This window comes from Dermacentor silvarum, chromosome 9, assembly GCF_013339745.2.
Source record: "Dermacentor silvarum isolate Dsil-2018 chromosome 9, BIME_Dsil_1.4, whole genome shotgun sequence".
In the NCBI taxonomy this organism is placed as follows: domain Eukaryota; kingdom Metazoa; phylum Arthropoda; class Arachnida; order Ixodida; family Ixodidae; genus Dermacentor; species Dermacentor silvarum.
The window spans coordinates 129,307,685-129,379,773 of NC_051162.1; the positions used below are offsets into that span (position 1 = coordinate 129,307,685).

Genomic DNA, 72,089 nt, shown 5'->3' on the forward strand with positions numbered 1-72,089 from the left:
GTCACCCGCCGTGGTTGCTCAGTGGCTATGGTGTTGGGCTGCTGAGCACGAGGTCGCGGGAGCGAATCCCGGCCACGGCGGCCGCATTTCGATGGGGGCGAAATGCGAAAACACCTGTGTACTTAGATTTAGGTGCACGTTAAAGAACCCCAGGTGGTCCAAATTTCCGGAGTCCCCCACTACAGCGTGCCTCATAATCAGATCGTGGTTATGGCACGTAAAACCGCATATTCTTTTTTTTTTTTTGTGATGTCTGCGAGGTTCTTACAAATTTTAAAGCTCATACATTTGCTGCTGTGCCATGGTCAACTAGACCATGATCATGTGACTAGACTCACATGATTAGTGAATCATGGGGCAAGTACAAACCACACTTCTTACATGACTGATTTTGAGAGGTTCCATGCTTTCAAGCATTTCTTCATATTTTGCAGGCTTCCACTGTTGCTGGTACACAGAAGAGATCAGTGAAGCCTAGCAAGAAAGCAGATGACACTTCACTCGTGTCTTGGCCTGAAATGTCAACAAAGTCAGCTGCAGCTGCACCGGCTGCCAAAAAGAGGAAGTTCTTTCAGGCGAAAGACAGCGACTCGGATGACTTCTTCAGTATGGGTTTTGTCTGAGCGCTGACTTGCCCTACGGCAGCTTACAACTTTGCCAGATTTCTCCTGTGCATGGGTCTGCATAGGGTCTTTTTTTTTTTTTTTCTTAAATTTCCCATGCGAGGTCTGCACAAAGGGCACATTTTTTTTTTTTACGTGCGGGCACACGTAATATTTCACCTCTTTAGTTCTTTTGCTTTTGGAACTAAGATGTTAACTCCTGCTCAAAGTTCTTTACCTTGTATTATCGGTTCGATTTTGTCTTAGCTTAGCTTGCAATTGGCGTTTTCTGTTTGCCATTGTCTGCTGGAAGCAACCAGCTGCATTGTTCCCTGTTCATATCAGGTACTCGGTGCGAGCAAGCATTCAGCATTTTTTTTTTTTTTTTGCCACATCCATATGAATGTGTTCACTTTTTGTTCTATAGTTGATTTCCTCATAGAGAAGATTATTTATATTCATGCTATCATATATTTTTAGTCTGTGATGTAAGTTTTAATGTTTATATTTATTTTCTTTTTTTTTTTGCCCAGTAAGCAGGTTTATTGCTTGCAGATTCGGTGTATAAATTGCAACCTTTTATTTGTTATATTCACTTGTTTTGTCATCAAAGCTCCGATAAACATTTGTATTGGCACAATAATCATAGTTGTGGTCTGTTCTTTATCAGTCAGCTGTCATGCTTGTGTGTACTTGAAGTCGGCTCAGGGAAATGATGGCAACACGAAGAGAAGGAACACTGGACGAAGCGCTGCCGTGTAAGGAAGTGCTGCCATTGATTCTTTTTATCTATCCAGACATAAGAAGTTGCACATGCATTTACACAATGCATGTGCAATGAATAGCAGGACTTGCTTGCAACTTACATGCAGTGACAATTCAGCTTGGCAGACATTGATATGACCGTGATGCTGCCCAGTTGTGCACATCTAGAGAACAAATTTTTCTGCACTGCATTTCTTAGATAAATCTTTTTGCATAGGTAGCAAAGCGATAAAGATGTCATAACTGAAACATGTTCAGTGTGAAAGCAGCTGCATTTAACACTTGAACAAATGTGCAAATGCTGCAAATGCTAGGAGCCTGTTGTTTTGCTAGCATGAAAGTGTTGGTGAGAATGGACCTTTTTCCAATTCAGCTATGCGCATGCGCGTACCCTCGCCCCAGCTGCATTCCACGCCGCGCCGACATTATCGCAGGGCAGGTGTGCGAAGTGAGTGCGTGAACCCTTGCATGATCCGCGGCAATTTCCTGAGCTTGAGGGGCTGAACATTAACTTTTCTCGTGTTCTGGGCGAGGATATTGGTTAAAGGAAACAGTTAGCAGTTAGTGGGAAAGACTGGAAGCACTTTTGTCGATGAAAACGACTCCGTGAATTACCGCTCGAGCGATAGGCGCAGCGTTTGTGACGAATCTCATGCCGGCACTTGCTGTACTGTCGATTGCACAAACGGGCGTGGAATGGTGACTGGAGTGGAGCACACGGTCAAATTTTTTAAAAAAATTCCTATGTTATCAGTGAGTTATCACGCGATTTTCGCTGAGTGAGGCAAAAATTAAGCCTGCGAACAGCATGACACTAGCGCTGTGATTATTGCACTTCTCGCCCTACGACTGACTCGGAAGTCACGGCGATGTTTTAATGTACGCGTATGTATACCGCACGGATATTACCATTGGCTTAAGAACGTGTTACCGCATGCAGGTGGAAATAGCTGTACGGTTACGTGCGGCCAAACGAAAAGAAGAATCTCGCCACACAGCCGATCAGAATGCATCGTGCGAGGCCAAAGCGACACTCGCGGTGTTGCATTATACAAAACTCGCAAGTCTTACTTTTTGCGGGCAAATGAAGCTTTACGCGCCTGACAAAACAACGTGTTGCGTCCACTTCCCTTCTGCTTAACCCCCCGTACTGTGTTGAGTCTACTTAGTCCCCACTACCATGCCATACACGATACATATCTCGAGATAAAACAACACTTGCCCTGCAGTACACTCGCAGTACGTGTGCAGAAGTTTTGCACGTTGTTTGTTCATCATGGTGAGCTGCTTCCATGCCCGCTCTTGAGGGCAAGCACGTAGGTGCTTGCGTATGTTGACCGCCTCCTTCAAGTCGAGCCACTACAAATGACGGGCGAGTTTATCCTGAAGAAAGTCCTGCCATGGCGTGTTTGACGCTCACACATGCCTTCGCCACTTGAATCAAAGTACTGACCAAGCTGCTGAAGAATAAAGGCCGGCGCATCTCTCAAATCTTGGTTACAAGTGGCCTGCACGTCGCATTAGCATGCTGCCGTCGCGTCGGTAAATGTAAATGTTATTATTACACGTGAGCAAATACGCGCGCGCTAGAGCAGGACGGTGAGAAGCTACTTCAACAAGACAAGCGACGAAAAAAAAAGAAAAAAAAGCAGGGATGGCTGTCGCGAGAGACTGCTTGGTCAAACGCTACCATGCTCTGCGTAGAGGCGAGAAGCGGCGGGAGTGTGTGTTTTGCCCGTCAAATTTAGTTGAAGTGGCGGCCGCTAGAGGGGTTCCTTACTGGAAAAAGGTCCATTCATCACAGTGCACAGAATAACCATGCATGCAGCTCAGTAAAATGTTAAATATACTTAAAGGTGGGCTTAATTGTGTTTTCACTTGCGCTGCACTCCATAGTGTTGGTAAGGTTTAGTTCAGTGTTTGTCTACAGTTGTCGAACACTATGTTTAGCAGCATACAGTGTATCTGCAACTGTAAAACATGAACAGGATCAACATAGTTCATGCTCATACAAGCAAACCAAGTTGAAAAATATTGTTGTGCCCTTTGGCCGAACAGGAAAAGGAAAACGAAAATTTGCCTTATTCATTCATCAGGAATCGTTGAAGACTGCTGCGAAAAGTTGGCCGGTAGTGAATAAGACCCATAGAAGTTCAAAGCCATGGAAGTTCAAAATATTAATTTATAAAATTTTGCTTCTCATTTCAATGCTTCCTTTTCTGCCTTGCGAGGAATAAAGATTATAAACATGGATAAGGTGCCTCAGAAAGGCTGGCCAACATTTCGATAGGAGGACCTATCTTCGTCAAAGGCGGCCTCGTCGTCCTTGGCGGGTTAATTTTAAAGGGTTAATAGAGTGACATCACGTCGATGTCGGCTGTGGCTGGCTGTAAAGGGAGAGACTGAAAAGAAAATGACCGCTGGCGCTTGACTGTCTAGATGCGGTTTCTAAGACGAGGGGACAAGAGCGGGAGAGCGAGAAAGCAGCAAAAAAAAGACATAAGAGGGGGTTGGGGGAACGAGAGGTGAGGGAGCGTTCAGAGTGGGCGGCGTGCATTTGGGGTCCCTGAAGAGCCGGTCAGTGTGCAAGTAACAACAATACGAGTTGAAAGAATGACTTGAGTGGCGTAGCATCAATGCTTTGGGTAATTTTGAAGGTGTTAAGATGGCAATACGGCGTCTGGAAACGTGGAGGGGTGGTTGTGGTTGACAGGGAGCAGCTCGGTCTGCATAGGAGGGAGACAGCGGAAAAAAGAAAATTTAAAATCAAAACACTGAGGGTACAGGTGTACATGGAAAAGCGCTCGTATGGTTGATCTATGCGTAAAAGCATGGGAGAGAATAATAAATTGATTGGTAGGGGATATGCAGGGAAGAACTGGAAATGGGAGAATAGGTGAGGTTGAGAATCGAGATTAGCTGTAGGTTTAACTTGTTTTGTGCCTTTGTTAATGGTATAACAATTTCATGTTTGTTACTGCTTTTAGCGATTCTAAGTTGCCGCGTGACAAATTGATCCCCGTCAGGTGCAGGCATTTAAAGTTGTGTATGAGGTACGATTCTGTATATTTTCTATCGCGAGGTGAACGAAAATTTGTTTGTAGTATATAGAGTCTTGCTTCATCGAATATATGGCCGTGCTCATTGAAGTGGCTGGCTACTGCTCTAGGTAAATTGCGTTTTGTATCTGCGCGATGGCCATTGAGTCTCGTATGCATTTCTTGTCCAGTCCCACCTATGTATTGCTTGTTACAAGCGGCACATTCTAGACAGTAGACTACGTTGCTTGACGTGCAGGTGAAATTCGAAGTTACCTTGTGAAGGTAATCTGACGCTGTACTTTTTACTGTAGTAGTAGATTGAATATGTTTGCATGTGGAACACCTGGAGCGGCCACAGGGATCGGATGTTGGCTTCATCTTTCTCCTTAGTTTGGCGTGTACAAGAATCTCCTTGAAATTACTGTTCAGTCTGTAGGCCACTCTAAGCGGGTCGGACAAGATCTTATTAGGTTTCTGGTTGCTGGTGAGAATTGGGTAGTATTTACTGAGGATGTTGTTCACGTTGGGGAGTGCGTTTGAGAATTTAGTAGTCGGAAGAGGCGTCCTTGTGATCTTGGGGCGGGGTTTGAGGTCCCCGGCCTTAAAGAAATACAAGGACAGAAATTGTGCAGATCCCTCGCACTGTGGAATTATTCGAAGTATTTTGCAGGCAGCTGGATATGCAGCAGTGTTTGGAGTTTGGCAAAGCATTGCCAGGTTGACCAACATGCATGTCATTCATAACCTGATATATGTATAGTGAAAGAAACGACCATAATAGGATCATGACACACATGCCATGATAAATATGTCATGTTAATGGTGCCATCACTTGTCATTTGTGTTATGTATGTATGCATACATGCTATGCCCTTATGCCTATTCTGATATACAGGGTGTCCCAACTGTCATGCACCAAGATTTAAAAATATGCGAATAGCTGGACAGAACCAAAGTGCTTCGAGTGGCCATTCGCGCAGCAGTCTTGCGTGTTTTCGTGGGCTTCTTTCACTCAGAAAAACACTCTTATGTAGCGCGTATTGAGCAACAGAAAGTTGTATCGAGAGTTTTTCATGTAGCTCTACAATTTTCTCATTGACACTTTATATAATTATAATATTTGAGAAGTTGATTAATTACAACTAATTATGTAATTGGGTGGAATGTAAAAAATAATCTGAGTATCTCCAAGCAACGGCAAACAACATTACCTTGGTTCTGTCCAGTTATGTGGCATTTGCATATTTTAAAATATTGGTGCATGATAGTTGGGACACCCTGTATACCTTTGTTGAAGGATTGAAGAAACGAACACGATGACATCACGATGTTGGAGGCTTGATAGATGAAGACACTCTGAGCACCCGAAGTTTGCAAAGAATGCCTCACATTAAACAGTTCAAGGCAGGGGCTACAAAAAGACTGGGATACAGGGACTGCAGGAAATCTGGTGCTGGTGAATTCTAGGAACGATGCACTACAAATGCTTCAGGTGGTGGATCGATCGAATAATGTGACGCGTTCTAAACATAAAACTTTCATGATGCATCCCTTAATACGAGGTGCACTGTGTATAGTTTCCACCTCGTGGCTTTCTGTTTGACTTTATCTTTTACAATTTTTTTCAATGATCTGACGTCCAAGCCACTATTTTCTTGGTAAATCCCACACTTGTACATTGAAACAGCATTGACAGGCAAATTGCTGGCACCTGTTTCTGTGCCTAAAACGCAGCAGTTTCTTGCTCTGCAGAGACCAATAATCGCATTGCTGGTTCACTAACGAATCGGGTGACTACGCCACCATGCATCTGTGAAAGTTGAAGCTAGTCTAAGACTATACCAAGACCTTTTATTTATTTATTTATTTCCAATACTGTTAGCCCTTGCGAGCTGTTACAGGGGTGGGGAAAAAGAATTTTCAACAAACACGAAACGCCAGTTCCGCAATAAACAAACAAACAATGCATTCAGCAAACAAATAATGACAATTTACGCTCAAATGATTCAGTTGTGTGTGTTTCAATAAATACACCTGCGTCAAGGCTGTTCCAATCGACTATAGTTATGTGACCTGTTTGTAGTGTATTGAAAACGAAGCATACAAGCCAAGTAGCAGCATAGAGTACAGAAAATTATTGCAATACAGTCAGCGACTGATTTTCGAGCGCCCGATTTTGCGGACATACCCAATAATTCGGGCGCCTTCATGGCATCGCCACGTACCCCATAGAGTCAATGTTTAAGAGCGTCTGAAATTGCGGACGCAAAAAATCCTTCGGCGCCATATTTTCCTGACTTTTTGCCATGACCGCAGCTCCGAAATGGCATTGATCGAAGCCACCACCGCCTCCGTTTTGATTATCTCTTCGCCTCAAACACGCTCTCGCACGCAGATCCATTGGCAGCCATAGCCTCAGCCTCAGCAACTCTAGGCCTATATACTTCGACGTTCGCTACCAAGGTTGCTGTTTGGGGCTGTGTATTTTATAGAAAGAATTTGCCGCTGCCAGCAATGGTGCTGTCTCAGCCTTTGTAATCCTCGCCAATGGCTTCGAAGCTCTGAAAGCACTTTGCACGAGGTTCGGGTTAGGCTGTCAAAAAGAGAGCCTGCTTGTCCAGAGACTATTCTCACCCTCACATGCGCGGAAGTGCATTTTATGTACGAGCACCCAACCCACTTGGTGGGAAATGGTTTTATCCAGGAAGTGCATGAAGTAGTTACCATAGAATGCTAACCACATTTTAAAAAAAATCTGGAAGAAGGTAGCTATACGGTGCTATATTCTATCTTTAGTGAAAGGTAAGTGGTGCACAACGGGAACACGCATCTAGATACTGGCCGCTGCTTGGCCGATCACCCGATGTGGGTGTGTGCTACAGGCTGGAAATTATTACCAGTCATAGGCTCTGCTAGTGCCACTGGGATGCCACATAACCACTGAACTACTGCAGCGTGGGGACCGCTAATTTTTACATGCACGGGGAGCACTGGCAACGTATGGCACATGGCATGTGACATAATATAACGAAGCCTGTGACATTTGGTCAGGCTCATGTGTTTGCATTTCGTAGTATGGATGTTTCATGAAGCTGAGTTATTTCTGCCTGTTGGGCATACAGTAAATTACAGTCGATCTACGAATTACAATCGGACAAAAATGCTATGGAAAGGCATAACGTGTTGATAGTTAAGCAGGTAATATTTTTTAGGGTTTACAGTCAAGCCGCACTATTAAATAAGCTGCCTCAGGCGATCAGTTAATGCTGTAGCCTGTAATCGTTTTGAAACGCGTAATGACCACTCTTTTAGGTGATAGTGTACGGAGCGGTGGGTGAGGAGGACAGCGCGCTAGCTCTATCTCGTTGTGGTTGTCACCTGCGCGGTACTACGATTTTCTTCTCGCGCCTCGCTCCGCATTCACTTTCATCTTTCGCTGTGCTCGTTCGCTCGGTTAGGCCGAGGGACGTCGACGCTCGCCGCAAGAACAGGCGCCTACGAGCTGCGCTCTAAATGTAATTGTATAGACCTGACATTGGACAAAAACAAATTGCTAGGTATGGTATGGGTTCGGCAATAATGTTCCGACGTTTGTTCACGTACGTGTGTAGTTTTCAACAATAGGGCAGGTAAAGTTGCTGAGGAAATGTTGCGCTAGTACGGGCCAGGCGTTCAAGGCAAAATGCAAGCCTTTACACAATTTTGCCTAAATAAGCCCAAAATAACGTATCGAATTGTTCAAAACAAGTTATGCCCCGGGCACACACATGTGGCTGACTTAATTGATAAAAAATTGAGCCCTTCCACTACTTCTTGATCTACTTTCGATCTATCTACTTCCGTTGCCAGACGCGATCTCCTGGAACCTACGATCTAGCCTATAACAGCTTCGCTGTAAAAACAGTCGGCGTCTAATTGTGCATGTTACAATCAAGCGTATGCACGCCATATAATTAGTGCTTGGTAATGATTGCAATAGCAGTATATATACACGTAGCAGTATATAAAAGAGTAGCAGTATACCGGATGTTTCTATGAAGACATTACGTAATATTTAAAAACAGCCGTTTTGAAGTAACAGGACGGTCCCTTCGGAGACATGCTGTCGGTGGTGGCGACCACGTGGTGACGGGTGTTGAAGCGAGCTTTCCGTGCAAGCCATATGAACTTTTGAATCTGGAAAATTAGATTACCCGCGGAACTGTGGCACGATGAATTTGGAATGCCAGAGCGCGCGAAACCGAGACTGGGAGGCCGCGGCGAGCGCAAAGTCACGCCCCTCGAGTTGACGTTCTGCTTACGTCACCCAGCAGCGGACAGCGAGGAGCATGGAGCAGCTGTGTGCTTGCTGTCCGCTGCTGGGTCATGTAAGCAGAACGGCATCCACATTGATTAATGCTAATCATTATTAATTATGATTGCATTACTTAAGTCAATTAAGATTAATGAGGGTAATGAAATTCATATTACATTACTTAACCCTAACTCAGAATTCTTACGATTGCAAAAATGGTGCCAATAAGAGTTATTCCGACTAATTAGTTTTACCAATTAGGTAATTACAACGGGTCATTGCAATACTTGCAGCACATTGCGTCATCCTGCAGTGAGCCGCGGTTTGCGTAACTCGGCCACTCAATCGTTGCATGAGTGCGACATGAGCGACTGGAAATAATGCTTACAGATTATCTGACATGTCTCACGCAAGTTTCTGCAGCAACATTTTTTTAACTCCGGGCATGGTTTTTCTCCTCCATCCATTGCGACAGACTATAGTTTACCCCACTACATGCTGTAGGCGGATAGTCTTTCCTGATTTAAAGATGCCTTCCCCTGTTGCTTTAGGAGCTGTACCATGCATGTTATGGACTGAAGCTTTCAGCGTGTTGTGGACTAAAGACAGGAGCTTTATACTAGGTAGAGCTATTTACATGCTGTAGTTTCGTAGGCGAACAGCTGGCAAAAGTGTCCTGGACCCAGCGTGCCTAGGCGAAGTCGAAATAGCTTCGGCGTTTATTCGGAGGTGGCGGTTTGGATCGGCCAATCGGAGCGTCACGCACTCCTCGCATGATTGTCGCACGAGGGTACTTGCTCGTCGGCGCTGCCTAGGATGAGTTGGTATCGCAGCGTAACCTTGTAACTGCAGTGAAGCCAATTCCCTGGGAGAGGTTTTGTGGAGAAGCCCCCTCGCAGGTGGATGCTTTGCGGAGAAAACGGATGCTGACTGCCCGGCCTTCGTCGGGTGGACTGCCACAGACCGCGGACCGGTCAGGGGGCCTCCGCATGCCGATTCCGGTCCGCGGGCGACCGTAGTTTCAAGACTCCTGCTCTAGACCATCATGAGGAATACCAACAAACACATCTTGCAGTAGTGATAAACGAGCAAGCACATTTATTGTCTGCGACGCTGTCCGAATATGCGCCCGGCACTTTTCCTCAGAATCTTCGTGCTTCTAGTAGCAGGCCGCGGCCCGTAAGTACTATGAGTGGTGGGCTGCATGGAGCTGCAGTCGCAGCGACATTCAGTGGTGTCGTCAGTAGTGGGCGTTGTCTCTTCTGGTGCTGCGCTCTCGGTGACTGTCGTCTGCGGCACTTTGAGCCTGCTGCCCCCGCACACACCTTGGATGCAAACCTGTGTGCAATAAATCCAGATTTTGCCCAAATATTATGCCACTGATTCAAATCGAAGTCAATGAGTCAATCAGTTGAGTGAACAAGTGAACAATAAAAGCGTTGCATACTTCCATAGTTGAACTCCAACACTCACTGATGAGCCGGGAGATAATTAACACAGCAGCAAAACCAAGTAAAACGTAAGGATCTCGTTATTTTCGCAAGACAGATGACACAAGTGCATCAGATTATTACAATGTCAATATAACTACGCATAGTGTTAATATTGTTGCGTCCAAATGCGAAAAGAGACTCGAAGGTGCTAAAGGGAAGAGAGGGACGAAGTCTACGCAGCAACCGTTTGACCGTTTTGCTGTTAGTGGCGCCATACCGTTGGGCACCAAACCGACCCAAGCTTTTTGTGGCCGCTAATAGTTTTGATTAAATGAAGCTCTGAAGATGTACGTTTTAATCGTTTTAATGATATTCAGCAAGAAAGACCTTATTTTAATTATTAGAAATTTTTTTTTTTTTGGGGGGGGGGGATATTGCTTCTTCGGGCAGTGAAGTATGTGTTTAAGAGGTACTGTAAACGAATAAAAATGTTCCGTAGTTTGTTTTGACAGCTGCTACGCGAGCTTGTGCTAGCCACTATGGAATTTTTTTTTACCTGTGCAATGTACATTCCAGCTCGCAACCATTGCCCTGCTGCCGTCAGCGGCTAACTTAAAATTTAATAATTGGTGAGGTCTTTTACCGGGGTCTCCTCTTAGGACCTACACACATGAAACTTTTTCCCGCCCGTCGGTGAAAGCCCATGGTGGCTATGGCGTTTAGCTGCAGAGTTCGAGGTCGCGGGTTCGTTCCCGGTGTCGGCGGTTGCATTCCAAGGGGGGCAGAATGCAGTAACGCTCGTGTACTATGCATTGGAGAGCCCCGGGCTGTCAGAGTAATCGCGAGCCTTCATTACCATGCCTCATAATGAGATAGTGTGTCTTGCTATGAAAAGTGCCAGAATTTAATTTGTTTTATCTAAAACTGTTGCAGTCGGTACTTTGCAGGGTTTTTTAAATTTGCAAATTTTCACTCTTATCAAACTTTAGAGGGACCCTTAAAATAAACACTATAAATCAGCAAAGGATGGTAAAGTATTCCTTGAAAAGTGTAGTTTAGTTAATTTGGCTGTAATAGGTTGATTATTGTAAAACACAATAAAGGTGAAAGTAACTTTTTTAAAAATTTCTGTGCCTAAATCACAGTGCCGTTATACGTACTCCGGTGTAATATCGTCAACTTCAACGCACATTTTTGTATTTCGGCTGCTGCCCGGTAAGCAAACGTTCTTGAATCTTGTCGACTTCAGGCTTTAATTGGCTCTTGTATAATAAAATGCACTCAATTCTCATTGAAAAAAAATAAGAAACTTGGAGGACGCTTAAGCTTCGTCTTTAAGAGGGGAACGTGATAGCATTAAACTATCCCTGACTGCTTCTCACACTTCCCGGCAACTGCAGCTTATGTAACCATAATGTTTACAGAGAAACCCTGGCGGCGAACGCTATGCATAAAGGCGAGCTTTCTGTTGGAAACGCGGCCTCTTGCGTGGCCCGATCCCGGAGGTTAGGAGGCATACGTGAATATCTTAGCAAACATCTACAAGGATTCCACAGCTACCTTGGTTCTCCACAAGAAAAGTAGAAAGATACCTATCAAGAAAGGGGTCAGGCAAGGAGACACAATCTCTCCAATGCTATTCACTGCATGCTTAGAAGAAGTATTCAAGCTGTTAGACTGGGAAGGCTTAGGAGTGAGGATCAACGGCGAATATCTCAGCAATCTTCGGTTTGCAGATGACATTGTCCTATTTAGCAATAATGGAGACGAATTACAACAAATGATTGAGGACCTTAACCGAGAAAGTGTAAGAATTGGGTTGAAGATGAATATGCAGAAGACAAAGATAATGTTCAATAGCCTGGCAAGGGAACAAGAATTCAGGATCGCCAGTCAGCCTCTAGAGTCTGTAAAGGAGTACGTTTATCTAGGTCAATTACTCACAGGGGATCCTGATCACGAGAAAGAAATTTACAGAAGAATAAAATTGGGTTGGAGTGCATACGGCAGGCATTACCAAATCCTGACTGGGAGCTTACCACTTTCGTTGAAAAGAAAAGTGTACAATCATTGCATTCTACCGGTGCTAACATATGTGGCAGAAACTTGGAGGTTAACAAAGAAGCTCGAGAACAAGTTATGGACCGCACAAAGAGCGATGGAACGAAAAATCTTAGGACTAACGTTAAGAGACAGGAAGAGAGCGGTGTGGATCAGAGAACAAACGGGGATAGCCGATATTCTAGTTGACATTAAGCAGAAGAAATGGAGCTGGGCAGGCCATGTAATGCGTAGGATGGATAACCAGTGGACCATTAGGGTTACAGAATGGATACCAAGAGAAGGGAGAGAGAGAGAGAGATAAAACTTTATTTTGTCCATGATGGGGTCTGGGGGCGGCGGGGGTTGGGAGACTAACCTCCAGGCCTCCCCTTCCTCAGACGGCGGCCAGCCCTTGTTTTCTGGCGGCGTCTTCGGCCATCCGGACGGCCTAGAGCTGCTCTTCTGGGTCCAAGCTGAGCAGCAAAGTCTCCCACTGCTCGGCCGTAGTTATGATGTGTGTAGTGTTAGTGCGGTGAGTGTTGGTGGGTGTAGCTTTCGGGCATGCCCAGATGATGTGATCGAGGTCAGCGCGGGCCTCGCAGGCTTTGCAGAGTGGGGAGTATGCATCGGGGTAAATTCGGTGGTATAGCACGGGGTTTGCGAAAGTTCGCGTCTGAAGTAGTCGCCAAGTGGTGGATTGAGATTTATTCAGTGTTTTGTGTGCTGGTGGGTAGCGTAATCGCTCTCTGCAGTAGTGGAGGAGGATTTCTCTGAATGTTACCATGCGGTCGCGCGCGTGTCCGCGGTGCAGAACTAAGGGCTCATCAGGACTGGAAGATGCAGGAGACGGATGATGCGCCTGGTGTGCGAGAGCTCGGGCGGCATCGTGGGCGGCTTCGTTTCCAGCCAGACCCGAATGACCAGGGGCCCAGATGATCTGTACGCGGCGTTGCCTTGAGGCGGGAGTGTCGGAGAGTATTTTCTGTGCTTGGGGTGCTATGAGTCCTCTTGTGTAGTTGCGAATGGCCGTTTTTGAATCGCTGATGATGTAGTGTGCATTGGTAGAGGCATAAGCCAAGGCGATGGCCGTTTCCTCTCCTTCTTCGGGTTTAGTGGTGAGTATTGATACAGCCGCGGCGAGGCGGTACTGCGAGCCCGTGACTACGGCGACCGCCATGGCGTTCTGGTGGGGGTATATTCCGCGGTGTCCACGTAGGCTACATCTGCGGCGTGGTCGTAGCGCGTTTGTAGATGTTTAGCTCTGTCTGCACGTCGCTCCTGATTGTGTTCTGGGTGCATATTACGAGGTATGGGCGATATAACTAACTGAGCGCGAATGTTTGGAGGGACGGGTACTTTTGGTCCGAATTGGGTGGTGTAGGTTATGCCTAGGGTGCGCAGAATGTGTCTGCCCGTGGTAGAGTTGGCGAGTCGTTCATATTGGCTTATACGCTGAGCTTCAATAAGCTCGTCTATGGTATTGTGAAGGCCGAGGGCATCCAGTTTCTCGTTAGATGTGGAAATTGGAAGCTGTAGGGCTTGCTTATAGGCCCTCTTAATCATGGTGTTGAGTTTGAGCTTGTCAGTCGCATTGAGGTGAAGGTACGGGGCGACGTAGGTGATCCTGCTAAGGGCGTAGGTGGTTACCAGACGAATGAGGTTGTTTTCTTTCATGCCGTGATGTCGATTTGCGATGCGTGCTATGAGGCGAGTTGTTTGGTGTACATGGCTATGTAATTGCTTGAGCATCTCCGTGTTTCTGCCGTTTTGTTGGATGCGTAAGCCAAGGATACGGATGCTAGGCACTGTAGGTATGAGTTGCTGATGCACGTGGAGTTGTATCTCGGGGGGGTGAGGGTCTGGGCGTCGACCTCTCCACGTAGGCCTGTATAGAAGGAGCTCCGATTTCTGTGGGGAGCAACCAAGGCCGCGTGGTTCTACGTATGCAACAACCTCATTGATGGCTTGCTGCAGCGTGTCTTGGATGTCCCCGTCGCTGCCCCCGGTGACCCACAGGGTGATGTCGTCCGCGTAGAGGCTATGCTTGAGGTTGGGGATGCTAGCTAATGCAGGCGGTAATCCGAGCAAGGCCACGTTAAACAGAAACGGGGACAGAACCGATCCTTGCGGCGTACCTTTGCTGCCAAGGTGAATAATTGGCGACTGCAGCCCTCCGATGGTGATGGTGGCAGTGCGACCTGTCAGGAAATCCTTGACGTAGTTATATGTTCGGTGTCCAACCTGGAGTTGTGCCAGTTGGGTCAGTATGGCCTCATGCGTGACGTTATCGAAAGCCTTAGTTAGGTCTAGCCCCAAGATGGCTCTGGTGTCCAGCCTCGAGCTTTTATCGCCATCGATAATTTGGTGTTTGAGCTGAATCATGATGTCCTGAGTAGAAAGTTTAGCGCGGAAGCCAACCATAGTATTGGGGAAGAGATCATTGTCGTCCATATGTTTGTGTAAGCGTGTGAGAATGACGTGTTCCAGGACCTTTCCGACGCATGAAGTAAGTGAGATATGGGGCGGAGGTTTTCGAGTAGGAGGCGCTTCCCGGGTTTGGGAATCATAATGATTTTGGCTTCTTTCCATTGTGGAGGGAGTTGTCCAGTTTGCCAGTACTCGTTAAAATAAGCCGTGAGGGCTGTTAGAGAATCCTCATCTAGGTTGCGAAGCATTTTATTAGTAATGCCATCAGGTCCCGGGGCCGAGTTAGGGCGGAGTGCGAGGATGGCTGCACGTACTTCTGCTGAATGTATGGGCGCGTCCAGATGGTCATTAGCGGTGCCAGTGTATGCTGGAGCTGGTGTAGTAGGTTGAGGTCCTACGTAGCGGTCTATCAGCTCTTGAAGAATTTGTGCGTCCATGCCCGGATGGGTGTGAATAATCTTTTGCAAGTTGTGCTGTTGTGTGTTCTTGCTGTTGGCCGGATCGAGGAGGCAACGAAGGAAGAGAAGGGAAGCGCAGTCGAGGTCGGCAGAAAACCAGATGGGATGAAGTTAGGAAATTTGCAGGCGCAAGTTGGAATACGCTAGTGCAAGATCGCAGGGAGAGGCCTTCGTCCTGCAGTGGACATAAAATATAGGCTGATGATGATCATATTTTCAGGTTTCTGTTGTTTCGCACTTTTACGATTTCAGTCTGAGAAGGTTTAACATAAAAGGCAGGGGCTGTCGGTGTTTTTTTTTTTTTCCATGGCATCTATTTGTGGGCTGTCATTCTCAAAATTCCCAGGAATAACTTTGTCAAGAATGTAAGACAAGGTATGAGCAACTTTGGTGATAAAAAGGTGTGCCAATATGACCCGCATATATCGCATGTCATATAGCAATGTGTGGGATATACATGTACCTAAACATATATATACGGCATTTTTTTGCTTGCTGACAATGCCGCCGACACTGACGCCGACACCAGGCTATTGAGTTAAAATTAACTTGGCGTGAGCAAACGCCGTAAAAATCAATAACGTGACAGAGAGCTGTTGCGGGAACTTTAAGGTGGTGTCTCTACCTGTGTTCCCTTCTTGCGACTGTGTTAATTGGCTTACCAAGCTTCCTCTCACAGTATGAGTGGCGTTTTTGTTATTGTTGAAGGTCATTTTACTCATACAGCTCAACTTACTTTTCTCTTCAGTTTCTTTTTAATTCTCATAGGGCTGTTTTATTCTCTCCGTGATCTGTGCAGTGTGACGCCATCAATTCGAATCTGATAACTAATTATTACTCTTCCAATTAGGCCCACATATGTATAGCTTATACCGAGGAATATCTGAGTAGCATCAGATGTATTTCATCGAAGTTTCTTTCCGCCTTGACTTTTAGTTTTGTTACAGCAGCCGTTTCGAACTTCGCGTCGGTTAATACCAGCACAGCATGAGGTGGATATACCACGATGCCCCAGTGGAACCACACCTTTATTATTTCTTCTGCATACAATATGTACACAGAAGCCTTTCTATGCCACTTGCAGTTCAATACTTCTGGACTTTTTGCAAACTTCTTGCTATATATATGTATATTTTTTTTTGCGAACAATCTTTTTGGAGACGCTTTCCTCTGCGCGCTGGTAACCTTACTCTTAAAATCCAATGACAAAAAAATGTGTATCGCGTAAACAGCTTCGTTTATGATTCGTACGACGCTACAAGCACGCCTATTGCTTGGCACGGAGTTCGTCTTAGGCTGCTAACAGCTCATGTTACCTCGACACTATCGGCGACATTCTTTCGTACATTTGTACTCTTGCTGTCTTTGAAAGGATCAATCATCTCTTAGTAGTTGGGGCGCAAACCCATTGCTAGTGATTCGGTGGGTCAGAAAGCATTTAGAACGTTTAGAAGCTTTGTAACAGTTGCTCTGTTTCACTCAGTCTCTTACCTTGTCTGCTGTACAGTGCATGTAGTCCAGTGCGTGTTGGTACGTGTATCTAATCGTCGTGTATACATAACAGCTTCCGTAGCTAGTGCACTCCTGTCGAATTGTCGGATATTGACACTTGACCATGCATTTTTCCATACGGTCTGAATTCTGTGGGGAAAAAAAAAGAAGAAAAAAATTTGTTGGTCCCTCCACAAGGTGGTTAACATGCGGCTCCTGTGTTTATCACTGGGTTAATCCCTAGGGTTCATTAAAGTGGTTCTCAATTATGAGGTTACACACACGTTCGGCTGCGACAGAGAGAACGAGCTCACCGACGGTATGCACGCAGTCTGCCGTTGTCTAAAGTTTGCTCGGCGGCGTGGTTAGCAGCATTCGCCAGCCATTGCCGCTTGCGATTCTTCGAAATTAAATTTCTTCAAAATTAAATCTGACCGTTACGTAAGATAATGAATGGCTCATACCCCCTTAAGCAATGACTCACAACCCCCGTAAATGCGGCCTCCCCATTACGACGACAGAACACAAGCGAAATTCTACGCTGGAATGATTATCGGCAACGCAGCCAGGCTGTGGATGCAGACGACGTCGATGAACGCTGGAGCAGTGGCACGAGCGCGTGCCGAGCACGAGCTGTGGGCGCCGCGTCAACTTCTTCATGCATATAAAACGCCGCTTTAAAGGGCGCGTATGATGAACCGACAGTGGCTGTATCGGTTAGCATGGTGGTCTCGCTCTGCGGAGTTCGGTGATTCAAGTCCGCGCCCAACGAGCAATTTTTATTTTCGCGCGGCTTGCGTTTTTTTCGCAAAAACACCTTGTCTTATAGACCTTTTCATCGGGCGAGGAGGAAAGGGCGCGCGACAAGCCTTTCCTCCTCTCTGGCTTGTGCGAGCAGGCGCGGCGCGGCTTGAATGTGTTGCCGGTCGCGCGCTGCCGGACGATTTGGAGGTGTTTTAGCTAGTTCTGAGTGCAATTTACGGGATTTAAGTTCTTACGAGGTCATCGAACAACCACTGTGTAGCCTTTAGGTGCAGCAGTAGCTACAGTATCTGGAAATTTCTCTTGGATGTGCAAAAATGCGACGCGCATAATCAGCCGCGGTGTGTGTATTTGTTGTGAACTACGTTGGATGTATCGGTTTTCACTCGACGAAGAGTTGTAAAACATTTTCATCAGCCACCGGCATCATTCTCACGCATTTTAAGTTTAGTAGACTTCAAATCACTGTCTATACGTTCAAGGCCGAAGGCATTGCTCAACACCGCGAGCACTGCGGTTGGAAACCAACATGTACACACAAGCTTCGTGCTTCGATCGGCATTGCCTTTTTGCCCTGTAAGGCACAATATACAAAGGGGATCGCATAAAGAGAATCCAACAGCTATGTGTAAGACCACAATTTCCGTAAGATGGGTGAATGCGTCGTAGATGACTGAACTTACGAGACTGAAAAAAAAAAAAAAAAAAAAAAAAGAGTTCATATATGGTCCTCCTTTTGCGGCAAAATAAAACAGAACACGGGATAACGACGCAATAAGACTTCGCATGGTCGTGCCGCATGCTTGGACCACTTGGAACATGCGCTATATAGAACAGACAGATCTATAACACAGCATTTAGTACTGCCTCGTGGGATTTACACTGTACGGTATGCGGCTATTATTAACCAACTTATTTTATTTGTGCGCTCAAACCTTGCCCATGCAAACAAGGCAGTCGCCCAATGTATCTACAGATATATAACAACTTGAACGCTTGTCAAAGTAAACTGCACGACCTATTCTCCAGGAGAACGGTACCCACGCTGTTAGGATCGTCAAATGTTTCGTAAGTACTCGTTGCAGCTAAACCAAAGCTTAGAATTACTGTGCTGAGAATGCTACAGTAAGGTAACATTCGTGAAACGAATTTTCAGAAATACCTAACTGATATTCGAGGCTCATTGTAAGCTCAAACAAACGCGCACACCTCACGCTGGGTGCTCCGTCCGCCCTAACGTCTGCATAAACTCCAGCCGCTTAATTATACTTCAGACTTAAATTCCTTCACTACGCCTCACACGACCATTCCCCACGTAGAAGACGCCATTTCATGCTACCGCGCGAGTGCGAAAAAAACCACCAGAAACTGCCGCCGAGCGCATACCACAGCATACAACACGGGCGTTCGCCCAAGCCATCATGCCAACTGCCCATAGATGGCGCCACTGCCTGTGCAATGGCGGTGCCCATGAAAAAACGGTCTATACCCATCGCCCCTAGCTCCTTCTTGCGCCCAGCGTGACCTCTCATTGGTCGCCTCCTCCCCCCTGCGCGTACCCTCTCATTGGTCGCTTCCTCCCCCAGCGTGCCTCTCCTCCTCGGTGGGTCACGTGACATGGCCCTCCCCTGGCGTTGCTCTCATTCTCTCCTGGTCACGTGACCTGCGGATATCGCCGGACAAACAGACAGCGAATGCTGACCCTTTTCGCGACGCTCCCGTGGGCGCTGCCATGTTTGATCACGTAGTGACGCGTCCATTGCTTGCCTCAGCCGCCTCCGTTGCCTCCGCGTTTACAATGCAAGCGCGTGACGCCGGCGCGGCGCAGCAAACCTCTGTTTCGACGCGTATCGTAGACGGTGACTGCGTGCACGACACGAAGCTTTGGCCACAGCTTTAGAGGACATGTAAGTGCTTTCAGAGCTCATTACGCCTTGTCGAAACGGCGTGAGCAGCGTATACGGAGCGTGTACTATAAGCGGGGCTAGAAATGTATTTCAAGCTGTCCAAACTTTCCGCTTGTTAATTAAATCGGGATCAGTGTGCTCTGCGTTCTATATTTGTCAAACATTTTGAACCAGCGGCTTGTCATATTTCTGACTCGGTAAAGTTCCTCGGTGCGGCCACTATCTGATTGTTTATATTTAGCGTAATCAATCGCGCGTATGCTCTGCTGCGATAAATTTGTTCTTGCTGCGCACAAAGCTTGGGATTTAAATGTTCTGTACTTTGTGGTAGCCCGTAGCAAAGACGGATTATCGCTAGTCCCTTGCTTAATTACTCTGTGGACCGTCACGAAACATTCAGCTTCCAGCATTCGTGTCTTGTCGGTGTAGTTGCCGCCACTCATGCTCCGGCACATTGATTCAAGTTTGCGCCTATTGACTCACACGTTGGCGATAGGGTGGGCGTAAGTTTTCGTGTGAGTAAGGGTGGATGTGTGTAGAATGTGGAGATAACGTGCGGGAAACTTACAATGCCAGTAAGTGGCACTACTTCATTTTGTAACGAGCGATACTCACTTCCAAGTGCCGACGTTCCGGAATTGAAGTCCTTTCTTTGGAGGTTAGCTATACAGCGCAGGTGGATGAATTATATTTCGTTAGCCTTGAGGAAAGCCGTGCATCGCGAAGGGCGCCAACACAGGCAGTCCTTATGCAGCAGCTACGACACAGGTTGATTCCATCATTAATAGACAGTGTTAGCAGAGCGCCGCTCACGCTCCGCTCCGCTAAGACTTCACGCTCTGAGATACTGCAGGGAACTGCGTAGATTTCTCATTTGATAAGCGCGTCTTGCCGAGACGCGAGCGACGCGCTATCAACTCGGCTGCAAAATGACGAAGAGGCCAAGTAGACACGCTGTCACGCTCCGCTCAATCGGCTTTGTAGCGGAGCGAGGGATGCGGTCTTCGTTCCGCTGACGGTATGAGCCTTGTGCGCAAGCGCATTAGCGTTCCCGCTAAGCGGTTGTGTGGCATTTGCTAGCATATGCCGGTCCGAGCGGAGCGGACAGCAAGAGCTCAGCTAAAACACTCTAATATGTGAATCACTATTTTTGCAGCGAACTACCGTACACGTCTTCCCTTTATCGTTACACATTTTGCAGTATGAATTGGGCACAGTGCATTAGCGCACACCCAGTTGCATTTTCGACAGCTGATCACACAGTAGGAGGGTAGACGCTGTAATGGTTTCGTATTCGTGCACATTCGCTGAGGCAACGTATGGCGCGCCGCCGAAAGCGCCATCTCGTTCCTCTAGAGCAAACTGCTCCGCGAAAAGGGTCTACGTCACGAAAATGCGGTGGCGCTGTCCTCGGAATTTAGTTTCGCTTGGTAGGCACTCCGCCTCTTTATTCTATGCTCCGCCGCCGAGCCGCCGCTCGTGTCCAGTGCGTGCACAGCAGCTGCTGGGTTTCGCGGGTGATTGTGCGGTTCCGTGTGTGTCCATGTGTGAGGTCTGTATTCTATGATCTTACAACGAAGGAAATGCAGTATCTCGACGTGCTGAGTTGCGTCGAAATACGCAAGAGGCTAAAGTTTTCACAGGTTTCCTGTTGATGAAAACCGTCGCAAGCAATGGGCCGCCGCGGTAAAAAGCAAAAGTTGAATTTTCATACCAGATCATCTATTGCGCGCAAAACATTTCGTAACCGTTAAGCTTCTCTTTTATTTTGAGTGGCGTGCATGAGCCAACCTATGATCTTAGGACCGTCATTAGCGCGTCATAACAGTTTCATGCTGCACTGTGGGGAAAGCAAGATGAGGATTAGCCTTGCACGTAGTTCGAGTGAGCAGATGCCCCACAAAGCACGTCACATTCAAATTTGTTTTCATCTCAAAGAATTGCTCCACTTGCAGTGTAGATATCATATCACACGTTCACATACGCAGGCTGCACAGTCACGGCTGCTTTAATTGCAGTATGGATGTCATAAACGCACCTAAACGTGTCAATTAAATTTCGAGCATGAAATAAAATTTACAGGGTTAGTGCAGAGTTGGAGCGATCAGACGGCCGCGGCCTACAGGTCAGACTACGTGGCCCTACACAGCCGGCGTCGCCGTCGGGACGGTACCCCGCCGGTCCCATCACCGAGGCGATCGCTTCTGTCGCCGCCCACGGCAACGTAGAAATCGGCTACAGCTTGTTTTTAACATGAAATAGTTCTTAATAGGAAAAAAAAATATCTCGAATTTGCGCGTATTTCGTAAAGCAGCACCCTGTACTAAGCCACAGGCGCGATCGGGAGCAACGATCCGACGGCATTTCGTCTCGCGGACAGAAACCCAAGCACCGGCCGTCTCAGCGAGGCGGCACGGCTGGCTTGCAAGTACGCGTATTCGTTAAAGTGCACCTAGGGAAACGTTCTTGCATTTCGCCCCCATCGGAATACGGCCGAACGAGACGGTAGGCCTAGCTCGCTGACCGCCGCAGATACGGCCGAGTGATCTGGCCTGCAGCTCATCATAGTGCGCTTATGTTTGACAACACGATTAACGTGGGCTTAAATAAATTGGTGCGAATAGCAAACGGTGTCTTTGGTGCGATTAGTAAACGAAACGTACAGCGTCGCCGGTAAAATAATTAAATTGTCTCACGTCGAGGGGAGGGGGGAGGGTTGCTGTAGTCGGAATTTACATATGCTAATGGCGCTGAAAAAATTTTGCAGTCTTGCCAATCGAATTCGGCTGTGGTCTCATTCACTCAGCAGTTTGAGAGCCTCTATCGGTTACAGGGCGCAGCGTTCATGCACCTAAATTTCCCAGTAAGTGACTTTGACCGAGGGAAAGCTTCACTCACCATGTCGGCGGTCACATTTTCTTTGTCCGGAAAGACGTTTTTGCAGAACTCGTTTGGTGCTACTTCCATGCCGGGGAACTTGCCCGGCTTCGTTTCCCCAGCGTTGGTTACTTTCCAACAAACCTTTCCTCTCAATCTGTAATGTTTCGGCAACGACTGTCTCCGATTACACACAGAGTGTATTATTTATCTCGAATACATTTTTTAAAAGAAGCCTGTACCATTTATTCGAATTGCATTACTACAAATGAATTTATCTGCTCACGCGGATATCTTTTGTAAGAAGCACCAAATCAATCTATTTACTATTTAAACAAAAAGATGAATTAGCTCGTTAATTACAAACTTTACGGCACGTGTTTACAACAGAAAGATGAATGGCCATGTAATCTTAGTCTCACTATAACAACGACTAAATCAAATATACAAGAAGTTCTAATGATGCAAAAAAGTTATTCGAGATGTTGCCAGGCTTGAATATTATGAATCTACTTTGAACGCTTTTCACAAATTTCTGCACATTTAATCATTGCAATATACTGCATATATATATATATATATATATATATATATCCTAATTGCATCACTCCACCCAAGTCTGGTAAGTATTTTTATATCCTCCTTGTAAGGTATTTATATGTTCCAGAGTTCACCCTGGGAGTGTTAGCCAGTGCCACCATTATATCAGCATCATCATGATCATTATCGTCAGCCTGATTTTGTGTCCACTGTGTAACTAGCAAGGACGACGCAACAGCATGATGGCCACAACAAGAAGACCGATTGCTTTATTCAAGCATTTGATTATATAGGCGCAGGACCGTGCTCCGAGAGCATCTGCGCATTTAGGAGGCGCAGTCGTGCTACAGTTGCCTTGCCAGATACACACTGCAGGACGAAGGCCGACCTCCAAATACCCTTGTCTTGCGCTAGCTGATTTTAACTTGCGCCTGCAAATTTCCTAATTATATTACCCCACCTAAGTTTGATAATTATATATATATGTCTGTCTGTCTGTCTGTCTGTCTGTCTGTCTGTCTGTCTGTCTGTCTGTCTGTCTGTCTGTCCTGTCTGTCTGTCTGTCTGTCTGTCTGTCTGTCTGTCTGTCTGTCTGTCTGTCTGTCTGTCTGTCTGTCTGTCTGTCTGTCTGTCTGTCTGTCTGTCTGTCTGTCTGTCTGTCTGTCTGTCTGTCTGTCTGTCTGTCTGTCTGTCTGTCTGTCTGTCTGTCTGTCTGTCTGTCTGTCTGTCTGTCGCTGTCTGTCTGTCTGTCTGTCTGTCTGTCGTCTGTCTGTCTGTCTGTCTGTCTGTCTGTCTGTCTGTCTGTCTGTCTTGTCTGTCTGTCTGTCTGTCTGTCCTGTCTGTCTGTCCTGTCTGTCTGTCTGTCTGTCTGTCTGTCTGTTCTGTCCTGTCTGTCTGTCCTGTCTGTCTGTCTGTCTGTCTGTCTGTCTGTCTGTCTGTCTGTCTGTCCTGTCTGTCTGTCTGTCTGTCTGTCTGTCTGTCTGTCTGTCTGTCTGTCTGTCTGTCTGTCTGTCTGTCCTGTCTGTCTGTCTGTCTGTCTGTCTGTCTGTCTGTCGTCTGTCTGTCTGTCTGTCTGTCTGTCTGTCTGTCTGTCTGTCTGTCTGTCTGTCTGTCTGTCTGTCTGTCTGTCTGTCTGTCTGTCTGTTGTCTGTCTGTCCTGTCTGTCTGTCGTCTGTCTGTCTGTCTGTCTGTCTGTCTGTCTGTCTGTCTGTCTGTCTGTCTGTCTGTCTGTCTGTCCTGTCTGTCTGTCTGTCTGTCTGTCTGTCTGTCTGTCTGTCTGTCTGTCTCTGTCTGTCTGTCTGTCTGTCTGTCTGTCTGTCTGTCTGTCTGTCTTCTGTCTGTCTGTTCTGTCCTGTCTGTCTGTCTGTCTGTCTGTCTGTCTGTCTGTCTGTCTGTCTGTCTGTCTGTCTGTCTGTCCGTCTGTCTGTCTGTCTGTCTGTCTGTCTGTCTGTCTGTCTGTCTGTCTGTCTGTCTGTCTGTCTGTCTGTCTGTCTGTCTGTCGTCTGTCCTGTCTGTCTGTCTGTCTGTCTGTCTGTCTGTCTGCTGTCTGTCTGTCTGTCTGTCTGTCTGTCTGTCTGTCTGTCTGTCTGTCTGTCTGTCTGTCTGTCTGTCGGTCTGTCTGTCTGTCTGTCTGTCTGTCTGTCTGTCTGTCTGTCTGTCTGTCTGTCTGTCTGTCTGTCTGTCTGTCTGTCTGTCTGTCTGTCTGTCTGTCTGTCTGTCTGTCTGTCTGTCTGTCTGTCTGTCTGTCTGTCTGTCTGTCTGTCTGTCTGTCTGTCTGGTCTGTCTGTCTGTCTGTCTGGTCTGTCTGTCTGTCTTCTATGTCGACGACGAAGACAACGATGGGAGCTTTAGTAGGCTCTTGTGCGTCGGCCTATAGCGGAGATCAGAAGACCGTCAGCGCCGTAAGTGAGAAATCGCCGCAAGTTTCAGTATCCCAAGCAAACGCGGGGCCGCAGGGAACACGTTGTGTTTACGTTTTACGAAACTGTAACCTTATCGAGTTCGGCCTCTTTTTGTTAGTCGTTTCTCTCATCGTGAATATTGAAAAAAGTGAAGAGGCTCCGATAATCGAGGACGAATTTCCCTATGAGAAACACCCTAGAAGTGTCTAGCGCAGAAAACTGCATGAGAGCCATGAATACATGCACAAGCAGCTGCAAGCGTGCGCCACCGATCGTGTTGCGGTACGGTTTCGAGACAGTCGTCGGCTCACTGTAAGAGCTTTGATGCAAATTAACTCGAGAAGGGCGAGGATTGCCTATAGTGAATTGTTTTCTAGGTTGATAAAACGATACCTGACAACGACGGTTCAGGGTTTCAGCGAAATACAATTTAGGATCGAATGAAGAAGCTATAAACGCCGTCGAAATTCAAGTCGGCAATCGCCATGTTTCATTTCTGCACATTCCAGACGCAAATAGAGGCAGTTCCTTCGTAAGCATAGTGACGTTTATTTCCTCAGTGCCACTTACGGTGTCCAGGGCACCAGAATTGAAGGCGTGTCCACGTTAGCGACACGGCAACTCGCCGCACGCCGTGAGCAGTTCGTGGACCGCCAGCCGACGGCGATCTGCTGGGGAACGGTGAGATCTCCCTGTCACGCAGAGGATATATCTGCTGGATCTCCCTGCGGCACAGTGGCGTGGCCATTCAGCGACAGAGGAGTGTGGTCGCGGACTCGCGGCTACGCTCTGCCGTCGCCGGCAGCCTCGCCGTGGCTGATCGCTCGCCACCGACATCGTCGCCTTTTACTGTTCACTTCGAATCTGTAGCTGACGGCGCTTCAGAACGAACCACCGACGCTCCCAAGCAGCAATGCTTTTTTACCGTTGTTGCCGCTTTACCCTCTCCTTGCAATAATTTCACATGAAGAAAAGATGATATATGCAATGCGAGCACGACCGAGCCGGTTCGCGGTGCACCGCGTCGGTAACTTGACTTGCATCGGAACTCTCGTTTAGACGTTTGATCATGGACATGATTTTTTTTAAATGGAATGAACAATATACACGCGTCACTTTACTCTAGCGGACATCATTTTGCCTGGAATAGAAGTTGCATAACCAATGTTTGTATATCGCCGCTATAGCAGCGTCGCGTCGGTGCAGCGTCGATGCGCTGTGCTGCTGCAGTTAACATGCAATGTTAACCGCATATGGTCGCTGTGAGAGTGTATCATTAGCATACTCATTTTCTGCCTTTTAATTTTGTCACAAGGCACCACGCACCTCTGGAAACCCAGTGGGAATTTACACGCCGGCTGCCGGCAATATTATTACTCTTAGCGCCCCCGAAAAAATGCCGGCTGAATGTATGCGATCTTGTACTAAGAACATGTATATATATTTGTACTAGAAGCATTGGCATTTTCGTTTTAAATGAAATAAAATGCACACGGATATTATACCGGAGAAGCTGTAGAAATAGTTTAATATTAAACGGCGTGCGATCGCCCTGCGTGAATCCGACGTCGCCGTTGCTCATGATCGTAGTTTTCACGAAAAATAATAGAGTGATAGGGCTATAATACGGCTTTTCTAGTTGTAGCAATTAACCACGTAGGGATAACGATGGCCTTTCAAACTTTTTATTGCACAGGTTTTGCACGTATATGGTGGGTGAAGTGCAAACGAAAAGAACGCAAAACTTAGAACGGAAAATGTTGGGCGTAATGTTAAGACACAGGAAGAGAGTGGTGTATTAGATAGCAAACGGGGATAGCCGATATTCTAGTTGCCAGGCCTGCGCGGCACACGCAGCGCAGTCACAGTGTAAGCTAGACGAGCGTTAACTTTTCGACAGTATACTACCTAGTAATTTGAGTGAATGCGTCAGGAACGCGCTTGGGACGCTGTCGCGCGTGCAAGCTGACGTCGTGTTCCATCACCGATGGCTAGCGCCGTTCGGCCCAGCCAAGCAGTTACATTCGATCCCATTGCAATGCGCCCAATCTAGCGCAATCAACGTGATCCCGAGCGTCCGTCGGTATGTTAGCGCCGTCTAGTTAAGGCGGCAGCAATATTTACAGTGTCTGAAAGGTTGCGTTTGCCGGCGCCTTAACTAGATGAAGCCACCATACCGGCGGAGGCTTGGGACCGCGTTGTTTGCGTTCCGCGTCTGAATCGCATCTCGTCGTCTGCGCCTGCATAGGACGCGTTTATAGTACGTATTCCCGCTCTCGGATAGCAAGCGCTTGCGTGGCTAAGTGGTAGAGTATCCGCCTCCCGGGCGGTGGGCCCGAGTTCGCTCCCGGCGGTGAGCGGGTACTTTTCGCATGCGATAGCGGCTACGGGGCGGCGGCGGCGGCATCATCGCGACCCGAAACGGCTATTGGAATGAGCCCATAACAGCTTACGCTGTAAAAAATGGAGCTGAACAGATCATGCAATGTGTAGAGCAAATAACCGGTGGACCATTATAGTTACAGAATGGGTGCCAAGGGAAGGCAAGCACTGTCGAGGACGGCAGTAAATTAGGTGGGGTAATGAAATGCGGAAATTTGCAAGTGCAAGTTGGAATCAGCTAGCGCAAGACAGGTGTAATTGGAGATCTCTGGGAAAGGCCTTCGTTTTGCAGTGGACGTAATTATAGGCTGCTGCTGCTGATGATGATGATAATGATATACAGTACATGAAAAGAAGAACGAAAGTGCCTCACATTATAAGGTTTTGAATTTGCTTCAGACTGCATTTTGAAAAACGGTGATGCTTCGGTCCGCCGTCGACGTAGCTCATGATGTGGCCGTCACTCCAAGGACAGCCTAATGATCCTGGGTCACCTGTAATCCATGACTTGGGCGGGCTTTGATCGTGAGCAGCGCCCAGCCTTGAAGAAACGTGTTGGGAACGCCATTAGACTCCGCGGATGGAAAGAACATGTGAAGAAATACGAAAGAATGGGTAGAAAATTTTGCTGCGTATATGTGTTTTGCTTTGTTTAACGTTTTACGTTTCGGAACACGAGTTCTTGCAATAACTGCGCACATCGATGCGGCGAGTTGTGTTCCCAAATATGTGCCATTATCGCCCTATCGGAGTTCATATAAGAAGAATGTGTAGGTCTTGACAATCGCCGCTCGCCATGGCGAATGGTGCGACCAAATAATGTTCACAGCTGCACTCTAGGTGGTGGTTATGATGGCGATTTCTATTGGCTTCCCCTTTGAAACTGGGTGGTGACAAATAGTCACCTAGCTTGCCTGAGCTGATCAGGTTGACTAGATCTATTGAAGTAGAGAATTTTGCCTATCTCTCATTGATCCCTCTCTTCATTAAAGCATTATATCTGTACTATATTGTACACTTTCATATGTTCATAGGGACCCTGCTTTTATCGATATCTTCAAACTTCCTGTTTTTTCCCACCAATACTCTAAACGCCTGTTGCTTATCTCGACGGCTCTTCTGTTAAGGCTCTCATCCGCTCAGAATTTCAGCGCTTATGGAAGTTGTACATTCCCTACGGTTCTTGCTAGGGGAATATTTAGGAATTATATTAAAATGTGCTGAGCAAGGGCGTAGCCAGGGGGGGGGGGGGTGCAACCCCCTCCGACATCCCCCCCCCCCCTTACCCATACTTTGTTCTCGTCGCTTCGCGCTGACATAATTCAAGAAACCGGTGCTATACTATCACAATTTCATTCCTGGGCGCTTTCGTTTGGGTTGGTAATTTACAGCGAGTCATGTCTGCATATGGAAAAAACTGTCACGGTGTTTGTCAAGGCTTTGACACTCTGTGAGGTTTTGGGCGAGAATGTGGCGGCCGCATTCTGAAGCAACAAATGCGCAACAAATGAAGCAACAAATGCGGCAGCCGCATTTTAGATGAAGGCGAAAACGCTCGAGGCCGGTTTAGTTAGATTTAGGTGCTCGTCAAGGACCCCAGGTGGTCGAAATCTCCGGTGTACATTTCCACCGCTTCCCTTCAGGTGCCGGTTAGGCCGCGCTCGCGCAGGATCTAGTCTGCGCGCAAAACGTCTCTTGTTTGCGATTGCGCCCCTACGGAAGGCTGGTAATTACTGTTGTGTTGTTGAATCCCAAACCAGCAATTACGGAAGGCTGGTAGTTGCTGTTGTGTTGTGGAATCCCAAACCAGCAATGTACACACGAAGGGGTTGATGACAGCAGTGAAATTCCACTGACTCGCAACAGAATGCACGAAACAGACAGCCGACAAGCATGGATTACTGCTGTGCGCAGTACAGCGTAAGTAAACTCTTGTTGCATGCGCTGACAGTTTTCGTCGGAGCTCACGCGTCCTGAGAAATTGATTATGTGCACTATGCACTGAACAAGACCGGAGTTCATTCCTGCATCACTAGTACACCAATCAGTCGAGATTCTTTGAGGTACAAGGCCGCTTCCTGTTTGCACCGGCGTAATTGAAGCAGAAATGAGTTGCACGCACTACTTAAAATGCATACACATGCCATATCTATGCTGTGCGGTGAAATATTCTCTACAATTCTGAATCTGTTGACGTAAAGGCAAATGACGGCTGCACGCTCGCACACAGCGGAAGACACAGCGGCCCATGCACTTCTCTCGTATGAGGGAGCAGGGCGACGAAAGCTTCTAAAGAAAAAAAAGCATTACGCGTTTTTGCCCGTATACATTTCAGTTTTCTAGCACAAAGACGCAACGAACAAGCTATTGCTATGGGAGTAGGTATAGCCTGGTCACACGTGCATTTTCACGCGTATAGCCGTCCTTGACTTGTGAAATGCACTTCGCCCCGACGAGGACGACGCCATCTACGCCTAACGGAAATTATTAATTAATGATGTCTTCTCCGATCGGACGGGTCGTCTCAATGATGCGTTTTCGAAGACTGGTCCATTCAGTGGCGCGATGAGAGACCGTTACTCCAAACGCCCACTGTACCTGTCGTACTTACTGTATTTAATGAGCTTACTTTACTTTTTACTTCATTTCGTCACAAGCAAACGCGAGGGGGGGGGGGGGGGGTCGCATGTCCTTGATATCCATGTATAGAGTCTGCTTAAACTACCGATACTGATTATCGATCATGTCACGTAGAGGAAAGCAGAAGCTTGCCCCCCCCCCCCCCCCCTGCCGGTCGGCCGGTGACCCCCCCCCCTCCCCCCCCCCCCCCGAAAAAAATTCTGGCTACGCCCCTGGTGCTGAGCCATCTTCGAACTTTCTTTTGCCGAGTTTCTTGCCCATAGTCGCGAAAGAGCCAGCTTTTGGGCCCGACTGGCCTTTTCAGTTTTGCCGTAACAGCAATCTGCACATCGCGACGCAAGCTTCATTGATGATGCGAGCCGATCTGCGGTCGGTTGTCACCGCTTATGCGCTTGGTGGCTGCGAACTCCACGGTGCCAAATCGCAAAGCAAAAGAGCAGCACAAAAAAGGAGATAAATATAAAGAAATAAGAAAAATGTTGGAAGGCGATTCGAACTCCAGTTCAAATCGATTACGGACAGTCTTCCTGAACAAGTTTGGGGTGAGAAAGGGTTACTGGACACGGCACTCTATCGCGTCACCCTTCGGGCGCGGGAAGTATAGGAGAAGCGCCGGACTGCTTAAATGTTTTGACTGCACTATCGTTAAGATTGGTCCATATTCTTAAATTGCGCTATTTTGAGATCGGAACCTTTTTTGTTTCTTTTTTTTTTACAGGGAAGCTGTACATGTCTTTGATCTGGCGGATCGCGTCCGCGGACAAAACGACGCGTAGAACAACAATTTCGGCTCCATGTGCGTGGCGGTTTCTCTTCAGTTGTGCCTTAGCACAGGTGTCATGACGGATGACCCATTGTTATACCCCTTCTTCTTTCTTCTTTATGGGGTTTTACGTGCCAAAACCAGTTCTGATTATGAGGCACGCCGTAATGGAGGGCTCCGGAGTAATTTTGACCACCTGGGGTTCTTTAACGTGAACTACAACGCAAGCACACGGGCGTTTTTGCATTTCGCCTCCATCGAAATGCGGCCGCCGCAGCCGGGATTCGATCCCACGATCTCGTGCTCAGCAGCGCAACGCCTTAGCTGACTGAGCCACCGCGGCGGGTATTGTTATACTCCTCGCCACCGCAAATGCCTCTTTCACTCGGCGGCGGCACGTCCCACCAATCGTGGTCATCGTAGACATCGCGATAGCGCTGTTATCAGCAGTTATCCTTTAGACTCACTATTGGATGGATGCTCGTTTAACCACATATTCCAGGATACTGACATCAGGATCCTGACGATGCCGTGCAGTGTGCGGCGGCTATGAACGCTGTGGCTCATACGCTAGACTTTGACGATGGGGCGGACTTGGCGCAGCAAACGTACTCCTTGGCCATCGCGCCGGATGAAAACAAGACGCCGGTGTCCTTGCTCTTTGACGAACATGCCGAATAGGCTCAATATAGTCAATAATGATAATATATAAATTCACTACAGCAGATCCACCATAGTCACAACTTCGCTGGCTTCCATCTTCACAGTAGTGGAAGGGCTCTGAATTTTTTTCGACTATACTACCTTTGGGATCGGCCCACATTTTTAGACAGCATTATGTTCGGAATCGGCCAACGAAACAGACCAGGAAAAGGGGGGTAACTCCATAAGAAATACATTGTCCTAAAAAAAAAGAAGAAGAAAGTAACTTTGCATGCGCGATGCGACCACCATAACGTTTAAAGCGACTAGACGCTAAATTTCATGAACTGAAATGCCATTGCGGAAGCACAAATCGCTGTTAAAGCAGTTTCAAACATCACCGGAAACCGAGCGTATTGGTATGCTTCTTTCGCCTCTGTGCGGTACAGTCGCCGACTGCAGCGACAGCGAGGGCGCTACAGTGTGATGAGGCATCAAGAGCACAGCTGCGAACACTCATCCGGTCGCGACAACGGGCGCAGTGTCAACACCTAAATCATCGTTCCTAGGGAGTGTTGCTGGGCTAGTTGTTTCATACTGGCACGTTTAAGAAGCGCACTCCTTATGTAGGACAAGGAAGTAGACACAAGGCAAGCGTTTACTCGCAACTAAAGTTTATCGGTGCATACGGTGTGCATATATCATATACAGGCCGTGTTATAACTAAGGTATACAGCTTAACGCAATGTAATGAACAGAACTAACACAAAAATAACAGATCAGACGAGGACGGGTGCGACTGACTGTTAATTTATCGGCCTCTCACCGATACGTGTACTATTTCGTGCGCATGCGCACCGATACACAGGGAGAAGCAACCGCGACGCAACGGTCGCTCATCGATGATGTTCTAGTGCGCATGCGTACCGTAGTACACACATTGATGGGTGGCCTGTAAATAGACGTTGCGCTAAGCTAGCTTGGTTATAGTGGAAGATCAACTATAGTCCAACAGACTGTACTGCTGGAGTATGCCGTATGCTTCGAATGAACTTCATAGGTGCGAGTTATAGCGCTTCTCTTATACATAGTGCATCTCTTGCCCTGTCTAAGTTGTACGCCTGTTAAAGGTGCAAGTATTCTTCCTACATCACACTTCTCCAGCTCAGTCACGAACATTCACTGTGCTTTACGGGGTTTACCGAGGAACTTCTATATTGCCGACCGTGTGAGAACCCCTTCAGTTCTTCTTCGACGACAGCTACTGTGCTGCTAACGATCTTCGACGTGGTGTTATTCGCTTTTGTGCACATTTGCCCAATAAACCTTTTCACTTCATACAGTTAATTGCTCTGTCGTCTCCTCATTCCTACACCACGTGAGAACAAAAAAATATAGGTTTAGCTAGCTCGGTTGCGGTGAATGCACGCAGGCACACACACACAACCGCGGTGGCTGTGTAGCCTATAACGTTCTGATCCCGCAATATGTGCAAGAGGTGACTGGTTCGATTCCCGGCCATAACGACCGGATGTCGATGGGGGCAAATTGCGATAACTCTCGAGTACTTATATTTAGATGCACGTCGAATGACCACATGTTGGTCAGAATTAACCCGGAGCCTTCCAGTAAGGCGTCACTATGTTGCTTTGTGTCGTTAAGCCCTATCAAACAAGTAATTCAAAACAAAGGAAGTGCTGCTTGCTACGCGCGACAGCGCTGCAGCTCCATGTATAGTTCTTTGCCGACCCTGCACCGTCGGTGCAGCTCCGCTCATGCAGCTTGACTCGGTAATTTCAGTCCCTTGCTGTGCGTGCTCAAACGCCCAGATGACTCTAAGATTGAACACGCGTACTAAAAGATGAATGACCCGGGGGTGCGCCCTAATCATTGAAGCTAATTGGTTATTACCTCAAGCAATATACCGTACACACTGTGATATGGGCCGACAGTTTTTCCCGAGCATAAAACAGCTAATTTCGTCCTCGCCTATGTACATAACGGTCTTTGGCACATTGTGAGTCGTCGTCGGGTCACGTCCAGGTCAGGGATCGATTTATAATCCGGGCCGACCTATATTCCGGTTTATAGGGTATGTGGGAAAGAGGCTGAGCGAAACATTCCCGAAGTGCATGCTGTATCTTACACGTGGCCCGCCTCGTGCGTCAGCGTATGCATTCCGGTGTAGAGACCAGCGTTGTCTTCACCGAGGGCTACGTAGAAGTCGGTGCACAAGCCACCTACGAAGCCGATGCCTGCGAAAAAACAAGTAGGTTTGAAGGCGATTTAGTTTGCATAGGGTTTCCCCAACAAAAAAAGACAAAAAAAGTTAGGAAAAAAGGTGGTCTGGCGAAAGTGAGCTATAGCTAACTGCCAACTAGGATGATTGTTTGGAGACCCCTACTGATTGTAGCACCTGCGTGATCAACTGTTAATTATCTTCGGTGTGCCACTCTAAAGGAACATTTTCTGTATGGCAGTGCACTCTTATTGGACTGTTAACTTGCAAATAAATTCTTCAGTAACCCCCATGCGGATAAGTTCGATGAAAGAGAAAAATTGGCATTCACTCAAGAGTACAGCACGAAACTTCCAGAGAAACCCGTCCAGCTTTCTCTTGAAGAAAAGAAAAAGTTCGCATTTGAAGAGTGCAACATTTTTGTCTCTAAATGGGCTCAGTGGCCCAAGCAGGGGTGAGGGTCAGTGGTGAAGGTCTTAAATAAATAAAAAATAATTGATAGATAGACAGATATGATTGATTGATTGATTAGATGGATAGAACACGGTAAAAGCCAGGTAAAAGCCTATGAACTATCTACATTTCATAGTTCACAGGGCGTCGGCTTGGGAAAAATTCGCCCTGGTCGAGGGATTGAACCCGGGACCATCGCATTTCCGTGGACCTGAGCTGATTACAGGAGACTAGCAACTGTGGGGTGAATGACAATTTTTTATGTTAATCGTAATTGTTAGTTCGACTTGATTTTACCTTGTCTTGACGAGGGTTCGAAGTATATTACAGGGATGTATAATAGAAAAAATGTGGATTCTATTTTATCGATAGCCAGACATTCGTTGGGTGTTTTGTGTTATACAGTGACCTGAGTTTGTAATCCAGAAATTAAAAAAGATTTTACATTTACCGCCGCTGTGGTTTGGCTCACAGGTGAGACTGTAGTTTTTGACGTGCATTGCTCGATGATACATTCAGTATCTCGCCTGGTTATGGCACAGATTAACGAACACCGACCAGAGAAACAAAAGTTTAAAAGAAACAAAAGATGTTTCTGCTGCCGTATACTGTTCCACGGTCATTCCCGCACCCACGAGTTTTCGTCCGAACTATAGGTTTCACTTTGCCCAAATCGTCTGTACTTTTAGTTGCCGGCAGCATACGAGTTCCTGCATTGGCAGTAGCCCGCTGTCCTGGTGATGAACTACGCATGTGACGGTGGCCCACCGCGGGGGCTTGGTGACTATGACGTTCAGCTACTGATCATGAGGTCGCGGGTTCCATATGCGTGCGTGGCGGCAGCATGAAAGGCGGTATACTTTCAAAAAAGTTTGCGTAGCTTGCACTGGAGGAGCAATGCTAAAGAGACAGCGGAGCTGATGGGCACCTATAGCTTGTCCTGGCTTTTGGGCTAGGCTAAGCACTACCAAGTCATCTCCAGCATTTCCCGGAATTCATTGATTATTGATAGATTATTGATTAGCTATTGATTGGCTATTACTTGGCTATCGATGACTGACTAAGCTTAAGTAGTCCCAACCATGCTTAGCTAGACTTAGCCAGACTCAACTTCGCTAGTTCACAGGAGTATCTGCCATTGCGCTTGGACCCTTTCTGCACTACCGCCAGGATCGGCCAACATTTTCTCTTCCCACGTTACGGACTAACACTCGGCTTAAACAGCTCCGCTGTTAAAAACGTTCGTGTACTTAGATTTAGCTTAACGTTTAGGAACCCCAGGTGGTCGGAATCATTCCGGAGCTCTCTACTGTATGGCGCCCCCATGATAACTCCCTGTGCAGTTTAGGTGCAGTTGAGGTGTATTTCTGGCTTGCAATTTGTGAGGAAAACAGCGTTTTTCGATTGATGCTGCTGGTGTTCGCGCACAGAAAAGCTTCGCCGACATTGCATCGTTTATAGTGCCAGTCGTGGAATTTTAAAATCTGGATATACTTTCAATGTTTTGATGTGGCTTCTGAACATCCCGGAGAAACGCTTCTTTTTTTTTTCTTTAATTGTTTTGCTCGAAGTATTTAGCTTACTGGCCCAAATAAATGTTACGCTATAGATATATTACAATATATCGTATGCATACCACAGAATATTGTTATTATACACACGACACAAAACAAAACTATACCTTAATATTTGGGCGTTCCGGCTAATAAGATGGCGTTCTTTTATACACGTATATTCACGCCTAAAGATCTGTCACTACTTTACAAGACAGCATGAATACGCTTACCCAAGACGTTCATGCTCTTCTTGCCATTTTGTTCGGAGTATACGTCATTGCTGCGAAAGGACGCCATACCAGAATTAGGAATCGCTTAACGACAAAGCTTCATTTGAGAAATGTTTTAGACAAAGATAAAATAAATAGCGAACGCACCCAGTCATCAGGTACGCGATGTCCGGATGACCGTACTCGCTTCTTTTGCCTGTCGCATACAGCCGAAATCCATCGAGAGAAGATGAGCTTTCCATCAACCTGCCGGTACCATTCTTGTAAGTGCTGAACTGAATAGAAAATGTAGGACAAAAGTTGGTACCTAGTTGACAGAACACGTTAGCAACAATCCGTGAAAGAGGGAGAGAATAACGGAGTTCTGCCGGCGAGTATGCAACAGCTGAGATGCTACTTTGCATAGGAGTGAAATAAAGGATTCCAGAGTAGAGTATAAAAAATGAAACTAAGAATGAAATGACCGAGTGAACCTGTAAATGATATTTACGGGTGGATACGATGAGCGAATTCGGGTTCTTCTATAGCATGAAGTGAATCTTCTTTGCAGCTTTCCAAAAAGGCGTTTTTTTTAAGAGGTATCGGAGCAAGAAATTCCATGCCCACTGCTGTTTTGAAGGGCATATTATTAGACCTAAGATGCATCGTAACGTTAGTGGAGCGGCACAAATCGTGTTCATTTGGAGCTCAAAACATAATCCCTAGTCGAGGTGCTCGGAGCATTCAGTAATACGTGTTCCATTCCCTCTACACTGTCACAGTTATCACAGTAGAGATCAGTGGTACGTCCTATGCGATAGAAATAACTGTTTGTATATACTGTTTGTATATATAACTGTTTGTATATGCAACAGAGGCTGATGGTACAAGGTCTCTGACTGACAAGGAAGTAGTCATGGAATTATCGATCTGATACGCTTGATACGGCAGTGCCAACCGATCGCAGGAAGTTATCTTGGTAAAGCAAATGTCTCCGGAGACGATCTACTTTTTTTTTCCACCGTCGAAACATCGGCTCTTTTACTAGTAATAACACCAGTTAAGAAATATTCTTCTGAAATTTCTGTATCGTAGTCCATTTCGGGCAGTTTGATGCGCTTCACTCAAGCAACCGTGCCAGAACTTTAATACAATTCAATTTAATGCACTTTATTTCGTGTTTCATCTAGTTGAGGGTGTGACAAAAAGTGTTATGAGCCATACGCGCAGCTTGATGGGCTCTCACACCCACTCCCTATGTATAATCATCATCATCAGCCTATTTTATGTCCACTGCATATATATATATATATATATATATATATATATATATATATATATATATATATATATATATATAATGTAAACCTAATAAGTTGTGCGCTGTGTGACGCAGCATGTATTACAAGGACGTTGACACTGTGTATGACTATTTAATGCCTTCTAAGACTGTGTGACAGCGCCCATAGACACTATTCTGTATTGTGTATTTTTTCTTCTTTTTTTTCCCCTCTTATCTTTTGTACACCTTTCCCTCTTCCCCGGTACAGGGTAGCCAACCGGAGATATCCTCTGGTTAACCTCCCTGTATTTCCTTTGCCTTTCTCCCTCTCTATTGGCAAGTTACCTGTTTGTTTCTTTCTCTCTCATTTCGCACGTGACAGATGTCCGAGATATGAAGCATTTATATACAGCTCTTGTAAGAAATAAACCAATGCACGTTTATACGGAATAAAATAAATGTAACAGAACAGAGCTTTTGACACTTATTGTTTTGTACAATCACTATAACACATACAACACATGAAGTATAACACAATTTAGTGTATTTAGACCTACATATATGTAAATTGAAACGTGCAAATGATTTCAAAAGAATACGCACACTAGGAACACTTTAGCGCTAGGAATTCTGTAATTACCGAATCTTTCTCGACTCCGACGAAGAGGAACTGCACCCTTGGCTCTCTCGTGTCTGCATACCTCATGTTAACCTGCAGAATGATGGTGGGACATGTTTGAATGGGAACGTCCATTTGGGTGGTAAACTGCTAAACACCATTTGATATCGCCACTAATGAAGTGATGATTCTGTAAGATCACCTGAATAAAACTTATGGCCTATAGCCATAAGAATTCGGAGATGTGAAGTGTACCTAAGTTTATTTTTTCGTGCACGACCGCGCAATGAATGCCTTTGTAACGCGCTTTCTTTCTTAGACGCGGAACTCGGCAGCGAATTGCTCTACTAACGCGTTGTGATGTCTTAGGGCAGCGCAGAAACAAACGAAACACGGGATAGAATACGGGGCAAACGCTGGAATTCCGGTCAACATCTTCTTATTGTGTACTCGTAGACGTTCGCCTCTAACAGCGGATCTGAGAAGCCTCATGAGCCAAAGGAATGGGAAAATGCCGGATGAAAATCTGCCAAGTGGCACAGAACTTTAAGGCACAGGGGTGTTCACGTCAAGTGACGCTTCTGTGACCGAGCTTGCTGAGCCGAAATTTCCTACATCAATTTTCCCCGCGGTTGAAAGTCGCCGCACCATCTTTTGAAGAGGAAGCTTCAAGTCTAGCACTGTCGGTCCAAATGCACGTGATACGTAGATATGCTTAATTGGGCAATCCTTAAAGTGAATTCATTGCATTTGGCAGTGGCACAGAAGGTAAGTTGGAAGCCCTTCAAATCACTTAGGAAAGATTGTGTAATTTTTGTAAATAGAATCATTCTGAAGCAGAAGTTGCACGTGTGTGTGTGTGCGTGCGTGCGTGTGCGTGTTCGACCGCTCTGTGGTACCAAAGAAAAAGAAGAATGTTGAGCATAGATGCTGTCGAATATTATTAACGCTGTTGGTTTCGATTTTCATAATTGCAATATTTAAGTTGTTGCGGGGAGGCACAGTTGCAAACTTTATTTTCAACTTTATTTTAGTGCTTCGAGTATACTGCGAATTTATTAATCTCATCAGTTGACCTGATCCCCTGCCGTTTTCGCCGGCGTTTTCCTTTCTTTGGCCCATACCTTAATCTTATCGACCACCGGTTATATTCTTCATGCATTACAAGGCCAGCCGAACTAAGATAGATACTAGCTACATCCGTTTGCACCGCTTTAATCCGACGCTAATCGACTTTAATCAACACCGCTTTAATCCTGTCTCTTTACGTTGCACCTAGTATTATTGCTCCATCGCTCATTGCGCAGTCCTTCATTTCTTGGGAAGTTTATTTTTCTTTTTGTTTATCAACTGCAACAGTATGGGAAGATTGGTTACTGAAATCCCTGCTAGCCCAAAATTGTAGCTAAAAACAAGGTTCAGCTCATATAGGCCAGCAGTGGTAGTTTGTATTGTAACTGATTCTTTTATAAGATAACGATAAGTCGGTGATAACGATAACGATATTCGTCTGGCTATTTTGGTCTGGCGATCCGAAACACTGTGACACTTCGTGTAGATAAGTGCGCACTTGCAAAGGTTCAATGTGGTGACTTTTAAATTCGTACTCTTGTTTATTTGACATGCTACTAGATATTACCTTCGTCCATGGAATATTAATCCTTAAATATATCCACCTAGACTTCACCGGCGTGGCAATATCCCTCAAGACTTTGTTCTCTTCCTGATGCTGAGCTTTGGAGCAAGTGTTCTTTAATTGCGTGTTGACTTTCAAAGTTTCAAGAGAAGATGAACGAATAGAAATAGTGAGAACTTAGTATTACATAGTTTTTTTTTTCGCGTGACATGTTAAGGTGGTTACATTCAGAAATTTAGCATCCAAGGCAACTTGCTAGACCAAGTATTGTGGCGCAGAAAATTGCTCATAAGTGCTGGGTGAGTAAAACAAGTTGTGAATGTAGATTGACTAGTACTCACAGAGTTGATCATCACGCAGAGGTAATATATTAACTTGATAGTAGTGGCGAAATGACTATGATGCAGGCTATCGGAAACTATGAAAATCTCTATTATAACTTCTGCGGGAACAACTTGAGTGCCGTAACTCCTCTCGTTCACGGTCCAAGCATCTATAACAAAAATTGACAAAAAGATAATGTAAGAATTTCAGCAACAAACACTATAACAAAAATAATAAACACAGTTATACAATGGACACTGTAGCGGTAGGCAAATTTAGTATTGATATGAGACCCAGAATTCGGCGCTGGTCAAGGGGTATATATAGGGTCCACTGATGGGAAAAAACTTGAGCATGTGCTCCCCGACTGAAATTCAGCTGTGTAAAATAATAATGAATGACCATACTTGGCCCACCATATTACTGCAATAAGGTGTTAACTTAGGCTGGTTGGTACATGCCTGAAGAAAACGAGTAACAGCGAAAATAGCGGGACTTGATTGAGACAGAGGATGCTATATGCCTGTCTCACTCATCTCCCGTTGTTTGCTCTGTTACTCGTTTTCTTCAGAGAGCATGTTACGTGCATATTTCTTTCATTTGGTTTATACCGAAACTTTACGCGCCTTTCAACAGATAGGTCCTGCCGTTGAAAGTCTGTCGTTAAAAGATTGTTTTACCTTTAATTTCAAGTGAGTGCAACGCACAGAGGTGGAACAACGGCGAATTCGCCTGCACTAAAAGGAATTTCGGAGAAGGAGGGAGAGAGAAAGAAATTCACGGCGCTTCCTTTTCTGGAGCAGCTAGTCTTCATAAAAGTTGCGACTTTGGATGGTTCGTATGGTATTTTATGCAACTGAACTGTAGATTTTGCTTCAATAGCGCAGAAGCAGACGAAGGACGGAGAGAAAAACCAAGACCAGACGAAGACTATAGAACATCTCGAAAACACGGAACACAGCGAAAGGAAACACACACAGCGCTACGAGTGTGCTCACTTGACCTTGACCATGCCCAATGTACCATATATGTTACACTGCTGCGATAGCTCAAAATTTAAGCACGGGAAAAGTAACGCATAGCCTGTATTTTCATTTCTGACGCGCTGGAGAGAGTTTTCAGTTGTGGATAGTGTGGCAGTCTAATTACTCATCAAATAATTATTTTAATGAAGTTATCAATCAAATACCAATTAATTGTTTTTATTTACAAATGTACTCTCTGCAGGCCAGAAACAAAGGTGAACAAGTCGTTCTAATTTTTCTTGAAATGGAACCGCATTTGGGCATTGCAGTGTTGATGTGTCCTGTGCTTTCGACTGCTTCTGATTCATTTAAAAAAAAATTAGTTTTGCTTGTTCGCATATTTTCTATCCTTAATTACTTTTTTCAGCTAAATCTCGGAACTTGGAACAGAGTTAACTTAATGACAGCCTTACACGGGACCCAGTTGTTATTCCTCCGAATACGGTCAGAAGTGACTGAGCCGCGATTATAAAAATTCCGTAGCCGTCGTTACCGACAGGGACCGTCTCGCATTTAGCACAGCACTGCAAAATGTGCGCTGTGACGCTCGCCTCACAGTCACGGTGATATTGAAAAGGATCCGGGATACGACTGCCACAGAATGATGAAAACCGCTTTTTACAAGATCTCTTGGATCAGAATGCGTCAGGGCTACTTCTATTGGCCTGTACAGCAGCTGAACTTAGTTTTTCGGAATCCTTTGTGTGACATTGCTCTCTCGATTTCTCTGGCACCATGATGACTTTTCTGCGAATGCTCTTTGTGTCTGTTTTCCTATAAGTAGAGGTGCGACTTAATGATGTCAGTTGAGAGTAGCGCCTTGTCCAGTATTCTTCTTGTGTCTTTCTATTTTATCTAAAATGTCTTTGTGTGATTACTCACTCAATAGCCCATCAGTGTATCTCGCCAAACCTTCCCAATAAGATTTCTTGGCATGCACAGTGCAGGGAAATGTCGCGTATAATTTTTAAGTGGACAACTTAACGTAAACCATTTTGACACAGACACAGGGAACTGTGGAGGACGAGTGCTGCTACCAACTGTTTCTGTAACCACGCCGCCGATTTATAATCTCGTTCGAGCACACGCGTCACACCAGTTCTTATGTGGAAGCGGAAAAGCATATAATCAAGACTTAGTGTCAGACGCAAACTTTCAAAAACACTGATATGGCCTTGTGCAACGCAGTGAACGCTTCGTTTATCTGTATAACCAACTAGCCCAGCAGTCAGCCCTTCTGTTTGTTTATTAGACGCGCTGGCGAGATAATTCACTTGTTTCACTACCTTTTCCACCCGGTGCCATCTCAATGTCAACCATTTCTTTCTTCTCAATCTCGTGTATCATGTGAGGAATGAGGCCGTCGTCAGATCTCTCCATTTCGGGCATTGGCTCGATCCTGTGGTACGGCCCGACCACACCTTCCTGCAAGATGCAAAACGTAAGATCGCATTGAGTTACGTGTTATTAAAATGAAATTTCGCCGTCTCAGCTAGCTACCTTATTTCTCGACAGCTGTGCTGTCGCATGTTGATCTAGCCGTGGCATCCTGCCCTGCAATGGGCAGGTGCATTAAAAAAAAAAAAAAAAAACATTTTCGTGTGCTTTTCTATTTTCGCGGCATTAATCATCCTAAAACTGAACTGGGATTGAGAAGCTTTATTATATAGAAGTTGATGGAATGCAGGCGTGAGTTATGGGAATGAGAAAAGAATGAGAAAATCAAATCATGAGCCATTACACTTTGTGAAGGTGGAGGACCAGTGAAGCTGTTTTGCACACGCCACAAAGGTGACAAAGAATTGGGAGGCCGTGTGTAGTCCGGACTCCCAAGGAGCAATGCGCCAACGATGAGCGACGGCAGGAACAGAGACGATAATGCAATCGTCGCCGGGAGTGCTCATTACACGAGGCCTCCCCACTACGACGAGAGAAGTGAAATTCAAAGTGGAGAACGGCACCTTGTCTTATATACACGCGCGACGGTGCCGCCGCCTCGGGAGAGCGGCAGGAAACTAAGCACGCAAGCGGTTGGAACGCCGACAAAGAGAGGGTGGTGCGAACGTAGACATGGCCGACGCGGGTCGGCCAAGTCCTAGGTGTAACAAGGGTAGTTCAAGGGCGCGCTACAGGCCCCGGAGCCCACCACCCGGAGTCCACAATGGTATGTGCCATTGCGCTTGGACCTTTCCGCACCATCACCAGGATCGACCCAAATTTTGTAGCGTTAGCTACACTGGCCTAGCCAAGTGCGTTTCGCGCGGCACATTAAGAGCCGTGCTGCGCATGCGCAAGGATCAGTGATGTCACACGGCTTGCGCACCGGAGCCACCGGAGCCGGCACCTCTCGTGCACTCCGCCGCCGCCGCGCGCGACTCACCGCCGCCGGTCTGCGCATTCCAGAGGAGTGACGTCGTAGCCGTGGTAGACGCACTGGCGCCGGCGCGCGCTCGCTGTGCAGTCGCCGTCTGACACTGCGCTGGAGCCGCTGCGCTTCTGACTGGCGTTTGCCAGTGTGCCAGACATGGAGAAGGAGAGCGCAAATGCTGCTCAACAGCGCAGAAGAACGGAGAAGCTTGACTCATCGGATCCCGAAGTAGTTGCCTGGCAATTAGCGGTTGAGCGTAGGAGACAACCAGGAAAGCTAAGAATAATCAGCTGAACCTTTGCTAACGCTACGTATATCCTGGCATAGCCGAGCTAAGCCACTGCAACTTTTAGCACACGCACACGAAAAATGCACGGAAGTCTGGCCATAAACAGCTTCGCTGTAATATGGTAACTCTATTTCCTTGCCGGGATGTTTGCTTCACGGATGAAATGTTACGTTAATTTCACTTGAGCTGGAATAGAAGTAGTGTTGGTATGGGAACGAGTTGAAGTTCAGTACTTATAGAACGGCACATTTAGCAATAAGCACAGGTGTCTGGCTTTTGCAACTGCAGTCATGTTAACTTGTTAAAGAAAATTGCACTCGTAGTTCCCATGCTCTGAACATCATAATTTTTTTCCCGCATATTGAAATGCAGTTTTAAAGCGAATAGTTTTCTTTGGCCCTTTCGGCCAAAGAAAACTATTTAGCCGTTTTAGGTCGGCGGTACGACGCAGGTTGAACTTGAGGGAGCGAAGTGAAGGAAATACCCCAAGGGAAAAGGGTGCATGTCCTCGGGCAACCGAGTTGCGAAGAGGGGCGAGGGGGAACAGTGGAGGGGAGGGGGGCGTAGTGTCACTGGTTCGTCTCGGGAAGGCGAGGTAACGGGCGCGTGCTCCTGGGCAAGCGAGTAGCCGGGAGGAAGCCGAGAGAGGGGGAGGGGAGGTTGTTGCTGGTTCGTTCGTCGTACGACGCTGGCGGCGTTGACGCCGGGGCCGGCACACCAAGGAGAGCAATGCACTGTGGAAACGTCCGCTTTCTATGGCTGCCACGAAGGGACTACGGGAAGGCGAGGGAAGGCTCCTCGGGAAAGGACGCACGCTCTCAGGCAACCGAGTAGCGGGGATTGGGCCACAAGCGGAGGTCGCTTGATTTGCTCGTTCCTTAGGGCCATTCGCTTACAGTGACAATCATTGTCTGTGGTTTCTGCCTAGTTTCTTGTCACGTAAAATACGACAATGGAATTCACTGTCGTATTGTACTCAAATTGGTATTTATTTAAATTTTATTTAATTATATTCTTAAATGCCACTATTACTATCCGAATGTTGCAATGAAGTGTTGTGCTAGTGTATGATGCTGATGTGAAGTGATGCGCGCTGATGCAGGGCGCTCTGTGTAGGGCAATAGCTAGTGATGTGTTTAATTTCGTGGTTTCGTCGAAGATGTGTGACAATGTTGTGTTTAATATGATGGTTTGTCAAAGTGTACGACAATGTAAACAACATGCTTGTGCCTCTGCTGCTGTCCTTGCCAGTCCGGGGGCGAAGGACTCCCTCAAGCCATCCTTGAATGGCTTTTTCCCTTCGCTCCCACCACATGTATTGTGATAAACCAATGAAGAATCAATCAATCATTCAACCAATAAATCATCTGGTACTAATCGTGCCTTGCCTTTAAATGACTTGTTAGTCGACGTAAAATAGTACTTCTCGAATATGTAGGTTGCTTTCCCTGCATTTAGCTTTTCAATATCTCTTCATCTTTTGCTTGTCTTCTTTAAATATTTCTTCTTTTGTTTTTGCATACCTGCCTGTATCAACAGCCGTTAATTTGTTCGCTCGTGTTAGCCTTGCATGCTAATTTAATGTTCCCATTATAATAAATAAATAAATAAATAATAATAAATAAATAAATAAATACATACATAAATAAATAAATAAATAAATAAATAAATAAATAAATAAATAAATAAATAAATAAATAAATAAATAAATAAATGATCCGGTCTTGCTTCTATTGCGCATCGAAGCACAATACAGTGGGACTCCTTTACCTTATGTACTTTTTGCAGAACGGGTGTCTATATGAAAACATTAAGTAACATTTAGATATAGTGGTTTTGAAATAAAAGGACGGTTTTTTCGGAGACGTGCCATCAGTGGTGGCGAGCGTGGGATGACGGGAGATAAGTGATAATTAGTCGCTAATAAAAATTAATCATTTATAACTCCTAAACTTTTAGCTTCAGCGGGCTAATAGAAATTGGGAAACTTAAGAGAGCTCTTCGTGCAGTTGATGAACTTCTTGATCTGGAAATATGGGATTATCCGCGGAAATGTGGCACGACGGATTCCAGCTCTCAGAGCGCGCGAACCCGAAACTGGAAGGCTGCAGCGAGCGCAACGTTCTGTTACGTCACCCAGCAGCGGGCAGCCAGCGCGACTTTACATCCACTAAGCGACGTAATGTAGTTATTTCCCTCAAAATCGGCCGCACGCATGATGTATGGCTAAAGAATAAAAGCTTTAGCTTTCATGACTTGTTTCCAAGGGCTTTAATATGATTACTCTAACTTTTCTTGACACGTGGCTTCTGACATTTCGTGTGCCGAACTTTTCAGTTCGAAAGCGGGAACATCGATACTTGACCGAGTTGCGATGGTCTGGGGCGTTCTTGTCGACTCATTGTGTAGCATTTAAGGGACAAGTGAAACGAAAATTTTGGCCGTGTAAAAACATAGTTTCATATATGTAAGTATGAAGTAGCCCTCGTGCAAAATATTACGTTGGAAATAGGATAGATGCGGGCGAAAGTTGACGCCTTTTATACCTAAACTGAGAAAAAGAACGTCTCCAGTATTTCTCACCAGAAGTGACGCATTACTAATACCACGTATTTTTTTTTACGTTGTAGTGTTACTGCAAAAACGTTACTTGACAAGTAGTAGTAGTAGTAGTAAACACTTTATTTAGTTCCTGAGAAGCTAGGCAGGGGGGCCTGCTAGCCGTTGGCTAGTCCCATGTCGGAACAGAGAGGCCGTGCCTCTCCGCTCGTTCACGGGCCCTCTGGACAGCCAGGAGTTGGACGTCTGGTGCTTGTTCTGGTGCTTGTATGCGAAGGTTGTTTGACATGTAATCTTGAACCATGTATGTTGTAGGTTAGACCCATTCAAGAGCTAAGGAGTAGCCGGTGCCTTATTTGTGCGTCAATATCTCCTTATATCATAGAAAAAAAATTGCGTAGCTTGCACTGGAGGCGCAATGCTCAAGCGACAGCGGAGCTGATGGGCACCTTGCTAGTCCTGGCTTTTGGGCTAGGCTAAGCACTACCAAGTAATCCACAGCTTTTTCCGAAAATTATTGATTATTGCTCGATTATCGATTAGCTATTGATTTGCTATCGACTGGCTATCGCAAGATATTGGCCACGTATCTGGCTAGGCTGAGCACTACCAAGTCATCCCCAGCATTTCCCGGAATTTATTGATTGTTGATCGATTATCGATTAGCTATTGATTGACTATCAATTGACTATCGATGATTGATTAATCTTAAGTAGTCCCAACTCTGCTTGCTAGACATAGCCAGGACTTCGCTTCGCTAGTTCACAGGGGTATGTGCCATTGCGCTTGGATCCTTTCTGCACTACCGCCAGGATCGGCCCACATTTCTTGTCGACGACTAACGGAACCAAGAGAAGGGAAGCGCAGTCGAGGACGTCAGAAAACTAGGTGGGGTGATGAAGTTAGGAAATTTGCAGGCGAAAGTTGGAATCAGCTACCGCAAGACAGGGGTAATTGGAGATCACAGGGAGAGGCCTTCGTCCTGCAGTGGACATAAATATAGGCTGATGATGATGATGATGATGATGATGAACTGAATAACGGCCAGCTTAAACAGCTCCGCTGTTAAAAAAAAAAAAAAAAAAAAACGCGCGGCTCCTCAACATGGCCTCCGAAATTGTGAACTGCCGCCGGCCCGCTGAACATTCTCCGAAGCGACGTGCTATAAAGCTTACGTCCCATCTGCTAACCACCAGGTACAAACGTCTGCGTAGGTGCTATATAAAGTTTGCTGCTAACGCTATTAGAAAATTACCAGCCCTGTAGTTTTACCAAGATTACTTTATTAACTAACATATAACCACGTATAACCAATTATTGCAGTATGCATAATTGCATTGGCAACATGTTCCACAATTTTAGCCGCCAGCAAGCTTGCTAACTGATTTATTTTTGTGTCGCTGTTCTGTCAAAATTCATGGTGCTCGCTTGAAAAGTTGCGAGTTGATATCAGTTACTATCGTAGAAGCGAGACAGTGCAATGGTATCACCAAAAAAGACACATGCATGTTTGTATTCGAAGAAAAAAAATTTGAAACTCACAACTTCGACACCGCTGTCTCTTCTTGTGACGTGCACCGTGGCGAACTGCTTTTCATCTTCATGGAGATCTTTTTCGATGTCTTTTCCGTTGAACTGTGAAAATGGTGATGGATGATAACTGAACATTGATTTTTACTATGTTCAACGTACATATATGTTCTATCTTAACCGACGTATGTTTACGGAGCTTCTGATCACGATGTATATCCAGACAAATATTGCTATACAAACTGTACTGCTAAATGAAGAAAAAATAAGGAACAGTCTTATCGCTCGACGTCATAAATTTCTTCCGAGCTCAGCTGATAGTATTGCTGGGATATTGTTTTACATTGAAATTAAGACGCATTATTCATAACAATTGTCAAACTACGTATGACAATGCCGGTAGCACTATTTCTTTGTCGACTACTGTATAACATTATAAAGCAATATCTTGCTTTGGTTTTTCCCCTACATTACAGTTTGTCAGTTTCTGGCCGTTCACTGCCAGCCTGGGACAGTGGGTGTCACAAGGTGCTGCTTTGAGTCGAATGAAAGTACCGGCAAACGGGCTTACATAGCCCTGGTATGGGGCTGACCAAGTATGCCCACGTCTGTTCTGTGGAACAAAAAACAACTTATTGCATAAAACCTAAACATATAATGTCGGATCACAGGCACCTATAAAGCACGCCGATCCTTTAACGTAATGGTGAACTGTATTTAACTGATTCCTTTAGTTACTTTATTTTCTTTGGTTTAGCCGCTCAGTATGTAGCTCCAGAAAGGGCATGTCCTACTACGATTCATTCCTTAAATTCATCCAACAAAACCAAACCATATAGCGTGCCATAGGCATCATTGATAAACAAATTAAGCTTTGCAAATCTGCAAGCAAGTGAAGAAGAATTGCTATATTATCAACAGGGTCGGATTGAAGAGGTTCAGAAAGAAATCAGATGGTACAACAGAAACGGCTAAGAAGGAATCGATGTTTAATGAAAACTATTGTAAACTACATTAAACATTGTATGTATGTATGTATGTATGTATGTATGTATGTATGTATGTATGTATGTATGTATGTATGTATGTATGTATGTGTGTGTGTGTGTGTGTGTGTGTGTGTGTGTGTGTGTGTGTGTGTGTGTGTGTGTGTGTGTGTGTGTGTGTGTGTGTGTGTGTGTGTGTGTGTGTGTGTGTGTGTGTGTGTGTGTGTGTGTGTGTGTGTGTGTGTGTGTGTGTGTGTGTGTGTGTGTGTGTGTGTGTGTGTGTGTGTGTGTTGTGTGTGTGTAATACGATACTATATGTGTCTGTATGTATGCTTTACTGTATAACATGACATGCTCGGGGACCTTTACAAAGCTATCGCTTACAAACATATCGTCTACAGAGATATCAACCCAAATTATGATTCTTATTTGAAAGGCATGCTGGTAGAGCACTAAAGAAAGAAGCTTTAGGAAGTTCTAAACACTGACGTAGGTAATATTACTTATTGACACAAAAGTGAAACACCATAAAGCTTTATGGTGCAGTCTAAACTGTGCCTTATTCGAAACAAGATGTTGAAAGTTAATCTCGGTATTTCGATGCTGAGATCTTTAGTGTGAATGCATTAATGTCTCATTCTCACTGCTGCGAAAGTTCATGGGGCGTTACGTCCGAGCATTGGACTATTCTTCTTGGCTCATCACAGTGTAGATAACCTTATTAAAGATCAGGTCTAGTTCTCATAATAAGAAGACCACTATAAGAGCTGTTTTTTTTATTCGCATGCAGATCGTTTTGCTGTTATAGGTTCAAGCCCGTGGGGTCTCGTATTCTTTCGCTTACATTCCATACTATAAAATACCCTTTGTCCTATATGATAATCATACATGGATATATGGACTGACATTGGAAAAGGCGGGTTTTCATACAGGATCACGTATGATCATATATTATTATGAATACAGAGCATATGCATGGGGGCATACTGATTTTGTAATAGAGTGAACATGCTATCACAAGAACGCATGCAGGCGCTGTTCTACCATTATTTTTAGCAGTCGTGCGTTATGAATTTATAGTAAAATCACTTACAAAATGTGTTACTTCGCGTCCGTCTTCGTGTTCCAGGACGCGGAAGTTGCGGGCCGCCACCGACGCCTTTCTAAGGTTGAGCGTCAGTTGATCGTGCAAGTGCATTACCATTCGTCCATCAGCTGATCGTTCCTCGAGTAGACGCGGGTAGACCAGCCTAGGTTGCTGTATTCCTGTCGAATGCAAGTTGCAGATCCGAGGTTGGGAGATATTGCACAGTCGCGAAATTTGACATCATTTTGATCTCAATCATCATCATCATCATCATCATCATCATCATCACTATATTTATGTCCACTGCAAAACGAAGGCCTAGCTCTATTTGCGACCTCCAATTTCTCCTATCTTGCGCCTGCAAATTTCCTGACTTTATCACCCCACCTAGTTTTCTGTCGTCCTCGACTGCGCTTCCCTTCTCTTGGTATCCATTCTGTAACTCTAAAGGTCCACCGGTTATCCATCCTACGATTTACATGGCCTGCCCAGCTCCATTTTTTTCTCTCTTAATGTCTGTTAGTATATCGGCTATCCCTGTTTGCTCTCTGATCCACACAGCTCTGTTCCTGTCTCTTAACGTTAGGCCTAACCCTTTTCGTTCCATTGCTCTTTGTGCGGTCCTTAACTTGTTCTCGAGCTTCTTTGCTAACCTCTAAGTTTCTGCCCCACATGTTAGCACCGGTAGAATGCAATGAGTGTGCACTTTTCTTTTAAACAACAGTGGTAAGCTCCCAGTCGGGATTTGGAAATGTCTGCCGTATGCGCCGCAACCCAATTTTATTCTTTTCTAAATTTCCTTCTCGCGATCAGGGTCCCCTGTGAGTAATTGACGTAGATAAACGTACTCCTTTACAAACTCTAGAGGCTGACTGGCGATCCTGAATTCTTGTTCCCTTGCTAGGCTATTGGATATTACCCGTTTTCTGCATATTCATTTTCAACCCCCTCTTACACTTTCTCAGTTAAGGTCCTCAATCATTTGTTGTAATTCGTCCCTATTGTTGCTGAATAGGAGAATGTCATCTGCAAACCGAAGTTGCTGAGATATTCGCCGTTGATCCTAACTCCTAAGCCTTCCCAGTCTAAGAGCTTGAATGCAGTGAATTGCATTGGAGAGATTGTGTCTCCTTGCCTGACCCCTTTCTTGATAGATAACTTTCTATATTTCTTGCTGGAGAACCAACGTAGCTGTGGAATCTTTGTAGACATTTCCCAAGGTATTCAGGTATGCCTCCTGAACTCCGTGATTGGTCTCAATATGAGATAGTAAAATGTCACAAAGTGCTGCACTATGAAAGGCCTCCTTCTTGCAAGCTGTGAATGCCACGGTACCAGTGGGATGCTTGCACCAGTATTGGCTGGCCGTGATCGTGCGAGCTCCCGCGCTGAGCGCACACAGAGACCAGCCCGCCGTGATGGAAGCATGGAAGCACATATTGGTTGTTAAGGTACTTTATGTGTTACCGGAACATTGATTGAGGGTAGTTACGATTTGAAGGACACGGTGCCTACGGTGGTAAGTTTGCAGCAGTACATGTGCACAACACTGTAAATACATGCATGATGTAAGTAGCATGCACTGCTTATGCATAATTATTTTTGAATAAAAATGAGGCCAGGAGCAGGTAATGGCAACTTACAACAGTGTAGGAATCAGCCAAAATGTAATACAATGGAAAGAAAAACCTATTTGGCTTTATACAGTGGTTGCGTATAGGAATGTTTTAATGTAAGGCAATGAGGGGATATCCAAATGTCAAGTGCCTCCTTCTCAATTTTCCACAGAGCGTCATCCGCCATCTTGGTGACGGCGCGACAAAGAGAAACTGCCTGCCTGACGGCATAGCTACATGCATAGCTGCTGCTTTCATCCTTGGTCTGTGGTATTCTCCCACTGCTGTTCGTTGCTTTAATCGAAGCTTGAGATCCGTGGAAACGTCGGCAACACGTAGGGTTGTTTGTTGTCAGCTGTGGGCGCAACATATTGTGTATAAAGTGAAATCCGCTGGATAAACAGGCACCGACGCATGCGACGTTGTGCACCGGGTGTTGTTGCATCTTGTTTCCTCGTGCCCTTACTACGACTAGTACAATACCCCCCCCCCCCCCCCCCGCCTTGAGAAAGCTTAAAAACGAACAACTACTCTCGGCAACAACAACGTTATTTTCTAAAGTAATACAGAGCACGTTGCGCGCTGTCGTCCAGGCAGCTTGCCAGCGAGATTCGGAAGGAAACACGGAAGAACCCATGTAGGGCGGCCGGCACTCATAAAAATTACAAGTGCTGGCCGTGCAAAAGAACGCGTAATAATTGTTTAGTGGGCCCGTAAAGCTTTCATGATATACGTCCTCGGTCACCTTTCACCAGAACGTTGGTTGCCAAGCATAGTAATCTTTGAATACATTTGAAGAGAATAACTTTATTGTGCGTGCACGATGAAGTAGTCGACTTTGTCTATTCGCAATAGTTGACCGACTTGAATAAGCACCTTTCGTTTATATCCCACTTTGATCATGGATGCCTAGTTCGTCGCCGTGCGCTCACTGGAAACAAAATTTTGTCAACACACACGCGACGTAGCTGATTGTGTCTTTCTATTTATAAATATGCTTGCATTCCAAAGCCGACGCTTGTCTGCAAATGCAGTTGTGGAGTACCCGAAGTCGCCGCGGATGAAGTTGCACTTCGCGTTCGCTTCCGAAAGTTATTTTTGCAGCCGAATACAGCACAGTGGTAGGCCGTTGACCTTGAGCCATCTGAGACTGTAGCAATTTCAGAGGCAACACGTTAGAATCGCACTAATTCGGAATGACACCGCTACCGTCCCAAGCTGCCGCTGGGAGCAGTGCTACCAATGTCTGGAGCCAGTTCGAGGCTATACGTTCCTCCTCGCCGTTAAAACGGTCTATAAATGAGGTGAGCGCACGTGGAAAAGGATGACTGACCGATGGCGCGCACTGTTCCTTTAGTTATGCTTCGGGCACATGCTCCACTATTCGTATTTAATTTGTCTTTGAGAGTACAGACGATGCGAATGAGCTATAGTACCCGTTGTCATTCGCGCGAGCGTAGCTTCCGTAGCTCTGATTGATAAGCGCCGGACATGCGTGCATGGGAGGGTTGTGCCGGTCCTCTAGGATTGGTAAGCGCCGGGTATACGTGCATGGGAGGGTTGTGCCGGTCCTGGCCGCAATCTGCAGGGGCGTATTCACCGGAATTGCGGCTGTACCGAACATCCATGTTCTCGGCGACCCGAGCCATGAAACGCTCGCGGACCATGTCGGGAATAGCCACCCGGCTGACTCCGGCACCGCAGTGAGGCTTTCGCGGCAGCGCGCCTGGAGTCGACAGCGCAGGAAAAACGACTTGTAAGTGGAAGTTATCCCGTTTATCCAGCTGGCCGATAGGTGCCCGACGCGATCGTTTTATAGCAGAGTCGTGGCGCTTAGTGTTCCTGCATATGCTGGTACATATGCTAGTCTTCGCATGACGTCACACACGCCATATTGCTGTACAGTCGCGCGCGATATGAAGGTTAAAGCGCGACCTTCGACCGTTCCAGCAGATTGTTCCTAGGCTGGGAAATCTCTGCGCGAGAGAATACGAGATTGCACGTTCTTCTTTCTTTCCTTTCCTCTTCCATGCAGCGGTCGCCACCCCCTTTAAATTACACTAGCTATTTGCTTGTCTTTTCTTTTTTTTCTTCGTCGACCGCTTTTTCATTTCGAAACGTTATAGCTTCGTCCGAGTACGCAATAACCGCCATAAAATTGCAACAAAAGGCGACCTCGCACGTTACAACAGCTATTAAAAAAAAAAAAAAGGCTCACCCGCAAAAATAACGAAACGAAAGAAAGAAAAGGAAAAGAAGCACGTAAAGGGGAGAGGGCATCTTGGCGGAAGTAGCAGTTGCTGCTCGGAAGAGCGAATGAGGCACGAGGAACTGGGAATGTCGTTTTCTCTAGCGCAGAGAAGTTAGGGGGGGGGGGGGGGGGGGGCGTTGAACGCTCTCCTGTGGAACAGCTACTGGAACGGTCGCGCTTTAACCTTCACATCGCACGTGACTGTACGTCACATATGTCATACATTACTCCTTGCGATATGTGCTGACGTCATCGAGGCCGACATATTGTTTTACAGCCAACAGGGTGAAAAGCTGGCTGTATTTCTGATTCGCTTAGCGACAGCAGCACAGTGGAAGCTGTGAATAGGACAACAATATGGCTACTGCGACGTCATCTGAATGCTCGCAATCTGACCACCTCAACGTGTCACGACGTTTTCGCCGCGATGCTCTTCGCAACACTCGCGAAGGGAATTTCCGCTCAGCCGGAGCTATTGCTGGCTTTCAGGCCAGCAATAGCTCAGCCTGTAGAAACACCAGCACCGCCACCTCGCCTGTAATGTTTGTCATTCAAGTGTTTTTGCCTGTCACGCGTATTTGTTGAGCCTTCTTATTTCCTGTCGCCAAGAGTGTTTTGCCGCGCTGTGACGGTTCAGAGCGTTGTCGATCCGTTGTCGACGTCACATGCCAACTAGTGCCGCGGCGTCAATGCAAATTAAGCTATTACAAGCATCTTTAGCCTCAACTTCTGTGTACTACTCGCTGAGGCTACGCATATATATATTTCGGCCGGGGTCCGGCCTTCATCAAAAACATAAGACTTTACTGACGTGTCGCACCCCGGCCGAAACGTCAGTAAAGTCTTGTTATGTTTTTCTTACGTGCTTCTATTTTTTGAACTATATATATATATATATATATATATATATATATATATATATATATTGATGATTCGTGTGTACTCTTTGTAGCATTGTACCATAAAGTCAGCGTAGGTATTGTAATATTGTAACCCTGAATAGCACGTTACGGAGCTCAGTGGGCCACACCTGGGTAGAGAAATACGAAAAAAAAAAGTATGGTGATCCCCCTTTCATAGGAATCGGTAGAAAACGAAATTTAAACGTCTCTCTTCACAGAAGCTGTTGCATGTTTATTGTGCGTGAAGAATTAAGTTGCAAGCAGACATCTGCAGCACCCCACCACTGCACAGGGATCCTCGACAACTGCCACACAAGCGAAAGTTCTCGATCGACTCGCGACCGGGCAACGTCCCCCGGATACAGCTGCATTGCACGCGCAGGAGCACTGCGCAAATCCGCCGTAAGCCACAGGCTTTCGCAAACCGTACAAGCGAAACCGAACGGGTTGTTGGTAAATCGCTTCGTGAACTTACGGGTCCGCTGCAGCGAAAGGGTCGGCGACTGTGTTGCAGGTTTGCTTGGCGCGAGGCGTCCTGCTTCCTAGTCGCTTCGGCGAAGGCAGGACCATTTTGGCGTGGTTCCGTGTCTTGGGCAGCCAGTTGAGTTGCTACGCGCTCAGCATCAGGAATGCGAGTGGCAGAGTTAATTCGCAGCGTGCGCCGCGAACGCGCGAAGGTATTGCGCATTACTGTAGGTCTATAGACCTTTTGCATAATGCCAGCAGCCCTGTGCGCAGGTTTCCGGCACCATTGTGAATAATAGACATGCGGGCGAGCTACGGCAAAAAAAAAAAAAAAAAATAGGAAAGCAAATTAGGAGACGCGGCAGGCTGAGCTATCCTGTGTAGCAATCCAGCGCGATCATGATCTATCACGGCCGCAGTGGCCTCGCAAACGCTGGAGTATTGAGCCACGTGATCGGGTCAGCCCGTCGCGACCACCATTGCCCGATACCTTATTTTTGGCTCAAGAACCATCACTTATGACGCCTACATAGCTTTAGGCGAGTGGCGCAGCTCACTGCGACAGATCGCAGTAGTTAATTAGTGTGAAAAACGCTGTACATTATTCCTTCAACTAAACTGTGTGACAGGTGAACCAAGGCTGCTGCACCTAACTGTCACGATTAGTGCAAAATACGGTTGGCTCGTCCATGAAGCGGCCGTGTTTAGAAGCGAAGTCGGTGCATTGAACGCCATACTGAATTTTGAGCACCTATGTATACCATATACTGGCGCAGCGATGCACGTAGACGCATTGCATTGCATAGCGGCACGCAGCTGTCAATGTTGGCATGTCGAATGTCAGTGTAGGAACGCTGGAGACACAGCTCAAAACATATGTGCACGTAGCCGGGTAACCAGCTACTGGCCAGCTCGCTCGTGTCCATCCCTCACAATGGCGGCCGAAAACCAGCGTTGCCTAAATGCCGCACGGGGTTGTCGGCGTTATGCAAGTCCCTTATACAGGTACGAAAGGCAGCACGAATAAGGCTACTCCTTAGCTATAGCCAACGAAGCAGAGTAGCCTCTCGTCGGCATAGCCTACTTTCTGGTGACTGCGCTATACTGTTTTACAAAGGACGAAAAAAAAAAAAAAAAAACAGACACACATGTGCGCATCTGTGCATATCCTAGATGGCGTATGCGGGAAATATAAAAAAAAAGGATGAAAAAAAAAACCATTTTGCTCAGTGCCCACACACACACAAAATGACTTCATTTGCAAAAAGGTATTGAAGGTGCAAAGCAGCGGTTCTTACCTTTAGACGAAACGACGAGGACTGAAATGATGATGATGCGAATCATTGTGACGAAGAGCTTGACCGTGCCGTACACAGGCGGCCGGTCGGTTTTATATCGGGATTAGATGAATGTCCAGTGACAAGTGATTGGCATTTGGTCGCCCGCTGAACTTTGTCGTAGTTTTTTTTTTCCTGGATCTAAAACTGTGCATATGCGACACAGCCGGGATCCGTCTGACGCTTTCACGAGTGTTGCCTGATTTTTTTTTTTGTTTTGATATATTGTCACGCTGCTCAGCACAGAGGACCAATATAATCTCTTGCGAGAGACATTTCTTTCTTGACCGTGTGTCCTCCTGGTTCGACCAGCGTAATTACGTATCCTTGGAAATGAATCGCCAGACATTCACAAGTGATCTCGTCTTGTCTTTACTGCAAGAAAAGAACTCTTCAGACTCATTCGTGAGTCGGAGAAGTTCGTAAACGCTGGCGCGAGGCACATAAATGCGTATACGTACAAACGTATACGTACAGAAACACATATATGGTTTTTTACGTACACTTGTAAAGTTACGTGCGTTATTATTCTGATAACTTTAAAAGAATACCTCGCGCTTGACGGAGCTTTTGCCATCATTCTTCAATAAAGCACTGAATAAATAAATAACAAAAATAAACCCGGGCTGCTTGCACTTCCTGTTGTCAAAACAATTGCCATCTTTTCTTGTCTTGCAGCGCATGAAAATATATCACGCGTTTTTTTTTTTTTTTTGTTTTTTTGAAGGATGCCGACCGAAATGCAATCTTCATGTGAAATTAGAGCGATGACAAAGTGTCCGTAAGTGCGAAGTGCTATTTTACAGGTGCCTTAAATGAAAACGCATGTCAGTGTATTTGTTTGCGCAATCTGCAAGCGTTCCATTGAAACATACATATGCGCTTCCGGGCCTCAATTGTTACTCTTGCTCATGCACCTCGTTGGATTTTGTCTCAGATTGCTCTGTTGTGCGGCGCGGGTTCAGAGAGATATCGCCTGTTCTTCAATAGACGTAAGGAATAAAGCAAAAAAAAAAAAACAAGAAAATAGAAGGCTTGTTTTCACGCCTACGTCATCCGATCCTTTCCGAAGAGAATGTCAACATGGTTTCAGTAGAGTGAAGCAATACTTGACGTCAGGCGCTTGACGTACGCAGGACATCAAGTTTGAAATGCGCTGGGCTACTGAAACTATACTTTCACTTTTCATGCAACTTCACGTTCGGCGGAGCGAAGAACAATGATAAGTTACCGTCGCCCTCTATGAACGGCGTTAACGTCGACTGCTGGACCGAGTTAACGGTCCGTACATTCGACGTCAGCCTGATCTCTTGTATAGAGAGTAAGTGTTACTTTCCACGGATCATTATTAAAGATGGTTCTAGAATATTGCATAAGCCGCTGTAATACCATGCGACGATAGCCAAGGTTATCCTTATCTTACGTATTCCTACTGTCGCCCAGCCGCTCTTAATGTTAGCCCAATGAGTGTGGTGTACAAATTGCGTACGCGGCTCGTATTTTTTTTTAATTTATTTATGTCTGTTTCTTTAAGCGAAACTTCCTCGGTTTCTTCGGCGGGATATCGCGTATATCCTCATTCCAGAAATATATCCTCGACAGATATATTTCCGGATATACTAAATATACAATGTGGGCCACAAGGTATCTGCCTGGAGAGACAACATGGCTGCTGTCTGGCCTAACTTGGTGTCGCTGGGTATGCGCCCCTTCTTCAATCACCGTGCCCCTTCCTCTTAGCCTCTTCTGTTCTTCACTCACTGTTCCTTTTCTGCGTATGCTTTTCTGCGTAGGCATTGTGTCCTTCCTCGTGGCAGCGGCCAGCGCGCTCCCATTCTCATCTCTGGGAGTGTTTTACGTATGCAGACCTAATATGGGGTACCCGAACAGAGAGCTGCGGCACCAAGTATGTGCAACTGTCTATGTATCCATTCTCGGCCAATCCTCCAGAATGTACGTACCAATGTGACGCAAGTGGCATAGAAGCCGTAAATCATCTAAATCTATTTAGATATATATGTCGCGTAGTTCTCCTTGCATGCACCTCCCATTAACGTTCTTCTCTAGTCAAGCATCATGCTTCCTCGTACTTCATCCTTTTACTCGTGACGCAGACAGCTGACAGCTGCAGGCGACAACGGTGTGCTCGTGTCATCTGATACTGCTGCTTCTACTTCGCTAACTCAAACAAGCTTCGCGTCATTTATATTCCAACTTTGTGTTCGACCTGCGTTCTCTCTATTTCTTTATTTTTTATTTTTTTAAAAAGTTTGCTGCGATCGAGACAGCCTATAGGGTTCCCTACAGAAAATGCTACAGGCATCTCTGCCACTAGCGTCCACAGGATCTGCAAGTGTACGGTGGTTCAGCAGCGTGGCAACGATGGTTAGTACTTGGATTTGCCTATACACTTCGTCCTCCTGGTTTCAAGTGACTTTCCGACTTTGCAAATTGGTAATTTTCAATTTATTGCGTTGCTGTGATTATTTCTGGAAAATTGAGAAAGATAATGCGTAGTAAATAACGTTACGAGAACGCCTGAAGCCACAAGTACGAAGATAAGACAAATCCATGCACTATACCCATCACTCCCATCGTGGCCGAACGATCGCAGCAATAGAGTGCGCTGTAGTACGCACGCTTCAAGTCAGCCCTGAGTTTTGCTGCGCACAATTACCTGAGGCACTGACATATTAAAAAAAAGAACTTAATGTATTTATGAAGAGTGGCATAAATTAATTTATTTTTGGTTGTATACCCTCTAGTCACGCGACACCCGGTTGAATGCAAACAAATGCAGTATGTAATATAAAGAGCTGTGCAGCTGATGAAGGAAAATGGCCATGTTTCTTTTGTAGTTCTAGCCTGCTTTACCTTCGACTTATACCATTTGTGCGTAGTCGTATTTGTCACACTGGAGAAAGACGTTATCGTCAACCTTTTCTCTTAACGTCTCATCAACCAGTATAAGTTCTCAAACTATAACATTGCTTATTATGCCAAGCGTCCGAGAAAGACAGGGCCCTCTGCGTCACTAATTGTTCACGCTGACAGCATGATGCGCGCCGAACTTCAGATGCACGGTTTCTGCGGAAAAAAAAAATCCCGTGATGGGTCAATTTAAGAAGAAAAGTTTTTAGCTAAAGTAGCGATGCTGAGCCTCACCGCACGGCGGGGAAACATTATGTCTAAAATTTGGCTGCTAGGATATAATGATTCACGCTTAAGAATGGCGCAAGAAAATACCAAGGATAAGAAGGACAGGACCGGCAAACAATTCCATCTGATTTTATTCCGACAAGCCTACACCGAAGTATACTTAAGACGCATGAGCGCACGCGCACGCACGCGCACACGCACACGCGCACACGCGCACACGCAAATAAAAAAAACACCAACGACGCAAGCTCCACATCATTTAGGCAGCCGTATCTAAAACGAAAGACGTGTTTTCGCCCGAAAGGCGAAGCATCGATTGCGATAGCAAATTAGCAGAGCCATACGAAGTGAGGATAGTACTTTTATCGGTCGTATCAACTAGTAAACATTCGTTTGCTAACTAAATTATCAAGCATGGTGTGAGCGCGCACAGCAAACATGAACACATCACACTCGATGACCGCGGACGCTCTCTGTCAAAACGCTGGCGTGAAGAAACGCGGCGGCAGCAGCGAGCGAAGTGACCTTCGTGCGCTCAATCGCTTCAACCTAAACTGAGCACCGAGAACACACAGCACGCACAAAGCTACGAGCCGCCGACGCGCCTAGACTGCGACCCCAACGTTTCAAGATACGGCCGCGCGACCGCGCGCAGCCGCCACATACGCAGTTAAGCCGGAGTAGGACGCCGCCCACTCCTCCCTTCCCTCCCCCCGGTGCCTCGCAACGTTGATTGCCCCGCGCGCGACGGAACACTGCCCGCTTTGCTCCCTCTCGCGCGGGCGAGATTGAGCTTCGAGCGCCGGCTCACCCTCGCACGCTTTCGCGCGCACATACAGCATACGGCTCGCGGCGACGATTTATCGCCCTTGCACTTAATACGGAACCTCACGGCGACGGCGACGGCACAAATGCGCCCGGAGTCTCCATATAATTGATATCGCAATAAAGCTATTGTTCGTTGCAGCAGAAGGTTTATCGAGGAACCTGCATAGATGGACCTGTGGTGTTCTCAGCGCCTAATAAGCTGTCCGAGCTGTGTGCCAGTGCGTCCGCTCGGAAGATAAAACGGCCGTGCGAGAAGCCGCACGCAAAGCCTTGCGCGTATCTCAAGTGCACTGCTGGTGTTGCTTTATGAAATACCCCTCAGTTGTAGTAGGATCTACTTACAACAGCCAGTTTAGCCGATGGAGGCCCTACCGCATCTGAGGGGTATTTAATAATGACCGATTAAGGGAACGCGAAGTTTCTTTAAAGAATGGGCCAGGATCTCATTTATCCAATAACTGTGGCTGATGCGTATGCGCACCTAGACAGTTCAGCGCACCGCACTTTGGGGGCGCTAGGATTGGGAAAAAATGTGACTGCTTTGTTCCGAGAATTAATGGAGGCTTTTCATATCAAGAAAAAGGGAGCGGATTGTGTCAGCGTTCCCTAATATACCATTACCGCAAGGCTAAGAAGTTTGTAGATACGGTTGCACAACACGATATGGAGCTTGCATGGCTTCTGTGTTTTTCTTACCCCTCCCCCGGTACAGGGTAGCCAACCGGAGATAATGTCTGGTTAACCTCCCTGTCTTTCCTTCACCTTTTTTTCTCTCTTTTTTTTTAGGGGCGAAGCTCCTTATAGCGGCACCCGTTCCGTCCCCGTCGTCGTAGTAGTAGTGTGTAACCAGTAGTGTGTAACCAGTCTGAGAAAAATGAGAAAAAAAATTCCGAAGTTGTGTCCGTAGCGCGGAATCGAACCAGGGACCCCTCGCTTCCGAGCGCGCGGCGTTAGCCCACTACGCCACGAAGCGGACATGGACACACGCACCACGATGGCAATAAACACCCAACATTAACGAAAGGCCGCGTTTCTAGCGCGTTTCTAACGCGTTTGTGCTAGCGCGTTACGGCCCGTGTAAGAAGCTGGTGTAAGACGCTGTGGCCTCTCCGCCTTCAACGCGTTTCGAACGCGCTGCCCAAAGCGGTGGCAAGTGAAGTTCAAGTCGAGGAGCGTTTATGAATACGGGGGGTATTGTGGTTTTTCTTTTCGGGTTGTTTTGGAAGAACGCGTGCGTCCGAAGCTAACTTCGGTGTACGCTTCTCCCCCCTCCCCCCCCCCCCCCCCCCCCCCCCAAAAAAAAAAGTTTGAAGTTGGGACGTGTCCATCATTCTTGTCTGTGTTATTTTTCGTGCCATTCCTAAGCACAATCATTATGAATTCGCCGGAAAAACAAGTCGAGGTTTGAAAAGACCCGGAGAGAAGGAAGACAGAAAGGGGAAAAAAAAAGGACGGGAGGTGAACCACACGGACTCCGTGTTTGCTACCTTACGCAAGGAAAAGGGGGTTAAGGGGTTTACAAAAAGCCGGCAGATCCCACGCCCTATGGGAATCGATGTTATGCGAAGCAGTATGTGGGGAGCGTACCAAGTTAACGAAACGACCATGAGAGGGGGCACGTTCATGAGAGCACCAAGACGTAGGCGGCTTTTTCATGACCTACATGACACGCATGTCATGACATTCACGTCATCAGTCCTCAGGAGTCAGTTTAGCAACGCATAGGAGACCTTAAGGCGAAAGCCTTGACCATGCTCATGACTACGACTTCAACCATTGACCTTTAGCCTTTTCCTTCACTTAGTACCACATCCGAACCCATTCCATTGTTTTTTGAGCGTTAATTTTTTTTCGCTGTCATTGTCATTTTTGCTGAGTCATGCTCATGACTATGACTTCTACCACCATCCTTTGGTGTTTCTTTCACTTAGTACCCACGTCCGAACCCATTCCAGTGGTTTTTGAGTGTTAATCATTTTCGCTGAGTCATGGTCATAACTGACTTGTACCAGCATCTTTTAGTGTTTCCTTCACTTAGTACCCGCGTCCGAACCCATTTCAGCGGTTTTTGAGTGTTCATCCTTTTCGCTGGGTTATTGTCATGACCTGCATGACACGCATGTCATAACATTTATGTCATGACCTTTCACTTACGTTCGTCATACACTCCTGTCATACTATGCCAATTTTGGTACCTACCAAGTTAGGGAAACGACCACGAGAGCACCCAGACGTAGGCGGCTGTTTCATGATGTTCGTCATGCATATACTCTTGTCATAGTACGTCGATCCTGTACTTACGAAATGTACGATTCAGTGGTCGTTTGGACACGAGATCCCAGCTCCTTTTTAGTGGCCTGCTGTCGGCCAAATGATCTGCCGAACAACTCACGCAGCTTCGCCTTGCAAGCGTCCCAACTTGTAAGATCTTCATGCGTCCGGTACCACACGCGTGCCGTTCCTTTCAGATAAAATATCACATTGGCTAACATAACCGTGGGGTCCCACGTGTTGTGGTTGCTGACGCGTTCGTACATGTCGATCCAGTCTTCGACATCCAAGCCATCTGTGCCAGAAAAGGTTCCCGGGTGTTGTGGGTGCAAAGGAATCACAGGAGCCGGTGGCTGCTGCATCGTCGGCGCTTCGCTAGTCATCGCGGAGCAACCAAGACGGCGACCGCTTCAAAGTTCCGTGCTTGGTTGACGGAGGCGGCACGTTGGCAGGTTTACCCCGCACCTCCACCAAAAGATGTTACGGGGATAACGTTTATTTAGGAAGTATTACTATATACAAGGTTTGGACAAGCAGCGGCGACAGATGCAAGGCTGCCGCGCGCCTCTGGCTACTTCATCGCCGTCGTCTTCGTCCGACCGACAGTAGCAGCCCCTTCACTGTCTCGTGGCACTATTTTAGCTGCTAAAATGCTAATCAATATTAAAGTGCGTGGATGTACCAGAGCAGTTCTTAACATAGAAAATATTCGGATTAGAAGGCTATACAGCCATTTTCAACAATCTTTGGAATGGAAGCTAGCGTTACCTTTCAGCGCATACCTCGACGTAGCCGTCATGATTAATAAATATACAGAACTAACATTTTTAGGGCAGGGAGGTGGGTGGGGGGAGCCATTGTATTGGTCGCAGTGAAGACACGAGGGACAGAAATGTAAATTAAATGCTATATTGTACATACTAACAGCAGCACCCTGTCCGCGACGTCGCCAGCGTAGGCCACTGTCATAGCACGCGGCTTTTATTACTGCGATAGCAATAAAATGGACATTCCAGGCGCATTTCTGCCGTCGCCGTGAGGTTCCGTATAAAGTCCAAGGGCAATTAAATCGTCGCCGCGCACCGTATGCTATGTGCGAGTGAAAGCGTGCCAGGGTGAGCCGGCGATCGCGGCTCAATCTCGCCCGCGCGAAAGGAAGGAACGCAGGCAGGAAGTGTGCCGTTTTTCGTCGCGCGCGAGGACACCCAGCGTTGCGAGGCACCGGGGGGAGGAGGGCATTTTACTCCGGCTGCAACTGCGTATGTGGCGGCGGCGCGCGGTCGCGCGGCCGTATCTTTAGAGCGATCTGCGTTGAGGGCACAGTCTAGGTGCGTCGGCGGCTCGTAGCTTTGCGAGTGCTGTGCGTTCTCGGCGATCAGTTTGCGTTGAAGCGACAGAACGCGCGAAGGCTACTTCACTCACTGCTGTAATCCGCGTTTCGTCACACCAGCGTTTTGACAGCGAGTGTGATGTGTTCGTGTTTTCTGTGCGCACTGTCGCCATGATGGTTAGTTTAGTTAGCAAGCAAACGTTTACAAGCTGATACGGCCGATAAGAGTACTATCCTTAATTCGTATGGCTATCTGCTAAATTGCTGTCGCAATCGATGCTTCGCCTTTCGGTCGAAACTGCGACTTTTTTTATTCGCTCATTTTGTTGGGCAGCGGCGAACAGCAGTGGTCGGACACCACAGAACAAACGTGAAAACAGTATAGCTCTACGTGTGGCTGGATTGTCGAGCGGTTTTGGTTCGCCGCACTGTCAACATGATGGCGGATGAAGTTGATAGATGGGGATAAACATTTCGAATATCCTCTATTTTCTAAATTGTGGTAGCCCCCCTTCCCCCCCCCCCCCAAAAAAAAAAAAGATTACAGTAGCCGTTCAATATCATGTGCTTTCCCACTAAGTAGCCTGTGTGCTTCAGAGATGGATATTAGCCGATATTACACGTACACTGTCGTCCTTTATGAAAGGGAACACGTGAGCGCGTGGCCTGCGCTCTGCGGCGGCTGCATGCCTACAGCGCCATCAGCCGACAGCTGAATAAAGCTCGTCTGCTTTTGGCGTCACCTATCGGCAAACAAAATAACGAGTCATGACCGGTTGACAAGCGCTATCATCGCGTTAGCCGAGAGACAGAGCTTCCACGTTTCGACTATGCTCGCGCACCACGCTCGATTTGTTGGTAGCAGACGACGCAAGCATCATCCTTTGCGCGAGCGGGGAGGGAGCGTAATCTAGCAGCACTTGTCCACCGGCCACGACTCGTAATATTTTATTTGCCATTAGATGACGCCAAAAGCGGACGAGCTTTTTTAAATGCGAAGCATTTCTTGCCGGCGGCTCTGTCCGTCGCTCCCGCGTCCCACACCCCCACAGCGCAGGCTCGTCCCCTCCCCCTCTCTCTCATCTCCTACGCTCCCCCTTTCTCTCATCTAGGAATCCGGAGCGGCGCGCTCGACAGGTGGTGCGACAGCTGCATACTCCGCTGGGGGCGCCACGGTAGTTCCGCGGTATGAAAATGACGGAGCGAGCGCGCCTCATTCTCTCTCCTGTGCAGCGCCGCGATGAGCGCTCGGGCCGCAGCCGCGAAACCATCTGCCGCTCAAGCTAACTATCTCCCCGCTGCTTCGCATCCACACATGGTTCCCTTTAGCGGGAGATAGAGTAATTTTTTTAGCTGTCGGCTGATGGCGCTGTAGGCATTCAGCCGCAGCCGAGCGCAGGCCATGCGCTCGCGTGTTCCCTTTCATAAAGGACGACAGTGTACAGGTTTCATGTCGTGATGCAATTCTGGGGCTTTACGTGGCAAAACCACAATCTATGAGGCACGCCGTTGTAGGGGACTCAGGATTAATTTTGACCACCAGGGGACCTTTGACCTGCCGCCAATGCACTGGACAGGCGCTTTTATGCATTTCGCCCCCATCGAAATGTGGCCGTCCGTGGCCGGGATTTGATGCTGCGGCCTCGTGCTTAGCAGCGCAACACCATAGCCGCTAAGCCACCACGGCGAGTCATGTCGTGATGTAATGTCTGATTCCGCAGGACGGGGGAGGTACGTGCACTAGCTAGACCAATTTCTTCAATTTTGTCGGTTGATATTCGGTGCTGATCTAGGCCTGTTTGCTGGGGCTTGCATTCGACGCACGCACGCACACGCATATATTAGAAATGCAAATATCTCCGACGAGATGCCGACGGACGCAACGCGAAACCACGGAGGGCTGGCCGAAGAAAGGTTAATTTTTTTTATGAACATTACAGACGCGAGAAAATGGTCGAGAAGGTGAAACGTAATAGCAAAAGCTTATTCTTCGCCGTCCCTGGTTTTACAGAAATAGAGTTCAAATGACATGTTCTGTGAAATACCAAATGTGTGCTATTCTCCTCACCTTTGATTTGCATTCGATTTCTCAAGGTCTTTATTGCGTTCACTGCCAAAGGTCTGACATGTAGCAAAAGTTATGCAGGTCGTTGCACTGAGGCTCGCATAAAGAAAAGGCTGCGTAGGCAACACGGGACGTAAGCACGACGACAGCGTTTGCGCGCATTGAGATTACTGACGTCGGGCCACTCGTGACGGCACTGTGACGTCAATGGGATGACGTTTGACAAGTATTTGGCGAATATCTGACGACAAGCGTTTCACTGTGCGAGAACACAACCTACTGTGCCCACCGCAAGCATATATAGATAGTCCAGACCATGAAGACTGCGCTTATTTCGTACTCTGTTCATTTGCTATCACCTACTACCCCCGCTACAATTTTTCCTCGTCTTTTATTTTTGTTCGCCTGAAGGTGAAAGAAAAAAGCCGCCAGTGCAGCATTTACGTAGTGTGTTCCCACACCTTTTTTTTTTTTATGAAAAGCGACTGCAAGCACATGCGAAAATACTAAGCTCGTAAGGTCGCAATAACGTGTGGGCGCTGTGACATTTGGAAAATTTCGCCCTTGATTTTATTGGTGAATGATAAACTTTTCGTTTTCTTACAAATAAAGTAAATCGAGTGAATTCCTTCAAAAACACTTCTCCAGATAATGTAGTGTTGCTGCTTAGACTGTTTAAGTGTCTTTTGTAATCGGTCATCATCGCGTGATCATCTTGTTATCACGTTGGGGCCATCATGTGTGAAGGGCGGGTATCCGAGCGCGAATCTTTGAGAAAACGCAGGTATGCGTTTGATAGTTTTGCAATTGAGTGCCAAGAAGTAAACGTGGGATAACGTAGTCTTTCAGCATATTGCCAGTTGTTGAGGCCATGTGGCTGAGCACGCTTTCTATATAGCTTAGTGACATTTAAAAATCGGCGCTTTAGAGGACAAAAACAAAACTGAACCTGTGTGCGTATTAGTGCAGCAAAGATGAACAATAGCTGTGCGAATGGTGGGGTTCGTATTGCTAGCCGAACTAAAACGACATACGCATAGTATCGTATCGTATAGTATAGTATAGTATAGTATAGTATAGTAGGCGTCGGCTAACGCTGAAACGTTTGTTGAGAACAACAGAAAATAACACAAAAAACCAACTTACTCGATCACGCACGTGCTCACCCCTAAACATTTTCAGACAAATCTATTTCGCATTCCATAAGGGTAACGGAGAAGACTGTGAGTATCCGTAGAACTATTTTAAGCATGAAATACTTTTAGCTCCCGTTGTCGGCAACCTTCAAGTGACCTTGAGTCAAAAGCCAGAGCCGTTATCCTGGCACTCAAACGAGAACATCCGGGCATCGTTGCGCGAACGAAACGAGATCATCCGGGCAACCAGTCAAAACTTAAGAAATTGCGGTATCTGGCCCCCAATCCTTTGTACAGGACTGCGTTACATACGCTAGTTACTGCCTAAACAAGTTACAAAAAGTATTGCTTCCAATTTCTTTCCTAATGTTTGTTCGAAATATCGCTCAAGCTGTGCCTTCTAGTACGCTAAGCTTTATTTGTCATTTCCAATATCGACGTTCGAAAGGCGGATACAGGGCACCATACACTTGATTGTCATGTTTTGACGCTGAGACAGGGTTGCCTGTGCTCTTTGGAACGCCAGCGGTCCGTGAGTTCTGCGGCGTGGGTTTTGCGTCGCCTCGAGAGATGGCGCCACGCCGCGTGGCGCCTCCTTCAGGCACTTTTCTTCTTCAGCTCGGTAGTGCGCCCTGTCTCACTAGCGTCTTTCGCTGCCTGTCGTGCCACCTTCAGCCGGTTTTCTTCAAGCTGCATGGGCAGCGCCCATATGGCCTAGTGCACAGTATGGCGTGCTCCGGTGTGGTGTGCCGTTGCGAACATGCACTGCACCCATTTTAAGGTTGTGGCTAGTATCATCTCCAACCAATCTGCTTTGCCGGTAGCCATTTCATGCTTACATCTGCTCTCGATTACGGGAGAGCCAGCAATCTTTTTTCGTTTTCTATTTAGACTATTTATTTTTAAAACAAATTTATATTTTTAATTTAGGGGAAATCTTCGAATCTCCAGTTTGGCCCCGCTTAACCCTAACCTACCTACCTACACATCTATCGGCTTTCACATAAATTCTCATATAGAACGGCTTCACAATCGCACGAGTCTTCCATGTGGCATAATTAATTATAGGGTTTTACGTGCCCAAACCACGATCTGATTATGAGGCATGCCGTAGTGGGGGACGCCGGAAATTTGGACCACCTGGGGTTCTTTAACGTGCACCTAAATCTAAGTACGCGGGTGTTTTCGCATTTCACCCCCATCGAAATGCGGCTGCCGTGGCCGGGATTCGATCCCGCGACCTCGTGCTCAGCAGCCCAACACCATGCATAGCCACTGACCAACCACGGCGGGTCTTCTACGTGGTATACTTTCTCTACTTATTTTTGCTCGTTGTTTCTTTTTATGTCCTTTCTTGATTTTATGCTATTACATGGACAGACGTTCTGTAAGGATCTGTCTGCAAATGAATAAAACCATGTTTAGTTTGGTCTGGAATTGCTTGCCTATGCCCATGTTAAATTTTACATGTGCGTGTATCATATCTCAGTGTTGCAGTTATTGTAGATGAGCTAGGTATAGGCTGTGCAACTTTACCTCTCCGATTAAGCACCAACTAGCTTCATCGCCAACCTCTCATCGTACCAATTATGACGGTATCTTCGGCATTTAGAGAAGGTACTATACGAAAGCTGACTGTGTATTCAAACCAAGACAAATGTAAGCAGGAATGGGGAGGCTTGAAGTGATCAGGACTAGTTGAACAAGAGATGTCTCCTGTAGCCCATTTTTCGGTAAGGGGACGATGTAGTGGTGCAAAACTATCGATATCGATAGTTCTAAAGATAGATAGTTTTTAGGATAGTAAATTTGCCGATAGTTTTGCATCACTAGCATGAAGAAAAGCCTTCTCGCCGGAATCTTGGCTCCACAAGACATCCCTTGCTTCACCACGGTCGACTTAGAGCTTCGCTATACGCTTGTGCAATAGGCGTTAAACTATATAGCCACTGATTCTGTACGCGTTTAAAACGAAGCGGCATTGAATTCTTCAATATACTATCTTCCTCGACGTTTGACCTTACTAAACAACTGTCGGAAACTGATGTGCAGTAAGGTCAAGAGTGCAGTTTATACTGCTGTCCCCCACTTTCGATGACAGTCATAGAAAACGAGATGTCACGATCTTCTGTGGTCTTATGGCATTTTTTTTTTCTTTTCAGCAACGGCTTCTTGCCGTTTTTGTCTACTTCCAGCTCATTTTTGTGCAGTCATTCTTCTAGCGAGTGCCATGTTTCCCTGTCGGAAAATTATTTCCCTAGCGCTCGGCTGCAAATATTAAATTTTGTGAGTGGGCTGTTTCGACCTCGTGAGGTCTTGTTAACCAACGCGTACTCCAATCACTTTCAAAAAAGAGCAGGAAATGTATTATTGCTATAGCATTATAGGCAAACTTCACCTACTTTGGAGGTATTAAACAGAAAATGCGGGCCGATACCGAAAGCAGTGTGGTCTAACACAGCTTCTGAAAGTGCTAGCAGTCACGGGGGAAGAATGCGAGAAACAGGCCCCTGGCGCACGCACCAAGCGTTTGAAAAAGCAAGTTAGGCACAAGAGAAGCATGCATGCGATCGCGGCCCAATGCTTTGGGCTGCTGTGATGGAAGACAGTTTGTTTTATTGCCTTATTATTGCTTTATTCCTAGCTTTATTCAAACGTGGCAGCGCCGATAACGTCTATGTACCCTATTCTCAACCGTAAGTTTTTTCACGGTGACCATCAAGCTCAATTTAAATGGGTCGCGAAGCTTGGAACGAAAAGCGTGCCAAAACCTATCGCCAGAGATATCAGTTAGTGGTGCACGATTGAAGGGCGACTAGGTGAGGGGGGGACAAACACTGAAACTAGGAAACCTACGTGAAAAAAAAAATGTTCTAAAATATTTATTCAGAATATTCCTTTTCAGATATTTCTTGCTGTACTAAAACAACGAATGTGAGTTTTGTTTCTATTTCACAATTTATTAGTTCGTTCTTGGTGACCCCTACCAACCAGTGATTCTGGCGCAAGACTTGGAAAGACTGTGCAAACCAGCTATTATGTCGTGCGGAATCGCGTTGCTCACTTGAACGCGGCGGTTTCGTCCGAGTATTTCTTTTTTCCTTGCGTGTTTGTTCAAAGTGTGGCGTGCGTTTCATTTCAAGTTTTGCGTGTCCTAGCGCACGGTATTCATTGGCGAAAGGTGTGAGTGCAGGTTTTTTGTTATCGTGCAAGTTCACGGGCTGCGGCATCCGACGCGCTGTCTCTCGACGTGACGATAAATGCGGAGCGCTCCGCGAAGAAACGTCGCGCTATATTGGTTCACTCTCCGTAACATAGGCTCTGAGTGTCCGACGGGAAGCAAAATTAGTAAGTACAATGTTTTCTAAATGATAATGTGGGGCAATGTTGTCTGATAACTGTTGGATATGAATACATGGTGTCGCACGGAATTGCTAATGATTGTGGGAAAATATTTCGCATATGTTGCTATACATTACGACTGTGTGCTGTTCATAGTACTTTCCATCCATTGAAACAAGTTTTGTTTGGTCAATTATATTGGTTGCATTATTCTAGAGGAATAAAAGTGAAGTTGCTTTTGAAACCTATCTGGCACTGTCATTTATATCCATCCTATTCGCACACCTTCCTAAGGAACCTACTGGAGCAATTGCCGTGAATAACAGCCTAATTATGATCACATTATGACATACACCACTCCTATAGTTTAATGACACGCTGACGCTTCAGCTGAGGCGAGTCGCAAGCTCGCCTCAGCCTCAAAAGAAAAATAGCTGCTGGCATAGCGCTGGAAATGCCGGACGCTGACGAAATTCAAGCTTTCGCGCCAAGCAGCATAAGATCTTGACGTCACTGCCTTTTCCGGTTGTGAGGTCGCTTTTTATTTTTTATTTTTTGCTTGCTATTAGTTGTCTCCCCGATACGTAGATGGCGACGGTTGCAACGAGCCGCCATTTTCTTGACATGTGGGCTTCTATCGAAGCTACGCTACCAGTTTACCTTGGTGACCATTTCAAAGCGAAAAGTTTCATCGCTGGTGTCCGTTTCTTTTATTAACCTCTATCGACAGTGCAGGTGCACATTGACGTCACACAGGCTCTGTGCCTAATTCAGGACCTCATATCTTGCACCCTTTCCGCGCCCTTAACTCTTATAAATATCTTATCAGCCCTGGTCGACTGTGACGTTCGCGTGAAAAGTATGCGCTACAGGTGTTCGTAGTTCACTTACTGATTATTACGCGTGCGCATAGTAGCGGTGATTTAAACGCACGGAACTTAATCTGGATATTTCGGCATTAGCAAGGGCAATTGCGTTTCGCAAATACTAAAAAAAGGTACCCTGAACTACTGATCAGTCAGAGTCAGTTGACGCCACGAGACGTACACAAAAGACCGGAACAGGAAAAGAAACGACCCGACACCGTGGATACTTGGTAATCTCTAAATAGAGACCTTCACGTTGTACATACTATGTGTTGTGTTTGAATGATTGGTTCTCCAAAACAATAGAAAGCTTCGCTTACATGGACCAACATCAGGGATCTGGGGCACAGGGGCGTAGTCGGTAGAGGGGAAAAAAACACCGGGCACATGACCTCCTCCCCCATCTGATAGTTCTGTGTACCAGAGAAACTGGTACAAAAACTGGCACTGGTATCCTGGTACGAAAAAAATGTACCAACATACCTGGCATGAAACGACATGCGACAAGACCCGACTGCTTCCCACGCCCCTCCCTCGCTCATGCGCACGCGTAGTTTGATGTTGTGGTTCGTCACTGTCAGGAAAATTCCGCCAATTTTTTTTTTTTCACCGAGTTATCACTCTTGTCAATTCGTCGCTCCGAGCAAGACGCCCCTGTCATACTGTCCCGTTTGTTGTTCGCGCTACTTCTTACTGTTCTACTACCACAAGATGGTGGCCAAGAGGATGTCAATGCAAATTATTTATACGGGATGATGCACGATGCACTAGTGCACATATTATTTGCATTTGAATCAGGACTCCGTATACATGAGGCCGTGGTTCAAATGCTACCCTCATATTCGTAATTCTTCGGTTGGGCGACAGATTGTGGTAAACCCCCCGCTGAGACTCCGGAGAGAAAATCAGCCACGTCAAACCATCGTGAAACACGCAAAGAAAGCGTTGCTTGAAATCAGCAAAATTTTGAGAACTCGGAGCCTTGAGGAAAGTGGTTGGGTATTTTCGGGGCAACGAATAGGACTGATATCGACAAGGCACTTTGTTTTCGCCAAGTTTCTCACGTGATATGTTACCCCTTTTCTCACGATAATTTTTCGTGATGCAGGACTATGTATTGATACTGAATAAGAAACACCATTACAGTCCACCCTTATGACAAAAAGTCAGTATGGGTGAGTCACAATCGACAGTAATAAACGTATTAAGCAATCATACTGCTCGCCGATCACTTTGATTGGTTCGGAGACTATAAACCTAATTTATGCTGGCTTGCCTTTTTCTGGGTAATGTTGGAGCGCAGGCCAATAAATTGTAATCGCACAAGGATTTAAAGAATCATGTTAATTTATTTGCTTCTTAGCTACGGTGTTATAAATCGGTACCTGAAT

At 46.4% G+C, this 72,089-nt stretch overlaps 2 protein-coding genes across 13 annotated transcripts in view; one reads left to right on the plus strand and one right to left on the minus strand.

The window, feature by feature from the left end:
• The window catches only part of LOC119464288 (myosin-3), an 80,457-nt gene extending 79,212 nt beyond the window's left edge, over positions 1–1,245 (plus strand). For all 12 annotated transcript variants that reach the window (XM_037725195.2, XM_037725194.2, XM_049655613.1 and 9 more), the window contains one exon: positions 435–1,245. In XM_037725195.2, the coding sequence (XP_037581123.1) occupies positions 435–623 (189 nt within the window). In that variant the 3' untranslated portion in view covers positions 624–1,245. The remainder of the gene's footprint in view (positions 1–434) is intronic.
• An 8,526-nt stretch (positions 1,246–9,771) lies between these two features.
• Positions 9,772–55,788, minus strand: LOC119464291 (disintegrin and metalloproteinase domain-containing protein 8). Its single transcript, XM_037725197.2, has 13 exons — positions 55,663–55,788; positions 49,137–49,309; positions 47,070–47,162; positions 41,598–41,736; positions 39,304–39,455; positions 37,348–37,419; positions 35,594–35,721; positions 35,447–35,496; positions 33,115–33,223; positions 27,297–27,464; positions 22,122–22,257; positions 16,555–16,704; positions 9,772–10,040 (listed from the first exon to the last, which is right to left on the minus strand). Exons 1-13 carry the CDS (start codon positions 55,706–55,708, stop codon positions 9,801–9,803), a joined length of 1,656 nt encoding a protein of 551 aa, XP_037581125.1. The 5' UTR covers positions 55,709–55,788; the 3' UTR covers positions 9,772–9,800.
• Positions 55,789–72,089: the final 16,301 nt, after the last annotated feature.

Excerpts from the sequence above, each read along its gene's own strand:
- LOC119464291 (XM_037725197.2), bottom strand. The coding sequence starts at position 55,708 with ATGATTCGCATCATCATCATTTCAGTCCTCGTCGTTTCGTCTAAAG. Across the intron at positions 47,163-49,136 it reads GACGCGAAGTAACACATTTT|TTCAACGGAAAAGACATCGA; the intron begins GTAAGTGATTTT and ends CCATTTTCACAG. Across the intron at positions 37,420-39,303 it reads TCTGCGTGATGATCAACTCT|GTTAACATGAGGTATGCAGA; the intron begins GTGAGTACTAGT and ends ATCATTCTGCAG.